Raw genomic sequence first — 71,812 nt, 5'->3', positions numbered from 1 at the left:
AGATGTGCTGAGATATCTGGCTTATGCCTGAAACCAGAAGGAAAAATCCTGGTTGTAATTAATTAATTTCACAATTCCTAGCAACTTCATCAGATCCAGCCTTTCCTTGGAAAAAAAAAAACAAAACTGCTTCTGAACTTTTCCATCCACTGCACCAGAGAGAAAGTCAATATGAAAAATCCAATACAGACTAAAAGGTCTAAACGTGTCTGTCTTAGGTCGTTTAATTCCTTGGCCTCTTCAGCTTCCCATGGCTCTGAGGCTAAGCAGAAGTTTGCTCATTGCTAGAAACACCAGTGTGCTTTGGCTAGCTGTGGCTACTGGCCAACAACATTGGCTTTCTGAGCAGCACTCTTCCACTTCCAAGTACGTCCGAAGGACACGCTGGGTTGATTTGCAGTGTTCCTGCCAGCAGCCTGGTACGTTAGGTGGTCTGTCTTCTCTATAAATTGAATGGAGCAGGATGCTCAGAGTGGAGTGACATGCTTTCAGACAGCAACGATCCTTAGAGAAATCAGTTGTTATTATACAGCCAGCCTCAAGAAAGCACCTATTTAGGGCAACGTGAGGGATAGAGGCAAAGCATTTTGAAGGGTAGGATGGAAAGAGGGAAGGTTAAGCAGAGCAGTTGTGCACAAAATCTATGAGTTATTTATGAACCTTCCAGAAGTGCAGGACCTTCCTTTGCAGTTTTCTGTGTCTTTGGCCAAAAAGTCCTTCTAGGTGGAGAACTGCCATCCATTTGCCTAAAGAAGGCATGGGATCAGAGAGAGAAAGCTGGGCAGGTTTGCCCCCCAGCTTGCTGGAAGCTATGCCATTAGGTTGCTGGAAAAGTTCAGACATCCACCAACCCCTGGGCAGGGTTACCCAAATAGCACCAGGTTTGCAGTAACTCCAGCAGAGCCCATGGGATTTGCAGAGGGTTTGGCAGAAGAGGATCTTCTTTGGAGTGAAGTGTGCTCCCCAAATGCTATGAGGATTAGTAAGGAGCTTGTGAAGCTTGTTCTGCTGTAAGCTGTGTGCCAAAGAGATGTTTTGTTTTTCTCAGTCTTTTTCAATAATTTTCCCCATCTCTTTCTGTTTCTGCATCTGTTTCTTTTTTCTGGTTGTTGTCCCTCAGGGGAAATGTCCTTCTGAGTCGGAACAAAAGACAGGATGGATTATGAATTTTTGTTATTAGGATCATAAAGGCTTTTTCTTTTATAATTTCTGTCTCTCTTCTCTCCTGTTTTCATGTCCTTCATTTCCCTGTGTGAGCCTTTGTCAGCAAGACCCACCGGGGCTTTACATCTTTTTCTCCTTTCATTCCATGCAAAATCCTATTGAGAGTTATTCAGTGCCTGCCCGGGAGGTGAAGGAACACGGGGTGAGTTTGAGAAAACCCTTTCATCTCCCAGTGAAAATCCCTGAATTGGATTTTTACTCATGGTTGGCATCCCAGGGGATTACGATACAATAATGTGGTGGTAGTGATTTTGTTCAAGAAGGCGGCACTTCAGATTTGCCAGGGAGGTTTGATGTCTGAATAAGCCAGCAGAAAGCTGGTATCAGAGCTGTTAGAGTATTTCCATCTACCAGGAACGGGATGGGAATCAAAACTCAGAACGGAGTGGAGGCTGAGGGCGATGGCTTTGCAGGGAGCTGGCGCTCCAGTTCTGGATTAGTAACAAACACTCTTGTTGGCCAGGTGACCTCCCAGAATGGTTAAAAATCAGCATGTGCTTATGGGAACTGATGGATGGGGAGAAGAACTCTTTCTTATGTGTTTCGACATTGCAGTTTAGAAAACGTTGCAGCAAGGAACATACTTCTGTTGGAAGGGTGAGCGTGGTTGGGAGGGGAATACATTTTTTCTACAGTTTCACTAAGACTCTTTTGGTAGTGTTTTGTAAGGGCCAAGCTGTGTGCTTCCCCATAGGTGAAAGCATTCAGACATGATCTATCCATGGACGACCGCATCGTCCTTGTGATTATTTGTGCTTGAATTGCTTTGCAAACTCTTTGCTGTTTTTGTACTAGAGTCTGTCTCCTTGTGTACTTAGTACTGAAAATATTAGGCTGTGCTCCTGATTGCTCTGCTCACGCCGTGCTGCTTCTGTTCCCGAACTGAATGCGTGCAACTCAAAATAACATCTCTACTTCAAACGCTGCTGCTGGGACAAGTCCAGAAAGTGCTGCCTGGAAGCTTTCTCTGTATCTGTCCTTATCTGCAAATTTCTTGACTTAGAGTTCCTTTAAGTACAATGGGACATAAAAGAGAAATTAATTAAATTAAAAAAAAAAAAAGTAAAGAATGAAATTATGTTTTTTTGCAGTGTTTTAGGTGGCTCAGTGACAGAATCTAGAGAGATTGATGCTGCTCTTTCTGTTCACGTTATACATACGTTAGTGCTAGGTTTTGATCTCTTTCAGCAACTCATTCTAATAGAAAAAAAGGAATGGAAAAATAAATATATATTTTTTGTGCAATTTCTGAAAGAATGTGGTGCTGCTCCAGTGCAGTGATCAGTACTTTGGTTCCTCTGGCAGGTTTACCTTGGCTCCTTATGACAATCTGTAAGCAGGTGCTTATTTTCTGTTGCATATGTGAGTTAATTCATCCCTGGAGCTTTCCTTATTGTACTCTATTTTTCTAATTTAGACCAATTTACTCCTGAGGCTTTACAGTGGGGCACTGTAGGTGGGTGTCCAGTAGGTAGCAGAGACAAGCTAAGTCAAAGTGCAAGAGCTCTCTGTAATTCAAAGCCGAAGGAAAAGGCAAGGTGCAGGGACTGGGTTGCACATTGCAGAGAGAAATCATTTTGAGGAGGGAAATAATCTCTTTCTCTAGCAAAGAGTCCTCTGCTTGTGTTGATCAGCTGTAATTTCCAGCATGCCAAATGGAATTCCTACCAATCACTCGCTTTGTTACTATTAGAGTGGTTAATAATGTAATTTGTTCAACCTAAAGGCTCCTACAGAATTATGTAATAGGGAAGATATAAAAACTCCTCCCTGGAAAGATACAGAGGGTAAAAATGGACTAATTACCAGTGCAGGCACCAAAGGGCAGCTTTCCTGAACTGGCAGCCTTGGATGGGCCTTGCAGCATTTCTGTGAATGGACTCAGTGTGCTCAGAAGTGAACTACTTCAGAGGCACTGTGTGGCTCAGGGGTCCTGAGGAGAGGGACACACAGCTCATGCAGTTGGGACACAGATCTCCAGGTCACTTTAATTGTCATCATTCCTGCAGTCATAGGATTTTGCCTGGTTTGGTCCCACTGAAAAAAATTGATCGTGATCTGCAAATAGAGCATCCCAGTAACACAGATGAGCTTTGCCTCTGTGATCCTGTCCACTCAAAAAATAAATCAGGAAGCAACACAGGTTTAGTTGTGCATGAAAGGAAGGACCTCCTGGGGTTTGGAGCCGTATGAACCTTTACGTTTCCAGAGGCAAAGTTGGGCTCATCCTTATGTGGACTCTTGTGTCTTAGTTTTCAGTCAGTTACTACAGTGAGTGGCTTGTTTTGTTCCTGTGGACTCTGGAACATTTGGCCCTCAAAATATTTCCCCATCATTTATCATTGTTGCTAACATCTGCTATTCTATCCTTTGTGTATACCTTAAATATACTCATCATCCACTGAAATGCCTCTGTTTAGACCTCCTATTGAGTGCACTGCATGATAAACCAAGGAGAAAATGTTGGCATGTGAGAAATCTTCAGGCCACAGGTTTTATTGGAGCTCTGAAGCTGTCAGCACTGGGATTGTTGAGGGACAGTGAAATTTTACAGGTTTTACGGATATCTGTACGTGGGCACTTACTGGAAAAAAAGCATCATTTTCTGTGTCCTGTGGTTCATCTGTCACAAGTAATTCATTCTGTAATGTATTAACTGACCTAAGTCTACTCCTATTGTGCAAGAGACAATCCTTCTTTCTTGCCTTCACTTTCCTATAGTGTGTCAAGGACCTTAACTTGTTCTTATTGGATTTTTATTTTCTTGTGTTTATAAACGGAATGTTTAAGGGCTAGTTTTCACAGCAGCAGAGCATATGCAGCAATAAACATCTTCTCCACTTGATTAAGCACCATAGCTGAGTCGTTCAGCTTCCACAGAAGCTGTTTATTTTAAGTATCCTCCAACTTGGAGGACATCTTTTTAATTATATTGCATGAGAAGGAGAAAAAACAACACGCCAGAACATTAGAAAAAATTAAAAGATATCATTTTCCTTCCCTGAGAGAAATGTCTCAGCGAAGGTCAGAGTAGATTGTAGGTGTCTGCATAGGTGGGAAGTGCTGTTGAAAACCCATTTCCCAGGAAGTATTTCTTTTCAGAGGCTGCAGAAGGCATTAAGGATAAGATAGGCCATTTCAACTGATCTTCTGAGGCCAGACTGTGAAGTTATTGTGGATGATGCTGGTGATTTCAGAGGAATGTACTCTGAGATTGGTGTTTGTTAGTGCGGGAGATGAGCTCCCATCTTGATCAGCACACAGCCTGGCCTTGATAGGGTGATGGCAGTGTGGGCAGCTTGTTTAGACTGACTTACTATTTGCTCTGAAAGATGTGAAAACATTCATCTCTCTCACTGCTTTTTCGCTAGCTCCAGATACCAGTCTGGATATTTGTTTTCCTACCGCTTTTTGAAAGAGGCAGCAAATAACCCTCAAAAGATGCTGTAGCAGGACAGAGATGGGAGGACAACGTCAAAATGAAATTTCTCAAGCACATCAGGTTCATGTTTCAGCACTGACACTTGTCTTGCATTTCCATTCCGCCAGGTAACCACCAGCACTGCTAACATCTGCAGGTTTCTTGATTGAATTTGTTTGGCCAAGGGTCTTCACTTGACAGACTCTGGGGATCCGCATGCGTTACCTCAGAGGGTGAATTTTATTTTTCCTGATTCTTCCAATTGTCTTCCCCTTTGTTCAACTGTGAGTTTAAATGCCAGTTAAATACCACATAAGTTAAACACTGCCTAGGCTTCTAATGAGCTCCCACCATGTGAGCACTGGCTGTGCCTGCAGTGGAAGCCTCACTTAAGGGCAGACTCATTGGGTTATTTGTGCAAAGCTTGCTGAAAGGTCTGTGAACTTTCCAGCTAACCCAGTTTTGAACAAATCTGTGCTATGTTAGCCAGGTAAAACTTTGGCTTCATGTCGCTGCCCCTGCCCCATTCCTTCCTAGCTTGCTGTGACCCTTCAGGGGTTGCAAGAAGGCTGGCATGCATGGGGTAATACAACAGCTTCAGTTTGGTGTGAGCTGAAATAGTGATATTATTGTCTATACTGCTCTCTCATTCCTGTTTTCAGCAAGTTCAGCAAAAATTCACTCATCTTATCACAGCTACATTGCTTCCAGCATGCGACTGCCAAAAACAATGCTAGAGCACTTAATAGCAGAATTTTCTCATAGACTTTATCTGTGGAAGCTATTCCAGTTTAGCATTTTAATAGCAAGTGGCGTGTTTTACATAGTTGCCTGACAAAAAGAAGATATTACAAGTCTCTCCTTTCCTCTTCTTTCTTTCTTTCTTTCCCTTTCTCTGCCTCTGCATATGTGTGTGTCCACCTCTCTCCACGCTCAGCCACAGCTTCCAGGGCACTTATTTCCCCCATATCTTTTAAAGATCAAGCTAAATGAAAGATGCTCTGGGACACCTCATATGTCAGACATATGGGGCAGTACTTTCAGACAAAACAATAAAGCAGTGTGCAATGGGAACCCACAGCATGACCCTAATAATGTCATGATGAAGACGAAACTGAAGATGGTCATCTCGTGAAAGAGTCCTTTCTGTGTACATTGCAGTTCAGGCTCTAGCCAGGTTGCAGAGAAATGGAGAAGAGATGATGGCTGTTTCCATTTATTTTGGTATCTTTATTTCTTTTTCCCTTTCAGTTTAATCAGATATGGTTTGTTTGTATTCTGTAGCCAGACTGGTTTCAAAAAACCACCAAACCCACACATGAGTGAGTACTTAGGGAAGCAGCCCAGTAGCTATTAGTAAGTTAGAGGAAGTCATGATGAGACTGCAGTTTGCATCTAAAGTGCCCTCCTGCCTACCTGGGCTGTATTTGGTATTTCATACCCTTTATACAATAGAAAACTATGAAAAAGTCTTGTTCTATGATGCAAAATATCATTTCAATCTGTACTGAGAGAACAGCAGTAATTCAAGAGAGTACAAAATATCCTGAAGTGAAAGCTTGGACATGAGCGTTGTTCTAGTTCTCAGAGTAGAACTTCTAAAGCCACAAGGATGGTGGCAGTGCTGGTGAGGGCTAACCTGCCAGAGGGAGGAGGAAAGAGGATTAACGGGCTAAAGGGAGATGCAATATTGTCTAAGAAAAGGGCTACACTGCGCATAGGATTTTATGGATAGCGTAGCACCTGGCTTGAAAAATCATCTTGGCCATGGCCTCTTTGGATTGTTTTTTTTTGTTTGTTTGTTTGGTTTTTTGCCTTGTTTCAAATTCATGATGTGGAAATGCACATTAAGTAGAAATAGGGGTAGATCTTCGTGCTATGCAAACTTGGACAAAAACAACCTCCATGATGACTTTGCAGTGATCTTGGGCAACCTGGAGTCTGAAGTTGTTGTCATTGACTTACAGGGTGTAATGCATTAAAAGCCACGTCCTGAAAGTCCTGAAAACCCTGTCTTGGGAGCCTGAGCTCCTGAATATGGGACACAACTGAATGTCTCGTGTGTTCTCTGCAGTCTGGTACAGAATGAAAAAAAATAAGGAAGAAAGTGCTGTCTTAGAGCTGATAAAATACAGTGAATATCAGTTCTGAATGGAGTGTTGAGTGTTTCTAGCAACAAAATCCATCCAGATGAAAACACTGCCACTTAATTTTTTTTCAGGTTTTGCAAAGGGTGTGTGTTCAGATGAATCTGAAATGCTTCTAATTAATGTTATCAAAAGTGTGACATTTAATTAACTCAATAACATGTTGAGCCTGATGATAACACATTTTGATTCACCGCAGGCAGCAATGAGCTCTACTGAGCAACTCCAAGGGTGGGAAGGACTGGGGGAAGGAGGAGCTCTGTAGTGCACATGAGCACACCTTTTGCCAGAGGCAGAGTGGCAAGAGAAGTGATTATGTCATCAATCCCTGCATCACATTGGTGAAGCATAAACTGCTCCAGAATATTTGTGATTGGATATTTATAATAATGATCTGTTTTTCCAGTCTTTGTTTTTGTAACACTTACCCGTGACTGAAAGGAATAACAGCAGAATGCTTCAGTTTCACGTTCTTGACTCAAAACTGGTCAATGAGATGAATGCCTTTTTGACATTGAAATATATTACAAACATTATCTGAAACTGAGTCAGCAAATTAATTTTTTTTTTTTTTAATTTGAAATGGAAATTTCTGCTGTGTCATTCAGCCGATCGATACGAAATTCTCCAGAAGAAATACAAATGGGAGAGGGAGAGAATCACACCTCTCCTGTGCTGTTAGTGCCTTTTTTGCAGTAGCGTGTAACTGATTAGTCAGGTAGCAGCATGAAATCTTCTTCTCCACAATATTTATGTAAATTAAAATGCCTTTCAGAGACATCTTATTTAGTTAAAATAAATAAATAAGAAGAACTAAGATGAGCAGGGAGCACAGTTAAGTTTCCCGAAGGTATGTGATCATGCAGGCTATGTTTGCATCTCAGAAATACAATGAAAATGGGTGAGTGAGCCTTTTGCCTTTGTAGGGCAGAATTTCACTGACGTTCCCATTCTGCATATAGGACAAGCACCTCAGAAAGAGGGAAAAGAACCCGTTCTATATGCACACCTGCCCAGTTGGATGAAGTAAAGAAGCCCACAGGTGTAAGAGAAGATTTGCTGAGGTATTTGTGATGACTCACCCCTCGTTGTAGGAAGGCTACAGGCAGGAATGTGAGTTGTGGATGGGTGTATTGGGACAGTAGCTGTCCAGCAGACCCAAGGACATTGAGAAGGAGTAGGACAAGCAACAGGCTTGTGGGTGGTGTGCCTTGAGGTGTGTTGGGTAGCAATCATTCATCAACGCTCTTAGAGATTCAAGCTCCCACCTCATTGATACTGTCTTAATTTCAGTTGGGATGGAGTTACAGCTGAAACCAGGCACTGAGGCTCAAGGTTCTGTGAGTGAATGGAGGTTGGAGCAAAGTCTGTCTCCCAGTGCAGAATGTGTCCTTAGCAACTGAACCAAGCCTTGGGCTCCATTATATGGGGTAGATAATGACTTATTGCTCTCTCCAGGAACTTTATTTGCATAGTTATGGGCAGACAAGGACTGCAGAGTCCCTGCAGCACAGCCATCAATACAATGGACTTCCAGGGTTACATTTTCATAGCAAAAAGCATGCATATTAAAGGATGCGTGCACGTGGGGACGAGGGGGGACAGGAGCATTCTGACATTTGTGAAATGAGCTGAAGGATCGGAAACAATGGAGACAAGGTCCCTTCTCCAAAGATGTACGAGGGGGTGTAGGATGCCAGGAACCTCATTGTCTTTGGGGGGGTTTTGTTCTTCTTTTTCCTTTTTTTTCCTTGCGCGCGGGTGAGAAAAGGGGCGGGGAGGAAGGCAGCGGCTCTGTTGCTGTGCTGGGTGCCAGGCTCGCTACCGCAGTATCGTACTCAATATTCTGATCACCTTGCAAGTCAAGGAGCCTTGTGGAGCCTGCAGTAGTGTCAGAGTGAAAAACGAGCAACGCCATCACGCTTGGGCAGGCGGTGGCTGCCTGCCCGCACCGAGTGCTGGTCTGCAGTGTCTCCCTGCAATAGAAACCCGTTTCGAGCAAGGTGCAGGGCTGGTGGCTTGCTTTTCTTTTTGATATGTGTATATAAGACTATTTCCTTTTGTGTTAAATAAGAGGTTTCCCTGTAGCGGCTCGCAGTACTGCAGGATTCTTTGTCTTCGGGTTTTGGATTTCTCCCACAGTTTGTCAGTCATTTACAGAGATGGAGGAGGGAACGGGTTCCACTGAATGTATCTTTGGATGTTTTTTCTTCTCCACTCTTTCTTTTATATGGTGAATGAGCTGGAGGAGGTAGTTTCCCGCGGTGAAAGGCAGGAGGAATGCACCAGCACTGATGTGTGTGTCTATGTATGTTGAGGGAGAAGCAGGATTTTTGGTAAAGAGTTACTGCAGCAGTGAGTGCAATACAGACCCCTGAGATTCTGCTAACCCAATCCCATTGTCATTTATTTATTGTACATGGCAAAGGCATTGCCTAGGCAACCATAATGCTTCTCCATTCTTGACTGGCGCATTCTGTGTCATTGGGTGGGATGCAGCAAAACAGCAGAAGGAACAAGACAAGAGCTGTTTCGCTCAAGATGCTCAGACACTGATAGTGCTAGTTAGAGGCAACCAGACGTCTGGGAAGTGTTGCACGGGGCTTTTCCCATGTTGCTGTATCAAGGCACTGGGAAGAGGTGTCCAACACCCCAGGTACTGCAGCACTGCTTTTGCACTTGGCTCAGCTGAGGAGCTTGGTTGCAGCACGCTCTTCCCTTGGCGTTTGAGCCATGGCATCTAATCTCTGCACTTGCATCAGCCTCCACTCTGCTAAGATGGGTTTGTGCTGTCTCCAAGGACTGACACAGGGAGGGAATGTTTGCCTGTTAGGTTACGTGTTCCAGTATTTCAGTGCAAAATCCTTTACTCCCAGGGCAGATGCAGCCCAGATTTGTTAGGGTAGAAACCATTCTGACCTTTATGACTAGAGAAGCACCTGGTTATGTAGGGTGGTAATGGTAAGTTCAGGTCTGATCCACAAATAAAATAATAAATTGCTCAGATACTCCTAGAGAACAAGCTCGTGGCACCCACCTAGAACTGCATTAACACCAGCCAGTGCATTCTGCATGGAAACTCAGTCTTTGCGTAGCACTGCACTTAGGAGAAGCTTCCCAGTGGCAGGGAAGAAGTCTTCAACCAAAGGGACTGTTGTGACTTGGTCAGAGCAGTGTGCCTGTATGCAAAAGGCTCAGACAATTATGTCCCAGATACTGCTGCCAAATAAAAGGTTCTGGTGAAATCAGCTTTGAACAGCTTCATTGCAAGAAAGGAAGAGAAGGATGGAATGTCCCAGTCACCAGAGTGGTTATCAGTCTCTCCATCTGTACGTCTGTCATCTGGAGAAAGAAAGAAAGCAAGAGAAGAAAGGGGTAGAAACTTGCTATTATTTTCCCTTTAGCTGCAGGCACCTGGAAATCATTCTGCACATTAGTTTATTACAATTGGCTCCGACTAATGGAACTGTGATGATGTATAGTCATGAGACCAGGAATTATTTTAACAAAAGTGCTGGCAGATAGAGCCTACAATTTAAGCTTGCTAGCCATTTCTGTCTTGGGATAAAACGCACAATGAAAGGTGGCATAAAAGTTTGACTGCTGTGTACAGGTCACATGCAAATCAGCTTTCTGGCAAAAGAACATAAAACGTTCCCTGGTGCAGAATTGCTCTCATGAGGTAGTGCTGAGTGTCCCATTCAGATGCATTTCTTCCGAGGAAATCCCCTTGGGTCCAAGCATATAGCTGAAACGTTTTGAATTTTTAAAGGCTCTGCACAGGCTTTTCCTGTGTTTTATTCTAGGAGTTTTTTTGGTCTTTTATTTTTTTTCTTTCTCCATTGAATACTCACTGTTTTTCCACCAACCCATAGTGGTGTCAGCTCAGAAACCCTTCCTGCAGCCTTGTCCCTCCATTGGTATCTCACAGCTTTTCTTGTCCCCCAGACTAGTGACTACCAACGAATTCCATTCCTCTTTCAACTCAGCATTGTGTTCCATGAAAGTAATGTAGAAAAAGAAAACAACAGGTTTTGTGGTGGGGTTTGGTTGTTATTTTTTTTTATGGAGGAAAAAATGATACTCTTTCCTAAATATTCTGTTTGATCAATCCGAAACACTTGATTTTACCAAAATTGAAAGCCTATGTTTTGTTTTAGAACATTTAATCCTAGTTTAAGATCTAAACTCCCTTTCTTAAGTTCAGAAATGAAAACAGATCTCTACATAATGCTGAACTGAAATGTGTCACAATTTCTTAAATGAGATTTTTTGAGGGGACAACTAGTGAACAATTTCAATGGTGGATGGAAAAAAAAATCCCATTTTTTCATTTATGAAAAATCATTGCCTGAGTTTGCCAGGAAACACCACGGATAATGCACTTCATTTCCAGAGAAGCTGGTTCTATGAGCACTTGTCTTTTTTTGCCTCAGCTGTTTTCAAGAAAGGAGGATTTGTGTTGTCATGTCCCCAGTCAGATAAGATGCTGATGCACCCATAGAGGGAGAAAGGGAGTGAAATGGGATCAGGCATTGCCTGCACCTGAGCTTTGGGCAGCACCACGTCGGCCCCAACCCAGTGCATCTCTGGGCACAGTGCTCACAGTGATCTTGTCAAAGCCCAAAATTTGTCATGATGAGAATTTTATGATGGATACAGGAGACCCTCAGCGGGAAAGGAGTACAGCCAGGTTGACGCCTTCCTCCCAGGTAGATGGAAGCATGTTCTGCACAGATGGATCAATGCTGGCTGTTTTTTGACCATACTTATAACCCTGCTGCTGGGCTGGAGGCCAAAGGAATGATCCTGTATATAAGAACAAAAGATGGATATGGTCCCTCCACACCCACATTTGTGCATAGGAAGAGCATAAGTGACTTTTTATTCCAGATATATGTTCAGGGTATGTCCCACTCTTGATTGAACTCCATCGTGTAGCAAGTGAAAAAAAATATTCCTTTCTGGGTTTGTTTTTCATCTGTTTTTAATCTTCCCTCCTGACAAATGAGTGAAGTGAAGTGGAGAGAGAAACCCAAATTAGTAACAGGCTGCAAGTCTGCCCACGGGCAGCAAACAGCCAAAGGGTAGGAGAGGGAATGTTGGTTGATGGCTGCAGGAGCCCAGCTCCCAAGGTGAAGTTGCCCTTCTGAGTGCAGGCAGCTTGGGTGTGAGATCCAAACCTTCTCCTTGCTGGGAGAACAGTTCTTTGGTCTTTCTCCAATTCCTCCTCTCACTGTTTTACTTCATTATATGGTAGGGATGAGGGGAGGGAAGTGAAGCTAATGAAGGAAGTCGCGCTGAGATACTTTTGTGGAGGAGACTACTCCAGCACCTCCAGATATACTCAGATACCTCTGAGTATTTGTTCATTTGATTGCTCTTCTCTGGCAGGTGTAAGGACTCCTTTTAGTTACAAATGGTTTACTGACTCATATGACTTGTATTTAACATGTATGGTCAGACCATAGACTCATCCCCATCCTCTAGGCACTGCTCCAGTGATGCAGGGAGGAGAAACAGCGGATCTAAAGAGTTAGATATTGTCTTAAAAAAAAATGAGCAGAAAGCTGGAAGGGAATGCCTAAGCCAATCTGAAGTCCAATAAATGTGAATGTTGAAAGTTTTGAGCAGTGCAAATTATGACAGCCTGATGGCTGCTCTGTGCACTGTGCCCAGGACAATGGGCAGAGGAAAAGGATGGAAAGGGAGCAAAGACGACCCAAGTACCACTGTACAGCACCTTTCAATTTCACAATATCTTTTAAAAATGTTGTAGTTTATCGTGTTGGGAACTTCACCTCTGGTCACCTGAATGTTCAGCCCCAGCTCTTTAGAAGGAGAACTGAGAGCTCTGGTAGAGCTGTCCCTATGGGGGAAATCCTATAGCCTTGCATAACGAAGTGTCTTGTCCATTTCTGAGCCATCCTGCAGCAGTACATAAATCATTAGATAAGGAAGATAGCTCCAAAGGGCTTTTAAAAAGGATAGACATGCCTCCCTGACCAAACATGCAGAGGCACACTCCAGAAGCTGATCTAGATGGGAAAAACAGCACCGACATTTGGTTGCATTACTTTTAGGACATGGCAATGGGCTGCAAGCATCGTTCATGCTGTTCTATCATGAAACCTACATCTGAGCTCTAGCTCTAGCTTTATACTGCTTTTCTTTTGAAAGCCAAGGCTAACACCAGGCTGCTGTCAGTCTGCCATGGACTGGTGCAATGCATCTCCAGCATGTCCATGCAGATGACTGCAGGGAGCAGTGCTTCCAAATCCTCTACCCGTAGAACTGAAGTCGTGGCCAACAGCAGCAGTGACCCTGGCTCCAATCTGGAGAGGCATCTGGGACAGACTCTGCCCTGATTTGAGTGATTAATGCCTGAACAATCTCCTTTCACTTCCAGGGACAGTCAGCATGACAGGTGCATGCTCTACGTGTTGTGACAGGGAAATGTACATCAGCTGTGTGAGGGAATTTGAGCAGATTGGGGGCTCCAGTTTCATTCCAAATATGACAGGGCTATGTAAATAAATAATCCCAATCTACATAATTATCTCTTTTTCTGTAAGTCATCATGTAATTCAGGCTGATGACAAGGGATGCTTCATATGGCATTCATGCACCCAAGGCTCAGCTCTTCCTGGCCTTGACGGCTGGACGTTGTGAGAAGGGAGACAATTTTGAGCATTTCTGAACATCGTATGTTTTCTTCTGGGGGAGATCAAACGCTTGTATCATTTTCACCAGAAAAATGCCATCAAGAGCAGACTTCCAGTGATGTTTGAAAGTGTGAATTCTTATGCAAACTGATTCTTTTACATACAGTCATCTGGGAATCAGGCCTTTGATTTCCATTTATTATTCTCCCTGGCAGCATGTTCAGTCAGTATGCAGATTTCCTTCTTCATTCACTTTTCAGTGGATGGGAAGACTACTGTTAGTTGTATTATTATCAGCATGAATAAAAGAGAAACACTGAACTGGATCTTTACGAGACTGCAGCAGGAAGATGTGCATTCATTTCACGCTGGTAGGATGTGAACAAAAGCTTCAGGCCAATCAAAGTCAGCTCCTCATCATCTTCCTCCTTTGAGGAACTTTCTCTTGCTGTTATTCCAAGCCTCCTCCCTGAATCAGACTACTAGATGGCGAAATGGCTAGGTGGGACAGAGTTGCATCTTGCAAAACTGACAAGGGGAAATAAATTAACACAAGGAAAAGCTGCCTGGAGAAGTATCCAAAAGGCATGCTGAGAGGTTATTGCAGGCTGGGCTGAAGTGTGGTCTTGAAAATGCCTCACAAACTAAGCACAGCTGATATGGTACCCACATGCTAAAGCACATAGCTAAGAAACTGGCTGTTCTGAAAGACAGGAGATAAGCATGGCAAGCAAGGGTCTCTCTTTTGTTTCCCCAGGAGGATAAATATATACATTGCACTAGTGGGTTTTTTTTAGGGGTGGGGTAAGGAACTAGATTTACTTTCCTAAGGGACTTGATTTGAATTTGGTTTATTGACAGGAGGTTTCAGATTGGTGGAGTCTGACTATCTGCTCTCTTGCATGCTATCAAAGGTAATTAGGTCTTGGGTGTACTGGCTTTGCTCTGAAGCTGCTGGGATCTGCAGGCTTCTCATTCACATGTTGGAGATGAGTCTGATTCCTCCCTTGGTCAGAAAAGCTATAATTTTTCTCAATTTATAACAGCAGAAGGGATTTGGGAATTGACTGCAGTGTTTGGTGACACTGATGCTTCCATGCAGTTAATAAATCAGAGCAGAAAAAGATATTAAAGAAAGATATTTTGTGTTGTCCTTATGCTGGAACATTATTAATTCACCAGAAGGAACTCGTTTGGGAGAACTTGGTAGTTTTGTCAACTTCATATGTTGACACTTCCATGGCTAAATAAGTCCTCTGGCAGCAGCATCCCGTGACTTCTGTTGTTGGGCATTCCCAAGGTGCAGACCAGCTGAATCTCATCTTCTGCATGAGACCACAGGGATGCAGTGTAACTCTACATAAATCATAACAAAGAAAAGATGTTGTTCCACGAGAAACCAAATGCGGGGGTCAAATAATCTTACTTTTCTCAAGACTAATGAGGAACATGAGAGCTGCATGCTCAGTAACCCCACTGTAATCCAGCTGTCCCCTCAATATCCCTGCCTTCCTGTTTTTGCAAAACAAGAAGGATACTCCTATTTTTTAGGCTGTTCCATCACATAGAGATGGGTTGAAACGAACAGGCAGAAACAGACACATATACTACATGCAGCATGACTGAGCAAGTGTTACTTCCTTAGGAAACCAGGCAAGAGAAGAAATCTTACTTCCAGTAGGAAAATCCTGCAGCAGACCTCATACATTTCTGCTTCTCCCATCCTTATTGTGAATCTCTCTCCTTCTCCCCACCAGGATTCTCTCTCATATTGTTTAATTTTCACTCTTCACCTTTTACATTTTGGATGTATTGCTATTTCTTGGTGTGATGCTTATCACTGATTAATTCAGGGAGTCAGATGGCTGGTGGCAGGTACCATCCTATGACCATCCTATACCCCACTGTTGTGGCTTATGCTCTGCCTACCTGGCACTGATAATTCTCCTCAATTCAACTCTGTACTCTCTTTTTGCTGCTCTAATTGGAGTGTTCTTCACTATCATCCCTAGTGAATTCTGTAAGATTTGGAATACTATCTCACTCAAATATGGCTTTTTAATCACTAAAATCTTCATCCCTCCCTTTTGTCTTAGCTGTGATACCTTAAGCTATTTAAGCAGTGCAATTGCAGAGCTATTTTTTGAAACTCTAGGTGCTCCAATTAATTAATCTGAATATGAGTTATACCAACAAATCATACATATTCTAGCACTAAGGTATTTTAATGTATTAGTAGAATTCTCATGTTATATTTCGATTTTAACTTTGCATTTGGGTAAGTATCAGTTCCCAGATCAAATCTTTGAAGATGAGTTTAGCAAAGTCTACATGCCTATATATGTGTCACATTTAACTTGCTCTTCCTCTCCACAGATGATGTTTCTCTGCCCCTCAGCTGACTGGGGGTAACCTACTTTCATTCTTGCTACTTGCCTGGGCTTCTCAAATGTCATCACTTGCACTTTTTGTTACTCTGAATCTGAGGCACCAAATAGTTGTCCTAAGATTCAATGTTGTGAGTATAAGTAGATGAGATAGGGCATTTTTTCCATCAGATTCTACTGACCAGACCACGCCTCAGTCTTATGATGAAGTGGTGTGATTGATCCCTCCTTCTCATCAGAGTTTAGCCATGACAGAGCCTTCCATCAGCACTGCTTTCTCTTTCTCCTGAGCTAAAGTGCTCACGAATGGGTGACATTTTGCTTGAAGAGGCCTCTCATGCAGATTATCTCATGCAGATAAGTGCTAGTACCTTCTTTTTTCAGAGGCCGAGTCACAAGGGGAAATTTAGGTTAGATGTTAGAAGAAATTTTTTACTGAAGGGATGGTGAGGCTCTGTCACTGGTGCCCAGAGAGCTGTGGATGCCCCATCCCTGGAGGCATTCAAGGGCAGGTTGGATAGAACCATGGGCAGCCTGAACTGGTGGGTGTGACCCTGCCCACAGCAGGGAGTTGGAACTTGATATCTTTATGGTTCCCTCCAACCTAAGCCATTCTATGAAAGGGGACAGCAGACAATTTAGTAAGTCAATGGCTGAAGGAAACTACAACCTCAGGGTGCCCTGGCACAGAGCAATTTAGATATGCACTCACATACGTGTCTCTTAACCCCACGTTTCCAATCCTGGGCCTGCTGGCTCCCTCCTTCCCATCCCCTCTTCCACATCTCCACCTTCTCTCTCCTCCCTGGTGCCAATTGGCCATCCCTACGTTCATCAGAGCTGTTGCAGCAGCAGGGTGCCGCGTGCCAGGGAAGATTATTCTTGACTGATTGCCAAGCCCTTTGCTTCTGCTCTGGCACACAGATAAAATGTTAATAGGGCCAAATGCATTCAACACAAAGGGTGAAACTGTGTGTTCCAGGCACAGAGCCTTTGCCATCCATTTAGCGTCAGCACGGTCTGGATCCTTCCAGTTCATTTTTGCTTGCTAAAGAGGAGCTGACCAGGGATTTTTAGGTTTGACAGAACCAGGACAGAGATGCACCCACCTCGTAATAAGCAGCTTAAGCAAAACCTTCTTCTTTCTCTCAAATCACAGAACCAGGTACATATGCAGAAGGCATATGGACAAGATGCTGCCATTTCAGCAAGGTAGGTCAGGGAGGGCTGAGCAAACCCTGGTAGCTTCACTGTGCTCTCACTGCACAGCCAGGCATTCAGTGTTGGCTTACAGTATTGTAAAAGAATCACATCCCCGTGATGTGGGGTTGATTGCAAGTGGACAGAGGTATGTCATGATATGTCTGTGTATCTTAGAGTCATGGTGATGCCAGATGACCAAAGCTGTGACAAGTTGCAGCAGTACGAGATCAACAACAGGTTTCTTCTGCAGAACAGCAGATTGTTTCTTTGTAGAAGCGCTTACATGACCAGTTTTCATTGATAATCATTATGCTTTACAAAGAAGGGTGTTTTTCATAAAGGTGCAAGTTTTTTCAGGCAGTATGCAGTTTCTCTCTTCCTTCCCTCTGCAATATACAATAAACTCATTATAAGATCTATTAATAAACTCTGTTGATGAATACCCTGAATGCTTTACTTAGTTGGCAATTACTCTAGGGCCTGGACCTAAAGTGTGCTGATATCAGTGAAAAGTAATTTAAACATGCTGTAAGTGACTTAGGGAAGAGTTCTGATAGTGCCATAGGCTAGGAGCTGAGCATCGTTCCAGTACGGTGATGGGGCAGGAAGAAGCTTGGAGCCTTTATTTATGATTTGTGTTGTGATCTCCCAGAATTTCCCCTGTCCTGGATCAGGCACAATGCAGTCATTAAGTGAAACCTCCAAAGAGCTGTGGTCTTAGCTTAGAGCAAGCAAATACGTGATGAATATGGAGTGGCTTGTAATAACTTGGATCGGGTAGGGAATACAGTAATTGAAATATTTCTCACTTGGTCCAGGTAAGAAAGAGGCAATGTTTAACACATTAACCTATTAGCATCCACTTAAGCGTTGTTAAGGGACAGAGTCAGAACTCAGAGCTCTTAAAATCCTGCCCAGGTTGCATTTGAGTTTTCAGGACTGGTCTGACAAGGTTAGCAGAAATCAGTCTCTAACGCTCCCTGCAATTAAAAAGGGTCATCTCTTTGGGAGGCAGGGAGAATATGAATGATTTATATATTCAGAAATGAGCTTCAGGAGGCAATGGGAAAGGCAAGTAGGAGCTATAGATGGCAGTAGACTTTGTTGTTTTAAATGCTTTTTCCCTCGCTTCTCCTCATAATTTATTGAGCAGAGCTAGCCAAAATCTACATTTGAAGAAATTACTTACTGAACATGTACTAACAATATGAATTTGTTACTTAATATTGGGGTAACTATAAGCAGTGTCCTTACAAGAGTGCTTTTTGCCCTAGTGACTTAGGGCTCCTTCTGGCATGGAGGCATGGAGTTTCTTGTCTTCAGAGATCAGCAGCATCCATGAAGACTCAGCCCAGCAATATGCTGGGAGGAAGGACACATTCCCCTTCTCACTGTCCTTACGAGTTCTTCAGACTTGATTTTTACACCATATGTAGAGTGGAGGTGTTTATAGAGAATCCAGTTCCCCATAGAATGGATACCAAATTATTGCTACTTTATCACCTGGAGTACGTGGGTGCCACAGTAATTACTTCAAAGTGTAATCACTGAGTAATCGACAGGCAGTATAATTACTACCTGGATGCAGAATATGTAATTACTGTGTTATGTAGAGATAGGGTATTTGCTGAGCATATCTTTCTTAGTTACCAAGTGATTTAAGAGAATTTACATGGTATTTGTGTCTGAGAGGCAGCAAAAAATCACCCAGCTGGGATCTCTGCGAAGGGCTATAAACTTTCTGCCAGCAGGAGTTGGATGCAGTTTCAAGACAAGAAACACTGGAAGAATTTGCTTTGTACCTTTCTTTTTCTTTACTTTTTTTTTTTTTTTCCCCAAGTTTTCTGCCTGTACAGCATTACCAGAGGAAGTGTAATCGTTGTTTAATTAACCACTTATTAGGGATTCTTGGGAGGTGAAGAGTGTTCCTTTGTATCTTGCCATGTGGGACATATATGGCAGCCATGAGAGTATATTCAACCAGAAATGAGATAAATGAAGGGAGAATCTGTTGTTTAATGAGAGAAAGAAAAAAAAAAAAGAAAAAGAACAGACTTCCCAAGGTCTGAATTGCAGCAAAGTGCCTCTTGTGTCTATCAGTGCCTGGGAGCTGTTTGTGACCCCAGGGTGGAGTATGTGGGGCGTTGAGTGGAGGATGTGACTGCAGCTTGTGTGTGGTGTAGGAGGAAGGCCAGGCATCCATTGCGCCCTTGCCTTTTGTCCAAAGCATTGCAAGCTCACTCGGAGGACGATTTCAGCAGGATTTCTGCTCTACGACTGAGAGCTGTCTTGCCGCGCCAGCAGCAGGGAACAGCAAAATTTATGGCTGTACCTATGCTAATGACCCGCAGTAACAAAGCAGTCATTTTTTTTTTTTCACGTAGCCTCTGTTAAAGCACAGCAGCATCTTTCCCCTTTCTCTCCGTAGGAGAGTGGATGTTGTTTACTAACAATCCTCCTTTCTGCTCTTGGAAATGCCCTGCTATGGTAAATTGCAGAAGGCAGCCTGTTGGAGCTGTGTCCTCATTTACACGGAGATCAGGGGGCAGTACCAGACAACATACATCCCTGAGGTAGCTCTTTTCATGACTGTACTTGGCCTTAATTACAAGACATCGCCCTCCCAAGAGAAATCTCTGACACTTCTGGCTTTCATAAAGCAATACTTGATCTTCTTTTTCATTAAATAGTAGCTACTCATTAGGGCAGTTTAACATTTTGTCTTTCCTTCATCTTGTAAGGCAGCTGTGTTCCTGCACGTTCTGAGTGTAAGTAGACCAAGGTATTTCAGCTGTGGAAAATTTAAGGGCTTTACCAAACAAAACCAACCAAACAAACAAAAGAGCAGTTAGATTATTTAGATTCTTCTCTGAAAGATGTTTTGCAGCTTTCCCTTTTGGATGAGTTGCTCTTCTGTAATGATACCCTTGCAGGCAACGCCATAAAGGTAAACCACAAACACCAAATGCAAAATGAACTTGGCTAATCCCCTGCATTCAAACCATCCCTCAGCTCTCTATTGATAAATACAGCTTATGCTCTTGTCCCAGTGAATGCAAATGCTATTTGCTGAAAGAGAGCTCTCCTGGCTTCTTCTCATTATCATGCTTTTATTGCCAGGGATCCTGGAGCTTTTTAGTAGCTACCAAATCAATAACGCTGTGGCATTCATACATCTCTCATTGCTGCTGTGCGTGGTACAGCATGAAAGTCTGTGCTTCGTAGAGGCTGAACGTGACGCTGATAGTTGTGTACTCATACCATCCTTTTCATCTGAGGTTTACAGATCTTAATTAAGATTTACGGTGAAATGGGTCCTCATATCTGGGTAAGCCAAGATGGCCAGATGTTAGAGGGAAGGGTTTCAGGAAAGCTCAAGCTTTTAGTCAAAAAAGAAAAAAATAAAGCAGTCAGCTCCTAAAGCAGTGGGCTCCCAGTGCCCTGCAGAGCAAACTGCCTTTCTCTGAACTCAGTGCTGGAGCCAGGGTCTGCAGCCCAGGAGCTCTGACACCTGAGTCTGATGACATTCTCTTCTTCTGTTGTTCCCTTTTTGAGACATTTCCTAAAAATATTGTATTTTAGAGACTCGATTGCCCAAGCCTTTAACTCATCACTGGGGAGGTTTCTTTCACAGGCCTTCTAAATAACTAAATAAACAGATATTTACTAAGCAACAAAAATGGAATAAACACAATCAGTTTGATTCACTCTAACTTCTGGAGACACTACGCTGGAGACAAGGAGGCTTCCAATTTCCTACATGAGTCACTATGTTCTTGGATTCAACCTATCAAACTGTATCAGCCAATCGCATTATATAATGTAATGTAGCAAGACACAACAGCCCATATTTAACCTAGAAAAGATTAAAAAACACAGCCTACCACGGTCACTGGGCTGTCCTGGCAAAACTGCCATTCTCTTTTCCATCCAGCTGCCCACCCCTGCTGTCCTTCCAGCCTGGTGAGCTGGGAGAAAACCTGTCATTTTTAGGAACAAAGATGTGTGCAGTTCTGCTAACAGGGAAGCAAATGCTGCTTGTGCCACTTCTCTGATTCGGATGCTTGTTGTTCTGAGGTCGAGCCCAGGGTGCTTTGTTTTACAGCTATGCAGAACCAATTTTCTCCGGCTAAAAGCTGGAGCACCAACTGCAGCGCGGGGGGGAAGGCTGCTTATTGTGAGTGCTGCCTTGTTCTCAGCTCAGTAAAACGCATGTGGGGTGGTTGAAATGGGATGTGAGGACCTGATGAGAGGCCTTTCTCCTTAGCTCTGGCCTGCTGGGGGTGTCAGGGTCATGGTAAACTCTGCAGTGGGGCATGAGGGAAACCCAGTGGATCTTTAGTGTTTGAGGGTGTTGACCTTGGCAGTGAACCACATCACGTTTATCTTAGAGAGAGAGCTTGAGCAGGAGGGAGAAGAGAGGAAGCAAGGTGAAGTTTTAGGGACGATAGGGAAAATTATGCCTTAGGAATATGTTAAAAATGAGCGGCAGGAGCATGACTGCATGGTCTGGTGAGGGGCAGGAAGGAGTCAATGTGAGGAGCCTATCCAGGCTGCTTTTAAGCAAACCTTACAATAACGCACCTCTACACAAAGCCATTATGGATAAATGTCTCGGGAGAGGAGCTTTTAATGTGTTTCAGTGTGAGGTAAATGATCCCATGCTGACAGAGGCTGTCACCTTCTCGGTGCCAGCATCCTGCATGAGCAGCCGGTCCCCCAGCAAAGCCATTGCCTGTCCTTTATGAGACAGCAGCTGGCACTGATACTGCTTTGCTACCAGCCACATTAAAATAAAAAAGGTGGCAAAAACCACCAAACAAACCCCAAGAACAACAACAGGAAGAAAAAAAAAAAAAAAAGAAAAAAAAAAGCCTCAAGCTGTGCTGGAACAGAAAGTAATTAAGAAATATTTCATATCTCCAAGCGGCCCTGAAATTTTTATTCCTGTACATGAAGCTCCGTAGGCTCCTCACGGGCTTCTGCTGCTGCTGTGTTTCAGTGCAATAAATCCTGCTGCCTTTGGAGCCTGACAGCCAGTCCGGATGTGATCAGAAAACCAACGGGTGCTCTCTGTAAGGTTTAGTCCTTGTCTGCATCAAGTCTGCTTCTATCAGTTAAGCTAGGGTATGTTCTGTGAGCGAGTCAGTGTAGCAAAATCTGACCTTACTGGGGAAGATGAAGATCAGAAAAGGTGGGGTGAAGAGGAGGGATGAGGGGAGAGTGGATGTTCAGAGAAAGAAGCTCCCAACTGCAATATTCCCATCCAAAACCCATGGGATCCATTCAGTTTGAGCCTGGCTCTGTGACTATTTATGGCTCTGTCAAGGTTGACAGTCCCCAAATTGAACTTATCTGGCAATAAATAACGTATGTTTTAATCTCAATGCACCATCTCTGTGGCTCTCTGGGAGCACACTGTTCTGGGCTTTGCTGGGCTGTGGGACCAGGGCTGAGCGTCCCTAGGTGTCCCCAAGGCAACAGGCAGTGACTGTCACCCACCTGTGTAGGACCACACACCCTGTGCTGCTGGCAGCTGGTGTGGGAGGGGGGCAGAGATGCAAGCAAGCTGTTTCTTCTCTTTCCTTCTGCTGATCATAATAGAGAATAGCTATTAAAAGAAAACAAACATATATATATATTTCTAAGGCCATCATCACTAACTGCGTAAAAAGCTTTTGTTCTACCTTTGAGTTTGCATTGTTGTCTACAGATTTTGGATCTCAGTCCTATTTCCCCCATTCCCCTGCATCTCCCCATAGTACCAGAGGTAATGGCCCTAAGTTGTGCCAGGGGAGGTTCAGGTTGGATATTAGGAAACATTTCTTCTCAGAAAGAGCAGTGATGCAGTGTCACAGCTGCCCAGGGAGGTGGGGGGATCAGCATCCCTGGGGGTGTTCCAGAACTGTGGAGATGTGGCACTGAGGGACGTGGTTATGGGCATGGTGGGGGTGGGTCGATGGTTGGACTTGGGGACCTTAGGGGTCTTTTCCAATTGTAATGATTTTATGATTCTATCATGCTGCCACCCATTAATCTTCTTGTCAGTAAAGATCAGAGATCCACTGTGTTTGTTCTGAGCTGTCTTAGACAAACCCAGCAGAGCTGCCTACCCAGCTAGCAGCCAGCACAGGAAACTATTAGCAGCAAAGCCCTTCAGAAAACACATACAGGACATGGTGAAGACACCTCTGGTTCCTTGCCCTGCAGGTGATGGGGACGTGGCTTTCACAAAGCTCTTGTTAATAAGTGAGGGTACAGGTTGTAAGTTTCATTTTCTTACTTTTTTCTCATATTTGCCGTCAGGTGAAGCAGCTAAGATACTTCAGTGCAGAGAAGGCTCCATCTTTTTTGTGTCTGTTTTGAAGAAAAGACATGGTTCCATATTGTTTTGGGGTAAAATCAAACAACTTCATTGCTTTAAATTGCAGGCTTCATTTTGACTGTAGCATTGCACTGTATCTTCATTTAGCTCTTATTTTTGCAGAGTATTATATTTGAAGGTTGAAAGAAACTAACACTTTATTTAAAGCAACTCAAATCTGATATTTGATTTCACTAACAATGTGAGGGTTATTCTTTTTTTTTGTCTGTTTGTTTTTTAATTTGGAAAACATTGTCCGAATGGAAAGCTTTTCCTTTAGCAGTTTCCCAAGTCTCAAACATTCTATCTTTTCCTAAAAACCTTGAACTGGAGGGCAGGCAGCTACCTTCACTCTATGGCTAATTTTGGTCCTCTTCAAAGTGTCCGTAGCATAAATGATTTTGTACCTTGGAAAGGTTTCTCAAGAGGCTTTCACTTGAGTGACGTGGAGGAAAGCCAAAGCCCCACAGTCCTGGGGGAAGCACAGATTGAAGGGCTCTTCTTCTCTGTCTGCTGAAGCCTCAGCTCCTTCCTGCAGTGCCAGCTGCATTGCCTGAGCTGCAGCAGCTGCTGCTGTCCGGCTCGGCCACGGCTCCCCAGTGAGCATGGGCAGCTGCTGTGCTTAATGTCTTCCTCCTCCTGTCCCTCAGAGCACTGATTGGGGAGCACCAATTAAGTCCATCTCTTTGCTGCTATTTCCTTTCCCCTTCTTCTGTTTCCTTCCTCCTTCTTTTTTTCTCTTTGTTTTCTTTCCCCTCTTCCTCCACGCGTGAACTAATTGATGTCTCATCTATTCAGAGGTTTGGCCCTAAAAAGTAACCTTCAGTTAACTGCTCACATAACTTGCCTGTCAGTTTTGATAACAGTCAGGGCATCATTTCTGCAAGTGTTCAACAGTAAAATTACTGCTTTGCTCTTGTCAAGCAAATGAGCCCTGAGGCTTGTATGAGAACCATTAATGATCACGCCACAGTGGGACCGGAGAACTGGGCGGCCTGGAGAAGCACTGCTTCTCAATTCACCGTGCCCCTGCCGAGCAGTTTAGGTTTAATTAACCTGCATTAATGCCTGCTGGGATAGCATTTTCCATGCCTCCTTTTTCAAGGGGTCAAATGGAGCTGGAGACAGCTGCTGGTGTCTCAGGTGCCCTCTGTACGTGGCTGGGATCCTAGAAATGTTTATGTCTGTGCTGTGGAAATAAACTCTGCTTATTATGCTCATAAAAACTGGTGGCTATAGCCTTGGGCTTTGCAAGCCTTGTGAGCTGCTGGAGAGAATTATTGACAAAACATAAAAATGCTATGGCTCGTGGTGCTGGCTGCATGACTGTGCTCTGTGATGTGCGTTCGTAGGGACAGAATTATGCAGCATTTCTGGATTGTTCTGCAGAGTCTGTGTGCGTGGGTGTTGCAGTTTTCCAGAAGTTATGTTTTCCATTTATATCTATGCAGTAATCTAATTAAGTTTACTTTCTAATGGCGAAGAACCCCGAGGAGGTGATTTGCTTTGCTAAGACTGCACCCAGCCAGCACCAGGAGTGTGAGCATTAACCACCATAGCATCACCTCGGATGGAGAGGATGCTGCTTAACTGCTGGGTACCAGGCAGGGGGAGGTCACAGCTCCAGTTCTAGCAAAGTTCAAGAGGAATCCACAATTTTAATGCAGCTCTTGTTTTTTGCATACTTCTTGCCACTCTTTCTGAGGATGTTTCCCCGCTGTTCTATCTTCCTGCCTTTCGATTCTCAGCCATTTTCTAGCATTTTCCATACTCTGTTGGTTCCTAAGCAATTACACATGAAAATCCCTTCAACTGAAATCCTGCTTAGCAGACAGGGCTGTGTCCCTGCTGATGGGAAGCCTGGAGTTCAGCATCATGGTTGGATGTCATGACGGCTGGGTGGGGAGTCCAATCTTGCAGATGATTTTGAATATGAGGTGTGAGGTCAGAATAACACTGAAGAGCTCAGTTCACAGAGCCCAGGCCAGCAGCAAATAAAAGAAAGCTGACGCAACACTAGGTTTGGGACTGCCCAACCGTGTGTCCCTTTCTCCTTGGGGTTACATCCTTAGGGTAGGTCAGTAAAATGTATAAGAAAGATCTGACATAGCTCATCTGATGTAAAACTGTCTCTGAACTGGAATTGTATGGTAACAATAGCCTTAGTTCAAAGTGTAACAGTGCAATGAGCTCTGAGACCCACTACACACGTGTGCAAATGCCTACACAAAAGACTATCACTTAAGTCCTGTTTCTCTATGAAATTACATTTCAGAGGGCCTCTGCCGAATCCATTTTTGTTCTTTTGCTGCAGAAAGAACATTATTTTTCTTCTTGTTGGCTTACGATTTACCTGTCCAAGAAGTAAAACAAATCTCAGAATCAGAAACTGATGCAGCTCTCCCTGGACTCATGGAGTTCAGACTGGCTGTGGGTTTTATAAGGTACCCACCAGCCCCTGAATGATTGTGTCAAAGCTCCTCTGGCTTCCTTGTATTTCTGGAAAAGGCTCTACATGATCTATGAAGGACCTGAGCCTACTGAAACAAGGGCTGATGTGCCAGAACTTCTGGTGTTGTGCAGCTGAAATCTCATCCTCTTTTTAGAACAGCCAGAGCAGAGGGCAGTTCATGTCCTGTGATGTATGGATGTTAAGATACACAGTCACTGTCCTCTGTAGGAACAGGAGCAGCAACACGTCAACAATGTGATAGAAGCAAAGTGAAGGCAAACCAGTATGGCTTCCTATTTCTGGGATCACCAGCTGGGAATCCTCTGGGCTGCCTTTTAGGCACCACTGCTGCTGCCTTCTTCCTCATGCACCATCTGCCCGTGCTTTCTTATCAAGAAATAGAGTGAACAGACTTGTCCACAGAAGCACTTTTCTGTCCTTATTTCAACATTTCAGTGCATGGGCAGGCAGCCCACCAGCCCCTGCTTCAGAGCAAGGAGAATACGGTTAAGAACAACAGCAGAGGCTGGAATGGCTGTGATAAGTTTCTTATAGCATCAGCAAGGAGCTGAGAATCACCTTTTAAAGTCTGCCTTCAGAGAAAGGTAAGATGGCTGTCACATCAGTAGTGTTACCCACTGTGTTCTTCCCAGGATGGTGGGGACTGCTCACCAAAGAGGTGCTCTTTGAGCAGTGTTTGCCCATGACTTCTTGTGGCTTTGCTTTCAGCAAAGAAACCGAATTGCTAAAGAAGCGATCAGTAGCACATATTTACATAGGTTAATTGCATAGCATAACGGAGGATCAATATGATTTTCAGTGGGGCTGCTGATGGAGTCATCTCCCTGACAGTGTTTCATGACTGATACCTTTCCTTGATGTTGAATTACGCTTTTTTCCAGGCCTCAGCAGGCTGTAGCTAACGATTTAGCAAGGTCTGTGGGTCACATCAAACCTTGCTTTTGCAGTTCTGGGCATGGGATTTGGGTGTGCCATGCGCCTTGGCTGAATTTATTTGGTTTATCATTGTAGTCCAGTGAGAAGATTTCTAAGGAGGAAAACCATTGTCATTCACACAAATAATAGCCATCATTCTGGGTCCCTGCTGAATCAATATGGCAAACTTCCTCCAAAATAAAGATGAACAATAGATGGTTTTAGGTTATCTGACTCCTTAAAGCCTACGTGCAGTAGCCATATTTTCATTTTTGCTAGCCAAGGCTTATGGTCATCCCATTGCCTCAGTATGAGTGGTTGCATTGTATCTCATTTCTCCTGGGTGCAGCACCCCGCTACTCTTGGTGAACCATTACAGCTACCCCAACACAGCAACACTGAGCCGTCTCCATTGCTCTGCCATCTGCCACCTACCCCAAACCTCCCCTTGGCTGCAATCCAGAACCCTCACTGGCTTTGCAGATGCCCAAACACCCCAGTGGCTGCAGGATGGGAGTTTAAATAAAACAGAGCACTGATGCAGAGATGAAATTAATTAACGTCCATTCTATTAAATTGCTGTCACTAAGGGAAGACTTTTGTTTTGCTTCTAGGATGACAGCGTTTCATTAGGGGAAAAAAAGCTTTGAAACACTTTATCATGTTTATTTATCATAAGTAAGTTACATCATTTTTCTTGTGATGTTAGCAGAATACAGAGCTTTGGCTCTCTACCTTGTGATAGGAGAATTGCGATGAAAAATCTGCTTTTGTGAGCTCCTGGGTTGCACCAGATTCTGTCCATTTCTAAAGCCTCATCCCCTGACTATCAGCAAGTCAGCAGCTGAACGCCCCAGTGAGGGGCCATTCTTTTGTAAAGTCATTTATTTCCAAAGATACATGGGCAAAGTGGCACACACCTTTCAGAACATACATCAGCTGTGGATTGGTGATGAGTGACTCTAGAGGCAGATAAACAGCTGTGTGGGGAGAGGAAAGGATCCTTTCCTGTATTCTATCCTTGTCCTGCTTTGGATAAAAAGCAAATTGCTTGGGTTTCATGTTACCGGAGGCTCGCATGTTCCTTAGCTATGGGTATACCAGGAAGCAGAATAAATAAATGAGAAATAAGGAAATATTTTTAAAACGCCTGCTGGAATGTGACTTGGATCCCTAGGGCAGGGCTGCAGCCATTGGCACCCAGCGACCGTCCCTCTGACAATGGCAAACTTCTCTAGCTTGGCATTGCTAGAACTAAATTGAACAGTGTTCTTGTGTAGGAGTAGAGATGACATGGTAGAGGTGCTATGGTGAGGAGGTTTGGGCAGCAGCTGCCCGTATGGCTCCTAACTGCAGCCAGGGCTGTCATTTTCTCACTGTCAGAAGCACTAAATTAAATTAAAACAAATAAGTCACCTCCCCTGCCCCCACAGAAGGCACCTCTATTTTTATTATGTGAACTAGGAGAAGAAATGTACCTGGAGGGTACATGTAATTTATTTGGAAAATAGGAAAGGAGAATATCTGCAGTTGATGAAAAAAATCCCCAGTCCTTGGGGTATTTGATCTGTTAATTTTGCATACTTCAGAACCCATTATTCACACTTTTCTGCTTTCCTCCAAGAAATCTATTTGGCAGCTATATATGAACATATATATGTATATTTGTAGTTTTCTCTGAGTTCAGCAGGAATGAAAGAGAAGAAAAATTCAAGTTGTAAACTATTAATAAAATGCTAACACACAACAGCCTTCTTTGTTTGATGCTTCCCAGTAAGCAGATTGAGACAGAGATTTCTATTATGTCAAGGGATTGACTCACCGAAAAAATGAAGTTTTGCAAACTTGCCTTTGCCCAGCTAAACAACCAAGGACAAACTGCAACTCCGTTTGGAAGCACGCAGTGGTGGTGACTCATGTATATTAACAGCAGCAGAGATTTGGATCTCTTGCACCTTGTTGCTCTTATGCCAATCTATTCATCAGCATAAACATCTCTCCTCTGGACAAAAAGGTGGCCCTGGGAACTCAGATTTACTCTAGCTTGGTGCAAGGATTTCCATTGACTGTGGTGGGTTTTAGTACTACCTGAAATGGCCCAATGCAGTGCAGGTAGGAACCAGGAGCCAACCCTGAGTATCCTGAATATTTTGAAGCAACACAGAGAAGCATCACAGTGTTGTGATGCAACACTGCTGGTGAATCAGCAGTGCTACTTTCAGGGAGAGCTCAGAGCCATTGAAGGGGCTTACAAGGGGGGGATGGAGGGCCTTAATGTGCTCCTGTTTTACTTTTTTGCTGCTTTGTTGGGCAATTTTCTTTTTGTCATTAATGAATTCACGCAGATTGTTTCTCTGGCATTGTAACATGAGTGCCCTAACTGTGCCTTGACTCTTTCCTATGGAAAAACATGAGTGTCACTCTTATTGCCCTGATTATGTACTGTAGGGATTGTGTTAAAAATGCAGCCACTACAATTTGTTCTTGAAAAACACACAAATCTTCTATCAGGATAAACAATTCCAACAGCATGTTGGCCTTTTTGACAGCTACAGGCCTGAGAGAGACTGAAATGATACACACAGAGCTAGCAGTGACCTTCAGCAGGCTGGATTTCGCTCTCTGAGCTGGAGGACAGTTTGTTAAAATGGGATTTCTATTGCTTCTCTCTGTACACTGCAAGATATACATCTCCTGCTTGGAGCTGTATTTTCTGGGTTCCTCAGCATCCTCTCTTTTAAACTGTGAACTGTGGAAGCAGATGAACGCAGCGTTCTGCTGGTATTTGCAGAGTGCCTCCTATTCTATGGGTAATGTCACGAGGGCTAAAGGAGCTTTAGTCAGCTTTGGATAGAAAGTTGGGTGACATTTTCAGTGTCTGTTTCTGTCTTCAGAAATATTAGGAACTATTTCCACTCCAAAAGAGTGGTGATGCAGTGGCACTGCTGCCCAGGGAGGTGGGGGGAGTGTCACCATCCCTGGGGGTATTCAGGAACTGTGGAGATGTGGCACTGAAGAACATGGTCAGTGGGTTGGTGGGCTTGGACTTAGTGATCTTAGAGGTCTTTTCCAACCTTTTTGATTCTATGATTCAGTGCTGTTGTTTGTTTGTTTGTTTGTTTGCCATGTCTTCTACAGGACAGAAGCTCAGATGTGATTTGCAGAGCTATCAAATGAGAGCAAAAGAGATGCATGCATTCTGAGTGATGTGGAAGAAAATATTCCACAGCTAGAGGAGCAGGTCTGAGGCTGTGAACACATGTATGACGGATCACCTGAAAGACCACAGTCCAAGAAGGTGTGCTTCAGTATGAAGATTTTATTTTTAGTACATTTTATCTGAATATCCATGCTTTTTCAGAAATAGTGTTATAGGACAGGGGCAAGCATACCTTGCTATGAGGTGGTTCTGTCCCCAGAATGCACAAGGCTCCAATGAGACTGTACCAATCAGATGTCCATCACATCAGAGGTGGATGAGTCTGAGGAGCTGGGCTGTGTCCCTCAGGCAGATGCTGCAGCTGAGCAGGGTGCCAGCCTGGGAACAGTGCACACAAAAGTAATGAAGCGTATGTCTGAATTGTCTTCTGTTGTAAATATGACATTATGTATGTCAGTGAACCTGATGTCAATCCCTGGTGGTCTGGTTATTTCAAGAACAGAACAGACAGCCAAAATATATCAGAATATCCCTGGGTTTCCCAAGTCTGACTGCAGGGTGGAACAGGAGATGAAAGAAAAGTTTTGACTCTGGATGCTGACATTGTGTTGTGCTTTTTTTTTCTTGTAGGTCAGAAAATCACCCTAGAGCCCTGCTAGGAAACAGCACTTTGCACATGGTTACAACGTAGACCAGAGAATGAGGGATCCAAACAGTTCATCTCCATTCCAGCCAGCTGGCTGGGACATTTCAGCCCCTCTGAAACTCAGCTCACAGCCTCATAAAACGGTGGGTAAACTCCAGCTCCAGCACTGGCTGACCTTTCCATAAACCTGCTGTGCTGCTTTATATTAGCTGAGCCTCTGGCCCAATCGTTTTTAAATGCCACTGTTTGCCAACCTTGCATTGTTCCCGCAAACCAACTGAGTGTGTTAAGAGAGGATAATTAGGGAGAATACCGTAATTAATACCACAGATAATAACCCAGAGGTGTAATTTAGCTGCCTGATTCGCACTGAATTCCCTGGGCTGGAGCAGGAGCAGCAGAAGAAGCACCTGCTGATGCCTGTCCTACAGCCTCTGCTCTCTGCAAGAGGCGACCACACACCAAGCAAACAGGAGCCCTGAGGTCCCTCCTGAGCAGCTAATGATCGCCTTGCAGACAGCGATGGCATGTCACCATTGATTATTTTCCCATTATAAACTTCTTCCTCCTCTCCCTCTTTGCTGTGATCCGTTGGGTAAACACAAGAAATAAGTGAGAGCGGCTGAGGTTTGCAGTCACCGAGTGTTTAGAGGAGGGGAGGCACTGACTCGACTGGCAGTTATTTCTTGTTCTGAGGAAGTGGCTGAAGTTAAAAGGGAGTCCAAAGGGACGTGGTGGGATATGGATAAAAACATTTTTTCAGGTCTGTGAGGGCTTTTCTACACTGACAACATAAAGGGCATTTTTTAATACCGGCTGCTGTCCTCAGTGCAGCTGCAAATGACAGCATCTCCCATTGCTTAGACCAGAGCCAGCATTGATTTCGTGCAGTGTGAAGTCCTTCTGTTCCTACAGTTTTTGCCCCAGTTCTAGTTAGACTTGTAAGTTTGCTTAGCTAACGCAGTCATTGATATGGCCTTATGCTTAGGGTTTGTGTTAAGGCAAGCAGATACTGAAAATCCACAGGATTATGTTTTCCTACCCCAAATACTCTCAGGAGTTTGGGGGAGCTGCCATGCTTCTGCTCGTGTAAACGACATTATGGTTAACATGCCGATGAAAGGTCATGCTTTTCTTCTATCTATTTATTTATTTAACTTATTGCATGTGGGTTTTGAGCTGTCATTTCCTAAAACTCGTTCCTTGCATGATAAATGAACATGTTTTATTCAGGACATTGGAATGTGCTCAACAGACCCGAGCAGTTCCACTGACCTTCTTGGTGAATTTCAGCAAGTGTTTTCTCTCTCTGGGTCTATCCTTTCCCACATGTTTGAAGCCAAAAATTTGTCACTGGTAACTATTACCAGCTGTGCTAATCTTTGGACCTATCCTTCCCTGCGCCATGACATTAAGGTTGGGCACTATAACTGAGTTGGATGTCTGGTCCGTGTTAATTCTCCCATCTTCAAACAATGATTCCACCCCAAAATAGCTTAGCAAAGGAGGTGTGGTCATCATTCTCCTGATTTACTCTTTCTCCCTTTGCCGAGCATGGTGGAAGCCTGGCTGGCTAATGAGGCAGGATATCTAATTTTTAAGCAAGTCAACCTGTTAAGTTGCAAAATGCAGATGGGAGAGTTTTTAAAACCTCTCTCTGTTCTCTTTACTGTGAGGTGTTTGTCTTTTGTTGCTGTTTTTCTTATTTGTCTTTGTGATGTGCACCTTCATTCATCCGCACAGCTTTCCTGATGCAAAGATATGAGTTTCAGCAGTACAGCATGAGGGAGAAAAGGAAAGGAGGAGGTTTGTGAGAATAGAAAGGCAATACAAATCTAAGAAAATGAACCTGATGTTATTTTACAAAGCGCTATCAGCGTTTAGCAGGGAAGCAGGACAACAAAATTTGTGTCCTGCTCGGATAAGTAACCTTCTTTCCTCCTGTTTTGTGCAATTTTATTTTTGCATGGACAAGGTGGTTCATGCCTGATTGGTGAATAACTGTGTTATACCAAGTCTTGTTGTCTGCTATGATGGTTATAAAAAGTGGGGATTTGTTTTCCTTTTTTTTAATTTTCTCTCTTGTTTTCCCTTCCCCTTCTGGCTGTCAGAGTGAATTTGTATCTTCTGGCAACATTGGGGAGGTGGGAAAGATGTCAAAAAGAGGACGTAAAATGCATTTTAAAGTGAGCTGTTAGGAATTGGTTTGACATTTCTGACAAAGGGAAAGGTTACTGCACACAGCTTTTCAGCTCCTATCTTCTTATTCCTTTTCTTGTCAATCATAACTGAAGGAGAGAAATTCCTCATCATGACTGCCTTGTTCTATGCGCACAGAATATCTGGCAGTTGGGCTTCACTTGGCACCAGCTGCACTGCCCAGGCTGTGTCTGGTGTTTGGGGACATTTCCCTTGAGTGTCCCCTGAGCTTTGGGTGAGCTGGCTGCCAAGGTTAGGGGTAGCCCTGGTCTCTCTCCCCACTGTGTTTTCCCATCTCTTTTGCAGGAATAAGAAATGTCTGCTGCTCCTTCCCTCCTGCATCCTGCAAAGAGACCTTGAGCTTTGCTGAGTGACCTCCTATAGAAATTTCAGATCACAGATTCGGAGCTATTTGCATAATCTAATGACCCTTTACTTTTAACTACAAACCAGTAACACTGTTGCCAAGTTTGGCACCCAGGGATGTTTGGCATTTGACCTTGTTCCTTCTCTGATCACTGATCACCTGCTTGGCCACAGGATGGGCCACAGATAGATACTTCATGTTGGATGTCAGGAAAGAATTCTTCTTCAAAAGAGTGGTCTGACCCTGGAACTGCTGCCCAGGGAGGTGGTGGAGGCACTGTCCCTGGAGGTGTTCCAAAACATGGAGATGTGGCACTGAGGGATGTGGTTTAGTGGGCTGTGTTGGTGGTAGGTGCTGGAGGAGATGATCTTAGAGGATCCAACATTAATGATTGCATGATTCAGTGATTCTATATAGATAGAAACTTTGTATAGATACCAAATTTAAAGGCGGCACACAGATGGACAGGCCAGCACTAAAAGGAGGGGTGGTCAGAAAAAGATCTGCTGATGAAAAAGCGTGGATTTTGAATGCAGAAATGTTTTATTGTTGATGCTTAAAACTGCAGTGAGCTGAGTCTGAGACAAGGGAAATCAACATGTCTGAGCATGCAGTTTAACTAACAGGTGCTTATCTCGTGTTTGATTCCTGGATAACTCAAGGACAGGAAAAGAGTAAGATTATTTGCCAGTTCAGTTCATTATGAAAGCAGTAATTAGCTCTAAATGGCTTTTGGTTTCTTCTCAAATCCTGCTACAGGACCAGCTTGATTGCTTCAGTTTCGTGCAAAATGAAAGAATGAAGCACTTTCAGTATTTTGGTAAAAATATGCAAATTTGATTGTTTTTCCGAAAGCAACTGAAAACATAAACTTATTTGAGGAAACTCTCAAGTGTCTGCTCTTTAGCTGAGCATTAACATTTTCTGATGCAGACGCAGCAAATAAGTTTCATTAATTCTTTTTCTTCAAGTCAGATCTTGCTTAGCAGTTCTGTGGTTTTCGTTTAGGTGGGAGGGTGATAAACCTCTGCAGAGTTTCTGTCTCTGCTTCTGGGTTGCAGCTCTTGGTTTTGCTTTTTTGTCTTTCTGGACTAAACCCAAAGACACCGTTTCCAGAGGCCCAGAGAAGCCTCCAGAGGCAGATCTTCCCTTGGCAGGCAGCAGAGCACAATTGCAAAGCAGAAAAGAAGAGCCTTATTTAGCAAGCAGTTGTTGTTCACCAAGTTGATGAAACAATTAGCTGGAGATGATGCTCTGTTGCTGTTCTGCTCTTTTAATAGCACAGTGCTCCTTGGCCAGGACAAGCTTCTGTGTAGCTTGAGCAAACCAGGTGGAACCTCACAGGAGGCTTCACTCAACCTCTCCCTGAGTCTCATAGAGGGGATGTTCAGCTGGCAAAGGGCAGCTGAAGGAGGAAACCAACCTGCCAACAGGAATCCCCTCCCAGAAATGGCTCTAGCAGTCAGACAGCAGACAACGTGTTGAGCACTGCCTTTACCTCCCCATGCCAGTACAGAAGGTGCAGTATGTTCCCTTGTGAGCATGGGGTGAGAGCTGCTCTGATCTGCACAGGAGTGACAGCTCTCCATACCCCTGACAATCCAATATGGATTACGTGGAAAATGATGAAGAGCAGCGGTGCTGCCATAGATCAGACCAATTCAAGCAGCTGCACTGGAGATCTGTTTGTTATTTCTTTCTTTCCCACTACTCCTTCTGGAAGTAAATAGTGTTGTCTGCTGGGCTGCAAGCTGAGCTTGATGCTAAATATGCTGGAAATGCCAGGCAGTGGATGCTTCCACACTTCCATGCTGCTGCATATGGATTGGCTTCTCTAAGAGTGGCTAATAAACAATTTGATGGCCTGATTTTATCAGCCACACAGGAAGGTGAATATAAAAGAAAAAAAAAAAAAAAAGGAAAAGGAAAAGGAAAGGGGATTAAAATTAACAGTGATCTCAATTCCCTGAGTTTCAGTTAAACAATCTCATTAATCCTGTCTGCAGTGCATGTACTATGTCTGTGCTCCCCGCTCTGACAGGTCCCCAAATCACATTCACTGCCATTCATTATGTGCAATGGGATAAAACATTTATTCAGTCATGTTTTATTCCGGAGGAAAAAAAGCTATTTCTGTAAACTCCAGACATCTGATTAACGGGTGGCACTTCCCCTGCTGGCCCCAGGCCCCGTGCCCAGAGCTGGGTCCTGCTGGTCGTGCTGGGATCAAGCCACCATGAAGCGGGACAGGCACTGGCTTCACCAGATCTTGTGCTTGGAGGCAGCACAGCATGGTTTCAAAAATGTAATTGTTCTGGAGTGGTCTTGGGTTTTTCCTGATCCCTGTTGTGGTGACATGAACTATCTAATGAAGAATACATTATATTTTTAGGAGTCTGTAGGAGTTCTTGCTTGACCAACCTGCCTTTTAGCTCTTGGGAACTTAGCTCATCCAGTAAGCGTGCAGTCTGTGAAAATGAGCATCTGCAGGTTGAGCCCGTGCAGATAAGCAGCAGAGCTCATTTCCAGCAGCCCTTTGCCACTGAAAGCCAGCCAAAGCCTGAAATTTAAGGTGAAATGTTGGGAGCTGAAAGCAGATGGGTGTGCAGACACATGGAAAAGCCAAGTTTTGAACTTTGCAGCCAGTCCACAGTTCGCCCCACTTATTAGCACATCGGTAAGCCAGCTCGGTAAAGGCTTAGATTGAGGAAGATTCATGGGAGCTGAGTGATGTATTTGCTGTTCAGAGCCTTCAGATCAGCCAGGGAGCCTTGTTCCCCATCCAGAGGTACCCTGTGCCCTAGCAACAGGCAGATCTGCTGCACCCTTTGCTCGTCTTTCTGACCAAAATTGGCTTTTTGTTCCCGTTGTTGTCAATGGCTGTATGTAAATGAAATGTCACAGAAGCCATGGCTATAACACTACTGTTTCATAACAATACTTTTTACAAGCAACAAGTCCAATACAACCTAGATTTCTATGTTGTTCTCATCTGTGACTCAGCCCCACAGTAGAACAGATATCCTCCTTGTTGATGTGCCCAGCAAAGCCAACATTACCTCCAGTGCTCAGCCAACACCTGCTCTCGAAATAAGAGCGGAATAATTTGCATCTCCACAAAATCTGTTAGAATGCTGTAAACCTTGAGAGCCCAGCATCAAGTTTGCCTGAAAATGCATTTAGGAGTTAAGAGGGGTTTTAGTCTCTATGCTCTGATAAGCCTTGTTTCCTAAGGAATGCAGGCTGAACTATTGCTCAGCCTTCTTAAGGCAGTTATGCACAAGTGTACATGCTACTTTAAATCAGGAAGCATGAAAACAAATTAAGGTTTTAAATCACCACAGATCAATTACCAAACAGCTACTGCAACTTGCTACCTCTGCTGAACTAACATGCGGGCAGGAACATCTAAATCAGCACTGCTTAACCCACAGCTCTCAGAACACAACTTATTCAGTGCTGCTGAATCTCTTCCCTCTGCAATCATCTTGCTTTCAAATCACTGTAGGAATAATAAAAAAGAAGCTCTCTCTTGGTGAGAAAGCTTCAAGTGTTCTTGTAGCTCTCAGTTCTTCTCAGTCACCCAACAAGTAGACCCAAACTGGTGCTGCCATTCTTAGGATACAATGCATATTTAATTCTTCTAGCATGTGTTATTCAGAGCACCTTCAGAATATCTTTGCCACCTTTCATCCCAGTTGCTTTCATAACAGGAATTGCTTCTTTCTTGAAAAGCAGCTGGCATTGAGCTGAGCTGGGATACTAGGCTGCTTGTATTTAGGGTCCTATCTAGACTAGAGTTACAATGAACTGAGAGTACAAGGATGATTGCTTATCATCTGATTATGAAGCAGCTGAATGTCATAAGACAGAAAGGACCTTAAATTTCTGTTTTTGTAACCCCAAATTGGAGAGTGTGCCTTTGGGCTTTTCTGATCTACGGCAGAACAATGTTGCTATAACTAGAAATTGCTCCATTTAGTTCCTAAGGGAAGAATCCATCCAAAATGAATATCGTCAGCAGTAAAATAGCTAACTTTTGGGAAGAAGATAGCACATGCTATAAAAAAACACGACCCCACAAACAGAATTTCCCCCTTTAGACTGATAATGACTCATTTCAGTGTTGAAAACATAATTGAATTGCTCCTTGCAGCAATTAGGAAAGCTTGTTGATGTGCAACTACTTAATTGTGTTTTGATACTGTGGACTCTCTGTGGCAAGCTGCAAGCACCGTTTTGCCTGTGAAATTAGTTGATCTTTGCTGCTTATTTTTTCCCAAACTCCATCCTATTCCAGAATGCACAGAGATTGGAAAGTGGTAGGAATTTTGGGGAGACTACAGGCCTGAGTCTTTCCCAGCCAGCTGCAATGGCTGCTGCCCAATGGCACATTAAGTGTTTCGTAGCTTGTATCACTAAACTGTGATTGCTTCTGTCCGCACTGTTGTGAGGATTGTTAGCAAAGACTTCTAGGTTAAAATGTTGTGTCTGAAAGGGTTTTGGGAGCAGTTGCATATATGCAGCTCTTGTAAAACTCAAGTGTCCAAAGAGAAGGGGATGTGAGGGATGTCTGGTCACAATTTAACATCTGAATATGACCTATGCTCAACACCTGGGTCAAAGTAGATAGGATGGCTAGAAAATTATTTTGTTTTCCATCCCCAGTGGCCAAATGGGTAAACACCTTCAGCACGGCTCATTGCCCCTCATGGCATCTGGTTTGGTGCCTTAAGCAAAGGCACAAATCCTGGCAGGGACAGATGTTAAAATCGCAAGGATAGAATTCACCTACTGTGGCATGGAGTTGCTACTCCAGCCCAGGCAAACTTCTGTGGAATGATGTTTGCTGATGTATTCATCTCAAGAGGTAAGGAAGAAAAAAGGTTGTTTGTTCTCTGTTAAGGGGAGTCTCAGCGATGATCAGAGTCACTGCCCAATGGCATGTAGAACCCAGGGAATGAAAGCTGTGCCTGTGAACATCAGGATTTCTTGTTAGGGGATTGTGCAGGGAAAAGCCAGCACGTCTCTTTGCTACTCTGGCTGCCTGCCACGTTCTGAAGTATGAGCCAGTTCTGTCTGGGCAGCTGGATCTGCTCGAGGACTCTGCCAATGACGAGGCAGGCAGCTTGTGAGCATGAGGGGTGGTCAATCTGTCAGAAAGCATCCCTTCCTTGGAACTGTTATGGAGAGGATACAAATGCAGAACCAGCTCCTTTGCTTTGGCCAAGACCAGCACCCTGGGTGAAGAGGCACTTCCACCTGCCCGTTAGCCATTGTGACTTGGCATGGGCAAATGGATGAAGAGATTTGATTCTGAAATCCAGCATTTTGGGAAGGCTGCAGTTTATTTATGTACTTTTTAATGCCTTCACTTTAAAGCTGCAAAATTATCCTTTTTTCTCAAGTCCTATTGTTAGTCACCTGCAGTAGTTACAGTCAGCAGTTATGTCAGCACAGCCAACCTGTGGCATCCCAGTTGGGCACATTAGGAAAGAGTGGAATGATTTGATTCTGCTGCTGAAACATCCTGGAGGACAAGCTGTGCCCTCCAGGTTAGCAGATTTGAAGATAGATCAGAGTGTCTCCAAAGCACAAAGAGAGTTCAGATCAAGAGCTGCTCTCAGGCCAGGATGAATCACAGCAGGATCTAGGATGCTTCTCTGAAACTTCTGCCACGAACATCAATGAGTGAACCTGGTCAGTTTTTTGCAGTCTGTAGTTTGTATGAGTTATATGTTACAACTGTGTGAGTTATGTGCTAGTACATTTTGTAGATAAAATACAGTTTCACATACGATGACATTTTTGCAATTATCAATTTTGTTGATATTGCTGTTAAAAAAGAAAAAAAAAAAAAGAATGTATATTCAGTGAAAATGGAACAACTTCCCTGCTCTTGGCTGATTAACGTTGATAGTAGATTTGAAGAACTGAGTTGGGAATTTCCACCAGCTGGCAACTTAATATTCATTATGAAAGCCTAGCAAGAGTTTGTCATTTTGCCTTGTACTTGGAAACTGTTTTGCTCAAGACATTGTTGGAATAGCCACAAACATCAGAAAATACATCTGTGATGCCACCAGGGAGAGATTAGTTCCAGGGGTGGTATGGTTAGGAGGCAAAAGAGCCCCTGAAACAGCTCAAAAGAAGCATCCCTCTCCTTTGTAAAGGAGGGAGGGAAGACAAAGTTGGGTCAGAAAATGGGGATGTCTGAAGGATGTTTTGGGAGAGGGCTGGGGGAACCTGGGAGGTGTCTGCTGCTGCTCAAAGCTGAGGGAGCTCCAGCAGGTTATGGCTCAGTGCAGGCATCTGGGTTCGTGGGGCTGCTGAGTGGCAGAGGATGTGTTGGGTGCTCCCTCATGCGTGCCTGCACTGACTGGCTCATTCCCCAGGGGAACTTTGTGTTATGTGTCACTGCGTGTGCCACACTTCAGCTGGGACTGGCAGGGTGGCCAGGAGGTGTCCTCTGCCTCTATAAATCTGATTGCTCACTGCTGTAAGTATTTCCCCACCACCATAAGGACCAATACATTTGTTTGTTTGTGCCCCTTTTTCTTTGGCAAAATGAAAAAAAAAAAGCATCATTGCTGAGAGTAGATACTTCTTGTAGAAGCATTTTATTTTCCTTGCTGTGCTATAGAGATCAATAGCACACAGCAACTGAGTGTGGAAGCATCTGAGTGCACCCCTTCCTGATCTGGGAAAGGGACAAGAAAAGGGAATGATTCAATGAATCCTGAACAAATTAGTGGTTTTCCTGCTGGAACCAACCCCTTTCTTCCACATTCATTTCTCTCTTTCTTTTATTCCCCAAAACAGAACACAAAACTTTCATCACCCAACTCAAAAGGTTTTTTAATTTTCTTTTTGCTTTTCTTACTTAAAAAACAAACAGCGAAAATGAAAACAACAGCAATCAGATGCCAAAGTGATTCATTTGGACAAATGCACCGGTTCATCATCAGGGAATGAAACATCAGAAATGGTTTGCTTTTAAACTGGTAAATTAACTCCAGCTGTCATGTCATGAATTCTCTTCAGCTGAAGCCACCTCTGCCATAGCCTTGAAGACACTCCACTCTTGCAACAGCTAAAATGGGACTGGGAAGCAATTATTTACCTGCATATAAATACTTACTCTGAATTCAGCTGAGCAAATTCTGGCCCTTTGTATCTTTTTGCCTGTTTCTCATGGCAAATACATTAGTGGTAAAGTTGAACAAACTGCCCCACCCTCCCCCCCCCTTTTTTTTTTTATTTGAGCAGTATGAATGTGGTTTTGTCTCTTTCCAAATGTCGTTTATCCCCTTTAAAAGAGCCAAACAGCAAAATTTTGTTTCCGAGAAAGGCCTGAAATAAAATGTCATGCTTTGCCTTGGGAAGCTGTGCTGATTGATGGATGGCTTCCAAGCTGTCAGAAAACCCCACGCTGGGATGTTCACAGTGCACTAAGAAATATTCACCTCTACAGATGAGGAAACCAAGGTACGAATGGAGATTCCCCTCCCCAACATCTGGTGGCCAATTCCCTTTGCTACAGCACCGTGTTGGCTGAAGCCTACAATCTTCTCCTTTGTAATTATCACATAGACCAGATCTTTCCTTTCAGAGCTTCTGGGGCAGCAGCTAGCAGGACTTTGCAGGTCCAACCTGTGCCTCCTGCCCTGCCATCAGCATCCCAGTCCTTGCCCAGGTGTGCAGCTTTGGGCAGGAGGACCCTGGTACAGCAGCAGGAGGTGATTCTTTTTGCATTGTCCAATCCCCAGTGGCTTGGCTTAATTGAATGGACATATTTCATTAAACACGGTCTTCACCATCTGTTCCATCCCAATTAATAATGAGGGAAAAAAAAAAAAAAGAACATATTTCTCAATTACAGTAGTGGAGGTGAGTTATCAATGGGTTTAAATCCTATAGGTTTTCCTGTAAGGCAACCTCACAGTTAATAAGTTTAATTCAATTCTTTGGCCCTGTCTCCCCACCACTCATTTCTCCAAAATAGCAGTTTGGAAACTTCTTCAGAGCAGTGTCCCCAGGGCTGTGACCAGGCATGATGCTGGAACAAAAGGGCTGTTTGCCCTGCTCATGCCTAGAACTGAGGCAATAAGGCAAGTGCTTCTATGAACTGCTGTGGTGTTGTTCCTTCTTACAGGTGATGGCAATCCTACCTGCCTGCAACACTGGGTCCCCCGCTCTACCCTGAAGGAAAGCATCTTCCAAGCTGAGCTGAGGTATTGAGTAAAAGATCTCTTAGTTTCTTGATTGATCCAAGGGATGGAAGACCTGCCCTATAAGGACAGGCTGAGAGAGCTGAGGAGAGAGCTGGAGAAGAGAAGGCTGCAGAGAGAATTGAGAATGGCCTGTCAGTATCTAAAGGGGGCTGTAAAAAGGAAAGGGATAGATTTCTTAGCATGGTCTGTTGTGATAGGACAAGGGGAAATGGTTTCAAACTAAAAGAGGAGAGATTTAGATTGGATATAAAGAATAAGGTTTTTGTAGTAAGGGTGGTGAGGCAGTAGCACGGAGAGGTGATGGTGCCCCATTCCTGCAGACACCCAAGGTCAGGCTGGAGGGGCTCTGAGCACTGATGGAGCTGTGGATGTCCCTGTTCAGTGCAGGGGAGTTGAACCAGATGACTTCCAAGGATCCCTTCCACCTCAAACGATTCTACGATGCTACGATTGCAAATAATCCTTAACATAAAGACAGGCAAAGGCTGCCTTTTGAAATTAGAGAGCTGGCGGTATAAATCACTGCTTCCAATCATATCCTGCATCTCTGGCTGCTCGCCTGGGGTGCTGGAAATGAGAGCCTATGAGCTGGGAGAGGCAGGAGGTGGATGCCGCAGCAGACGCCTGCTGTTGTCCTAGGAGATGGTTTCCAAATCTGGAGGCAGGTTTGCTGTGACCTTTAGGAGGCAGCGCTGATTTGTTTTGTTGCTGCGTTGTGTTTTTTCTTTGTGGTCCCATTAATCATTTTCATTCAAATGAAACCTGTGATCGGGCAATGCGCAGAACTCATTTCATGGAGCCTGTGCGTGCGTGTTTGTGCGTCTCTAAAAAAATACCGCAGCCAATTCTGTTAAATTATTAGTCCTGTATTTTTTCAAATTTACTGTCGCCCTCAGGTAAAATTGCTGCTGCAACTAAATAAAACCTCTGGAAATGAATTCCGGCTCCTGACAGCCCTTAAGCCCTTGGGGCATTTAAATTCTGGATTTAGCGGCAGGATTATTACTTCAGTGCAGCAGTTAACCATGTCTTTAAGCAGAGTTGCCCATAATAGTCAGTCCTGATTCCGCAGCACTTTTACAATGAGGAGAGGGAAATGGCCCTTTTTGTTATGCGCTTTTAATGTAAGTGGTGGGATCAAACAGCCGCACTGGTTAAAAGACCTACCGTAAAGTTGGAGTTGGAATCTCTTTTTGTTTGGCTCCTGCTGCATTGTGAATGTGCCTCGTTTCCTGACCGGGATCCTCTCGGCAGAAATTTCCATGCATTCCTGTGTTTGTTTGCTGCTGCTGTTGCTTTCCTAATGGAAGCAGCACTGCATGGGGCTTCATTTTGCTCTCGCCGCTTTTTAATGGTTGCAAACCGATTTTATTGCTGCAGCCAGCTTGTCCATCTGCACCCGTTCCTAATGGGGCCTCGCGTGGCTCAGCTGTATACAGTTGTATGTTCTGTGATGGCAGGAGGGGCTGGTGCTGTTCTGAGCACCCGCAGGCAAACAGAGGGGTGCTGGAGGAGGCAAGGAGAGTGAAGCAAGCCAAAAAGAATGTCACCAGGGATTTAGGGCTTCTCCTTCATTCATGTGGATATGGTAGTGACAGCCCAGGTGATGCCCTCTACCTGTTTTTTTGGGTTTTTTTTTTTTTTTTGAGATCTGCATCCTGGGTTCCTGCCCTGCAGAGTCAAAGCGTTGCACCACTGCTGCACCAGAGAGGAGTGAGCACAGCCTGGTGACAGCACTAGAGGCATGGCAGTGTGCTGGGGAAGGAGATCCAAGTCCAGATCGAGCCATCAGGTACTGTGCTGATCCATCCCTGGAGAGAAATATGTCACTGGGACAAGTGGTAGAAAGGCAGACTGATAATAGCTGAGGTTTGGCAGGCTCCTTTGGGAGCTGGTGTTTAGCAGAAGGTCCCTGGAAGGGAGAGGTAGGATGGAAATGTCACCATGCTCTTTGTTTTGTAGCTTCTCTGGAGATGATCTTTACTCTACATTAGTTTTAGCCTGATGAAATCCCAAGTGTGAATGCTGACAAATTAATGAGTACTTGAACTCTGGGAGTTTCTGGGCAGCCTCTGCAGATCTCACCATCAGACAGGGCTGGTCGTGATGTCTGAGCAATGTGAGGATCCAAAGGTCAGGACTGTCCCTCTCCCCCTCCCACCCCATCCCAGTTTTCATAGGATTACAGACACCATCAGTCTTTGGAAGAAGGAAAAACAAAGCTGACTCTGTGCAGAGCCACTCACATAAGCACAGAGCCCAGACTGACTTATCTTGCTGTTTGTGCTCAGCTCCTGATCAGTGCAGCTGCAAGACTTTATAAACAGACTTAGAATACAGCCACGCCAGTTGCTAACAGCATTGTGTGAGGACCAAATCCTGAAGTAAATCAAAGCGAGGGTGATCTGCAAGATGCCTATTTCTCAGCTCACAGATAATCTTGGTCAAGCCCCTAATGCAGAACCCATAATCAAGATAATCAGCAATGAGACACTGTATTACTAAAGCCTGTGGGATTTTTGCTGGCTTGTCTCTCACCCAGCTTCTCAGAACAGAGGCAGGCAGTGCAGGCGGGCTGTTAGGTTAGGTGATGGAGCCAGCCCTGGTCCAGCTGGGGCTATGGACGTGGGCTTTGCACTCCTGGTGATGCATCAGACATGGCTGATATGGAGGCAGCAGCCCTTGGACCAGCCTGGGGAGGAGGCTGCCTGTGTGCCTTGGCACTCTGGAAAGGTTTATGAGCTGGAGACCAGGGCTGCAGGAGTCAGCCAGGATTCAGTGCAGTGTCCAAGCTCATTAGGCCTGGGGATCCTGTGCTGAGTAACACTGAGCAGTGCACACAGATGTCTCTGCCCCTCACTCCATTGAGCCGCGTAATGGAGAGCTAACTCTTTGTGGCAATTTAGGGCAGTGCTCTGGCTGGAAGGCCAGTGTGGATTAGATGGCATGAAGATAATAGTGAGGACATAACTGATGGGTTTAGCATTTTCTAGCTGGGAATACACAGCCACCTAAACATCAGAAATTTAAAATGATCAAACAGCATTCTGTCATCTCGTCCGTGTGCTTTTGTACCCACTGACAGACACTAACACAGTGTTAGAGGCTTGCCAAAACAGCTTTTACAAGCCTGATGCACAGACTGGTGCTCAGACAGCCTTCTCTGCTTGCAGGCACGTTTAGGTCTAGGACAAAATGTCAGAATATGTGCATACCTTAGGAGAAGATACACAGGCTGCATGCTTCTGCTGGGTAACTGGAGAATGGGGTGTAAATGTCTCCCAGTTCCAAGACAACCTTGTTGGCTGTGCCCAGCTCAGTCCTATCCTTTATGCAGCGCTGTGTTCATCTGCTGCCAGTTGTGGTCAAAGCTTCTGGGTACCACTGTCAACATAAACTTGTTTCCTGGGAGTCAGATTTTACACAAGGTCATTTGTCAGCTTCCATGGGGAGCACATAACAGGATGCAAAGTGCGTCTGTCACAGCTGAGCCTTTCTGTACAGGAGGAGAGAGGGAGTTTTGGCATGCAGGACCTTCATGGTTGTTGGATAGGAGCTGGGCACAGCTGGCATCATGCTCTGGGATGGGTTCAGAGTTTGCTGTTGCAGATCTGGGTTGAAATTACATTGTGGAACTGAGAGTAATGGCTAATTAATCTGCAGAATGATGGGGACAGGGGGCAAAGCCACCCCTCCTGGTCCCCATTCCAGCCACGAGCCTACAAGCCCTGCTCCTCGCAAATGTGAAATTGCATGAATAGTGTTCTGCCAAATCGCTGCTCAGGACTGAAAGGCTCTGAGCAACCTTCCCCTCCTCTCCCAGCAAGGTTAAATAGAAAAAGAGGTAATCTTTCCCTTCCCATCTTTCTTCCCCCCCTTTCCCAAGTTTAAAATCCAGAGAGCTGCTCCAGAGGCAGTGAGAGAAATGGTTCCTATAGTTGTATTCTTCTCCAGAGTTGTAAACTGTGTACTTGTGCACACACACAAGCAAATGATGCATTTTAATTATCCTCAAATAATGAGGAACGTGCATCTGGGCATGACTGTGAGCCAGGAACAACGCATTCATTCGTTCACTGTTGCATTACCCCTTTTGACCTTAATTTGAATCCCTCCAAGCTGGGTGGTTGCATCTGTCAGTATGGCTGTAGCTAACCTGCTGGGACCAAAAGCCTGACGCAGGGAAACTCTGTGCCATCCGTCCCTGCCTGCGGCCTGGCACTACCTGATGTTCTTCCAGTCCTCCCCTATTGCCCAGCCATCTCTTGCTTTGTGCATTCAGTCTGCATTTGCCCTGATTACTGAGAGCAGAGAGGCTGAGAGCCTGTGACCGCACGGCCACAGCTCTCAGCTGCTGGGGAGAAGGGTTCCATTAATTTCCTCATCATCTCCCTGGCATGTAGTGTGGCTGATGAACTTGTCTGTCATCAGGTGACAACAGGACAGAAGGTCAGTTGTGCTAGCAGTGGCCAAGGAGCTCGATCTGAGTGCATGACTGTACTACTGCAGAGGGGCTCTGACTCAGTCTCATCCTTTGCATAGCTTTGCTGCATAACTTTCTATCTTAACTCCCATCTCCTGCAGGTTTTGCCAGCCTTATGTGACAGATGATCCCCACTTCTTCAGCAAGTGTGTTTTCAGCAGTTAGTCACAGTCTGAGGCTCTGCAAGCTGCTTATCTTCAGGTAGAAAAGAAGATGGGAAGGGGCTGGGGTGGGGAATGCTGTTTGTGAGCTGTAGGTGGAGGGTTGGTTCTCAATCCCTGTTTCCAAGAAGGGTCTGCAGAGAACTGCTTCAGGCTTGAAGGCAACCAGAGACCCTGAAACTGCATGAGAGACCATGAGAGGTTTACAGAAACTGGGAGTGATTGTGTCAGTACCACAGCAACAGCACCATATTGTGTGCTTGTAAAATCTCTGTATTAATAACTGAAGTGAGCCTTAGACTGCTCTGTGCTCCTTACAGTCCAGTCTGTGTTTCTTCAGCCTAACATGAACTCAGAACTTTGCTGCATCTGCTTATTCCTTGTCTCCCTCCGTCCTCTTTCCCCTGACCCCTCCAGAACAGGGCTGTGTTCAGTGTCTCCTTGTTTGGTGATGGAGGTGGATGGATGCTGTGTCCCATCCCTCCTCGCAGAGCTGCTCTTTATGCTCAGCTCCCACTGACACGAATTGGAAGGGCCCACACTGGGATACATCCCCACCTGAGAAAACATAATCCTGGATTTAACAACCCACCTGAAGAACAGATTCTCCCTGGAGTCTCATCCAGCTTTCTATGTAGCTGGGGTTCGTGCTTTCAGGAGGCTGATGCTGCCATGGGGACAGCATCCCAGCACATCCTCCCTTCTCTCCAGCAGCACTGACTGCAGAGCCCCTCAGGGGTGGCCTTTTCCTGGCTCTTTCCCAGCAGCCTACCAGCACTCAGCTTGCCAGACCACATCTGAACCAAAGAGCGATGGCTCCCCTTACTCCCTGCTTATTTATTTATTCAGAGGCAAGCGGCAGGGAGCCTGGCAGTATCCAGCCTCCTCCACATGCAGCAGAAGTAGCAGAAGGTCTGCTCAGATGGGCACGGTGGGCAGATGGCTCGAGGTGACTCCCAGGGCAATGCCAACCAGTGAGCCGCTGGGACACAGCCAGGCTGAGCAGAGCACAGCTCCCATTGGGGCAGCACAGGGCCATCTGCAATGCGTGTCCCAGCTGTGTGAGCCATACTGATACTGGGGGGGATGTGGGCACCGTTGGGCCCATGGGCTCATCGTGCTGCCCTCCTTGGCAGCTCAGGCTGCTGGTAGCCCCTGAGAAGCCCTGGCTGGCTTGGGGAACCAACTGGGCTGGAAAAGCCCCAGATATCTTAGTGCTGGGAAGGGGGTGAATCATAACGGGTGAAAATTTGGGGTGGACATTCCCTGTGGAAGTTGTGGGAATTGGCAGTAGCTGCGGCACAGCAAAGGTTGTGTAGAACTGAGGGTTGGGTGTTTTTTCTTTTTTTTCCTCTTTTGCTTATGTGCGATTGCTACCGAAGCTTTTACAAAGTTAAATTCCACAGCTTGAACCTTACCCCCTGTATCCAGATACTGCAGTACAGCTGTGGCAAAAACCTGACAAATGCTACCCTTATCCACTTTGCCTTTTGTATTAATGCTCGTAACAAACCAGAACATTTTACCTTGCGCATGAAAAAAAGGATTTCCAGCAAACCTAGATACAACAGGCTCTGCAGTGAGAAACAGCGTATCTGCTAAAACTGCACCTGCTCCAAGTGTGCTTTGCAGTGAAGATGACTCTTCATGATGCAGAAAGAGCCCAGTTTCCATTGGTATACTTGAAGGTAACAAGGACTGAGCTGGAATTTGAATTGAGTGGAAGCTCACTTGCTTTTACCATTCTCTATTTTTAAGGTAATTCTTTTCTTGCTTAAATGTTCTTCTTGGAAATGGCATAGGATAGTGATTGGGGATAGAACAGTGGTTGAAAATACCTCATTGAGCTATAGGAAAATATGATTTATGAAAGAAAAAATAATTATCTTAGTTTATTAACTCATGGCGTGATTTTTTAGTGGCAGAGTTATAGGTTAATTAGTATGTGTGCTGTCCTTATGCCTATCAGAGTGATTCACTGGGGACCATGGATCACAGGCTCATTAGATAGGCCTCCCATAAAGGCAATCCTTCCGAAAGTGCTTTAATATGTCTGTGTGTGTGCCCGGAAAATTTTTTCCCTTATCAGCAGAAAAAGTCAGAGACTAAATGGACAGAAATGGAAAATACTTTTCGAGTGACACAAAACCTGTACACTATTGAAATTCTGATTGGGCGCTTAGAGAGGAATTATTTTCTCTTGTATCTTTCTACACGTTGGATTTCTCAGCCTGGTTACAAAGCATTTCTCTCTGAAAGACCCTGCTCGCTCTCCTGGCTCTCTTGAATTAGAGGCAGCAGCAGAATGGCAATGATCCACCTCCCTTTGAGCATCCCTGCACAGCGCGGCGGTAAAAGCAGCTTAATGTTCCGTGGGGCTCTGGCTGAGCACAGCAAATAGCAAAGGTAATGCGACGTTCCTGCTTGGGAGGAACATTGAGAGGGGGGAAAAATACAGAATGACCTTTTATCTGTGAAAGTGAGCAGCACGGATAACTGGAACCCAAAAGGCAGAGTGGCCTTGGCCTGATGATACCTCTTGGTACGGAGCAGAAGGCTCCAGGGCAGGGCTTTTGCCTCGTGTCCCTGTTCCCCTACTCTGCCTTAGCCAAGAACCAGAGCACAGCACTGCCAATGTGGCTGCACGATTTCTGGAGTGCAGCTAGCTCATTTTTGGCTATCTCTGCAGGTGGAGCGAATGCGTAATGACTTTGCAGACAGATGGTAAAAAAAAAAAAAAAAAAAAAAAAAAAAGGCTTGGTTTACTGTTTATCCTGCTAGACTCAGGCTGGGGGTAGAAAGTCATAAACGTCAAAGCTATTTGTCAATCTGCATTCCTTGGAATGGTGTAGAGGACCCTGAAAGAGGAAAAAGTCACAAGGAAGTTCATTTAATTTCTTGAGCGCCGCATTCTTGTTCGTACAAGATCTCTCAGGGTGAAGAACTGGGTTTATGAAAACCACTATTGAAATCTGCTTTTTGCTGTGGTTTTGCCGGGAAGGAATACTTCCCAAGATGACAGACCATAACTGTATCTCTTTTTGGAACCTGAAAATCAGATCGTTGCAAGGCTCGAGAAAACAGTGACCGTTTGGATCCTGGAGAGAAGCCCAATTGCTTCATTAAAGAAGAGTTGTCACATGCTTGTTTCTTAAATCCCGCTAAATACCTGCTTAGCAGCGTTATTGACAGGCTTTTCTCATGAACACTGAGCTGTTAAGCTGCTCCTAGTTTACAGCAAGAGGTTAAAGGATTTTTCAAAGCTCCCAATGAAAGCCTTACTAACTGGATTAACTGCTAACATGGATTTAGGCTTTGAGTCAGATTAACCTCAGTTGCTCAAAGTAGGTTCCTCTTGTTCGTTCCTTCTTCCCTTTTTCTTCTTTTTTTTCCCCTCTCAGCTTTAACCTCTTTGTTTGTCAGGAATAATGGAAATAAAATAGTCTCTTGTGCTTGTGTTTGAGCAGGGGGTCACCGTGTGCTCCTAGCGCTGGGAAGAACAGGGCTGCAGCTCCAGGATGTGAAATGAGACTGAAGCAGCAGCTTCACAGCGCCGGGGACCTGCAGTTAATCTCATTTAGGCTGTACTTAAACGTGTATTTCTTCAGCATGTGAGGAGGACTTTCGCATTATCTGATCTCCTGCTGATTATTTCTGCTATTGCGCTGCTTTCTGAGCTAGGGTATGCATTTGTGAGCGGGCTGCAGTCAGACTATCCACTGCCTCATTTGGAGGTGCTTTTCCCCACTCACTACTGCGCAGAGGCAACGTTCCAGAGCTGCTTTCTGAAGTCAGAATCTGTTTCAACTCATTCCACAGTAGCTGCAGTGCAGGAATCTATTAGGAAGTGCTAAAGGATAGCGTGTGGAGGAGCAGCACACGCCAGTGTGGGCCCTCATGCCCAACCGAATTGGTGTGCATGTTGATTCCCAGCCCAGAGGAGGGATGGAGCCAGCACTTCTACTGTTTTTCTGTCATCTGCTCACTGCATCATTCCATCCTCTCAACATCTTTTCGTCGTAGGTTGCGTGGTGACCACATGAAGCTCAGCATGTGGGGGTCAGGGCAAGGAATCACAGTTCTTGGTTGTTCCTGGGCAGCGAGCCTTCAGCCGGGGCACTTCAGCAGCACTGGTGTGTCTCTGGGATGGAGCTGTCTCTCTCATTTAAACCAAAATATAAGACATCCCCGCACAGTGTGCATCCTCCATTTAATAGCAGCTGATGGATTTATCACTTACAAACGCATCCAGGGCCTCCTGCTCTGCTCTGTGGCTATCCCCATCTCACGCTGTTTCAACTCATTGAGCTGACCCTGTTTTCTCATTCCCCTTGAATGTCGATCAGCTCTCCTGTGCTTTTTTTTGTGCGTGCTCCTTAATCTCACATCCTTTGACTCCCTCCCAGCTGCCTTTATCCCAACCTAATCCATTTGTATCTGAATCACTGGCCCTCATTTCTGATTTCCCCTCCACCTCCTCACCCCCACCACTCATCTCTCTAATCTACCAGCCCTCTATCCCTGGAGGCAGCTCCTCCTCTGCCCCTCCCAGCATACCAGGTCCCCTTGCTCTGCTAAAAACCTCTCTCAGCTGCTCAGCATCAGCCTGGTCCTGGCTCATTGCTGCCAGGTGGTTCCCTCACAGATTTCCTTTACTGATTTTCTCCCAGCCCTTGCTATGCATCCCTTAGGGGAACCTGTGTCACTCATTCTGTGTGTTCCGTCAGCAAGTACTGATTTCTTCAAAGTGATCACTCCAGGTGTGTGACACAGTTAATGCTGTAACCCAGAGGCTCTGCAGGACCTTTTCCAAAGGTATGAGCTGCCAGCACCGCCTGTCTCCCTCTGGCAGGGATTGCTCTCAACACACACAGGGATTTCCCCAGGAACCTTACAAGTCTGGGCACAACCATGCTGAGAAGAAACACGTTTCTCTCTGTAGCACTGGTGGACTTAGAGATGCACTTGGGAGCCATCCACACCCTGCCTTTCCCTTTGGACATCCAAACTGTTATTTCTGGGATTCCTTATGGTCGGACATTTGGCATTTTATAGCACATGTCTGTCATATCCCTCTTATCTCAGATGATAAAAGTAAGGATTCCTAGCCCTGTGGCCTGCTGTGAGACTGGCTAAAGAAAAGGGAGAAAATAAAATTAAAAACAAGGAAATTAAAAGACTGGAAGGAAAGAAAGCAGTTATGGGGCATGAAGGAAGGTCACTCTCTTGGATTTAGTGTGGTGATTGGGAAGTGTTGTGGGCAGATGCTCAGGAGTGTGGCAAGATGCTTCCATAACTATTAACCTAGTGCTTCCCTCTCTGCCTCTTTTCTGGGGTGTAAACTCACCAGCTCCATGGAGAGAAGCTGTAATCTGGTTCTTTGTTTTTTTTTGTTTTTAAAGAAACTCCAGAGTTCATCTGAGCTCTCACATACTATTTCCAAGAGAGGGATGGGGCAGAGCTGTGCCATCTGAAATGGGCTGTGGCCATCTCTCTGCCTCTGTAGATGGCACAGGGTTGTGAGTCAAGCACTTGTTTGCATAAGCAGATGTGCCATTATCACCCAGGACTCAGCTGTGCCCATAGGATGGGGTCCATGGACTTGGAACAGCACCGATTGGCTTAGAGGTGGTTTTCTTTTAGTCTGTTTCTCTAAGGCTGGTTTAAATTAGTGCTTTATGTATGTAATTTAGTCAGCTTGTGATATTTAATAGTTAAGAGATGTCTGTCAGGTATTATTGGTTTGTTTTTCAGCGTGTAACGGGCAGGGTAGCAAGTGCTAATAGGCAGCTCTCTCTGACCATTTTCAGCAGTCACCTTGCCTGCTTCTCGCTGACACGGTTCTTACAGTAATTAATGAGTTGGCACATTACTGGGAGCCTTGTCAATGAATTATCTCCATGCGGAGGGAGCAGCAGAACACAGGTTCCTCTTGTTGTCTCTGGCAAACGGGAGCTGCAGACAGGGAGGGAGGCTGTGAGAAGAGCCCCTGCTCCAGGGGTGCCTGAAATTATGTGCACTGCATATGTTTTGCATACGTCTGGTTTTGTCCTTTGAGTTTTCACGTCTGATTAGAGTTTCTGAGGGGATTATTTTGCCTGGTGAGGGAGTGCAATTTGTTATTAACTTGATGCTACAGGAGCAGAGAAGAGGTTCAGCTCCATTAGTTACATGAAGGCATCTACGTGGAAGTATTTTGTCCAAGTAATAGAATAAAGGTGAGCTCTAGAAGGATGATCAGCCCCAGGGGCTTGTTCTTGATAAATTGTAATTCATGTTTGGTCATATTCTGGGCCAGAGGCTGGAAATGAAATGATGAGGTAAAACAGTGCTTTTCAGTAGGGCTCCAAACAAGAGCTTTGTCACCAGCAGGGAGCAGGCAGCCATGAGGGCAGCAGGGGAACATGCTCTTCCTCCTCCCAGACTCAGCAGGTTGCAGGCAGCCCTGTGGCCTCGCACTGCCATCCTTCTGTTCTGCATCCCTTGTAATGCTCAGACACTCAGCAACTTGGGTAGCTGCTGGCTCTCCAGAAGGACCATGAGTCACTCAGCTGACCTCATGCTGCTCCCATTCTGCAATGTTTTGGATGTTTGTTGAAGCTCCTCAATGAACTTCATTAAGGGATGGGAGGAATGAAAGAGTGAGGTTCTATGAAATTGTCTCCAGTGTGAACAAAGAAGAAAATGTGAACATGAAGCATTTGTGGCTACAAATACAAAGTTCTGCCTTGAGAGTGTTGGAAACATCCAAATAATTTTTGCCAGGACGGTATCTCTGATAAAGCAGATTTTATTCGCGATTGCAATGGCGGGCGTCCCGCAAGCAGGAGCGCACCTATGGACACAAGATGACAGTCTTTATACCCTGTTTTTCCCTTATCCATCCCCCTGCCCTGTTTCCCCATTGGCTGGGTACTCCAGGTTCACAATCTTATCAGTTGACGTTTGTTGATTCGTGTGTTATCTGGTGTAGCCATCCTGTTGTTTCCAAGATGTCTCGGTGCTCTTCTTGTATTGATATGGTGATTGTCTCCGAAGTCTTCGTTAAACAAAGAGCACCGGGGGGCGGACGATGCCAGGCCTTCAGATGTCTCTTCAGGCGCTTCCTCGGCATACCATGCTTTGTTCTCTGGTTTGATCTCGTGCAGGATCTTCTTGCGATGTGTGTGACAAAATATACATATATACACCTATATACAGAGTGTGCATTCCTGGGAAGGTTTGTCTAGAGGATAAGCGATGTAAACTATCAGAGTTCTTCCCCAAGTTAAGTAGAAGGACTCCCAAAAGGAATTATGACAACAGAGTTCATGAAATAAAAATATTATCCAATTCTAATGCAGAAACAACATTTGATTCCCACAAGAGTATACTGGGATCTGAGTCTTTATTGCCTTCCTTGAGCCATCTCCTGGTACATGCATCAGTGGATGATTATAAATCCAGTTCAGTGCTCACAGAGAAATCTCTGCTCCTCTGTGTGACATTTCTAGAGGAGAAGGCTTGGCACTTCTGCAGTAGAGGTGGAAATGAGTTCATAGAGTGAGTTGTGGGACAAGCCCAGGATTTGATGTAACTTTTCTGTGGTCGGTATTTTCAATCTAGTACTTGAAACACTGTCAAGAGAGGGAGAGGAATGGCTTCTAATGCACAGCTGACTTCTTCTCAGAGCGTATTTTGGTTTTATACTGATAAATAAGAGCGAATGATTTCAAATGCTAACAATCATTTCTTTTTCTTTGTAAAGTTTGGATGAACTCTGAAGCATCCAGTGCTGCTCTGTGGTTGTGACTCACCTGGGCAGAAGGATACTTCAGCTTCTAAGTTGAGGAGCTGTTCCTTGGTTAAGATGCAGTACTCAGCTCATAACCTGGTTATATAATTAATGTTGTATGAGAAGTCCCAACGCTGCTGGTATTGATTGCAGCAGTGACTTAAAGTAACTCATGCTTCTGTTAGAAAGAAAAATGACATATTTGCTTGAGGAATGGGGGGCAGTCTGTGAGAGCTAAGAAATTAGTGTTTCCTTATAGTGGCTGGGAGTGGTGTAGGATTTATCATCCTGTTTAGTACTTACTTGCTCCTTCCTCTCTACTTGCCAGCCCCAGTAATCTCCAGGGTAACATCTTAAGGCCAAAGCATATCTCTGTTTATCTGATTGTCCAAGAGACTGGGGAATGCTCTAAACAAAAGTTGAGTCCATCTGCAGTTAAAGGGAAGGGTAAAACCCAGCTGAAGTTCTGTGCTGAAGTCATCAGGAGGTGAGTCTGGTTATTGCTTGCTGATGGGACAGTGGCTCTCCCCAGGACTGTGCATTTTTCACTTCTACTGCAGTGATGCAAACAAAAGAAAAGAATCATGGCTGATTTTCATAAACACGTATTTCCCTTTTAGGCTGAAAAGGGAATCCCCCAGGCCTTTCATTTTCTGAGATCATTCAGGTGCATCAGAGCATTTCCAAGTCAATTTGTCATCATTTCAAGGCCTGACTGTCTGTAGTAACAGGGAGGCCAGTGCTGCTGGGTGCTAGTCCTTTCATGTACAGGTTTGTTTCACTCACCTCCAATCCCCAGAATCAGAGAGACTTCTACAGGGGGGGTTCCTCCATTTTCAGTGCTTTAGACTGAGTAGTTTTCTGCACAAATTTTTTCGGCTGCACTTTTATTAACATAGAATTACACTAAAACGTCAGCTGGAGGAGCACACGAATCCTGCTCTTACACCTAAGGACATTATTATGGTCAGTGATGCAGATAACACACACATGTCCAGCCCAGCATAGATATGGTGCCTGTATTGCTCCATTGAACTGCTAAACTATTTTTGGCTCACTTAAGTACTTACAAACTGCTACAATAAACTGACCAGATTTATTTTTCAGAGCTGAAAGATTTCCCTCGCCTTTTCCTTCTTGTTCCGGAATCCCTGGAGGTTTGTCATCAAACATCCTCATTCGTGACCCCCAAGGAAAAGGTGAGTGCAGCTCAATTTAGTTGTTGAGTGTATTGTTGGTGTTACTCAGCTGATGCAGCTGGGGAAGCTGCTTTATGGCAAGAGACAGGCTCCCTCTGTAGTCCTGAGTGGAAGAGCTCTTTTCCAGAGGAAAACAGAGCAGAGACATGGCTCAGCTTTTTCCAGCAGAGCTTCCTATAGAGATTTCTTGCCTGGATGCAAGTTCACAAACCAAGCTTCATCTTTATGAAGGGAGGAAGGGAAAAAAAAAAAACAACCAAAAAAATCCCCAGAGCCCAACAAATGAAATACAAATTTTCAGTTATCCCTCATGCTAGAAATCACACTGCCTGCTGCTTGTACTAAATAGGCCTTCTTAGGTTACAAAAGGCTATCACAACCTTCTGTTGTGTTGTGCAGCAGCAAATTGCAGTAATTATGTTAAATTTAAAAATGTGTTTGTTTGTTTTTTTAATAGGACTTCTCAGCAAGTTCTGTTTTAATTACTCTAATTGTCCCAAACTGCTTTCTGAAAAAGCAAAAGTGTTTTCATGACCACACCTGTTTGGTATCACCTGAGTTTTCTTCAGTAGCCACCAGTGTTGTGACTTGAGTACATGGAAAAAACTCTTCCTTTTCTGAAACTGTGTCCCCTTTTTAGCTTTTCTTCTGGAACCTGAGCTCACAGTGCTCACTGAGGACATGACTTCTGATTTCTCTGGTGCATAACACGTTGGCGTTTTCTGTATCCTGGCCTTCTGGCTCTGGGGCAAACGTTTACAAACTACAGATGCTTTGAGCAGATGTGTCCCAGAGTTTGATCATGCTGAGCTGATGGAAATGACCCGTGTGTTCTCAGGCTTCCTTCCCCTCACCAGATGTTAATGTTTAAATCCACTGGGGCAAATAATTCCAATCAATACTGGAACTGATGCAATACCAATACCAGAAGCAATATCAATACAGGTACCAGCACAGGATCTGATACCAGAACATCTAAAGGCTGGAAAGCCAGGCTGGCAAAATCATCTTTGTGCTGATAAAACATAGGAACCACTTCTTCCCATTACTGATAACAGAGAATTGCCCAAACACAGTGAAAATGAAAGAAAGTACAGTGTGACTTCACCTGCTTGAAGGACATCTGTGTTGGCTGCACTTGGAAACTGGTAATGCCTACAGAAATATGGAGGAAGAGTAGTTCTGTTCTGAGTCCTGATAGCAGCCCTGCGGGCAGATCTTTTCCTTCTTTCCAGATCTTCTTTCCTCCACAGAAGTCCTTCAAGATATGACTGCTGCCTTTGGTTTCGGAGGAAGGTTGGTAAGGAACAGCTGATGTTTAGAGGAGACGAGAAGTTTTAAAACCGTGTGTATTTGTTTTGAGCTAAACCTTGCTGCCTTCTTCCTCTTCCCATTGTGGCCACCACAGCCCTCTTCCATGCTTGTCTCCCTGGGTAGGAGCATCAAAGTCTCAGAGACTGTCAAAGAAACTGCAATGAAAACCCATCTTTTACCCACAGCTTTTAAGTCCAGTTTCAACTCTTCTGCTAAAACAGAAAAATGCACAGCAGAGCTTTGCAATACTGTCAAAGAAGAGAGAAGACACGCTTTTTTTTTTTTCCTATATTCAGGGCTTTTTAGCTGATTCCATCTGGTGCCATATTCCTACCTCTAAAGCGTTGTCAGTCAAATTCAAATTGATTCTGCTGAGATTCCCCTCCTGTGTTGTCATTTTTTAGGTAAAAGAGCTCCTTCTCAGTCTCTTCTGTCCAGGAGACTCAGCACTTTCAGAAATCAGTTGTTTGAAGAGATCCCAAACACCTGTGTGCCCAGGAACCTGAATTGATCCTGGACATCTCGGTCTACCAAAGGTATCTCTAGACATCTGAATTATGAAAGGATTGAGAGGAAACTCCAAACCTGTATGACGTTGTTCTTGTATTTGCCTACCATTGCAAGTATCCAATTCAATCCTACTATGGCGGAGATCCAGTACCTTATAACCCTGGGTGCTGAACCTGCTGGTGAATGGCTGCAAGTGGGAAAGATGGTGCAAAACAAGGAGCACAACTGCTGGGCCAAGAAGAAAACTAGGATACTTTCAAAATTGTAAGGGAAAACGGAAAGAAACTCAGAAACATCGCATTCACTTTTATTTGAATGGATGCAGTCACATGGTAGAATAAATGAAGATTGATTTTTAACTCCCTTAGTTACTGAGGACACAATTTCACCCTAACATACTGCGATTCCAATTTGCTATGAAACCTTAGGCCACAATAGAAAAGAATATATATATTTTTTCAAGTTTTCTTGCTCTAGCTGTAAACACCTGGAAACCCAAACAGTGTCAGCAAAACACAGTGCTGTTCTTGTGCTCATCAGCCCATGAGAGAAGCTGACTGAAGATTGTGGTGACTGGACCACAACTGCCCCAGCACATTTAACTTCAAGAGAGAGCCAGCAGTTTTGTCAGCATTCTGTGAGTTGTAGTATGAACTGGCTGGCAGCTGTGCTTCTTGAAAGCTCACTAAGTGGGAGTAGCATGGCTGCCCAACGTGGTCTGGGTGTCATGGTCGTGTCAATTAGCCCATGACCTGTGCTTGTGTTCCTCATTCTGGGTTGATGGTTGGACTAGATGATCTCTGAGGTCTTTTCCAGCCTTAATGATTCTATGATTCTATTCCTTGATTTTCCCATAGGTGTGTTGTTTTGTTAAGAGATGTTACGAGGTGTCTCAAGAAGGGGTTGGTTTGTTTGTTTTGCCTTATCTCATGGAATTCCCTTGTTTTCTGGGTTGCGTTTCAATTCCAAATTCTATCTGGATTCAGCCTTGCAGGGGTTTCATTAGATCTATGGGAAGGATTGAACACTACAAAATGTGCGTTCAGAGATGAACAGCAATCAGCTTGACAGTTGCATTTGACCTAAAGGACTGAGCCAATCTATTCTTGGTAGTTCAGGTTTGGGGTATCACAGAATTCTCACATAGGACAAGCTTGCTGGCTCATTTTCCCAGTGTACGCAATAAGGATATATATTTATTTTAGAAAAACACTTAACCAGGAGGAACACAACATGTAGTGAAAGATAAATTATGCAGATAATGTTCTATTATGCACACAGAGTAAAAGTACAAGGGACATGAATTTCCCCAGGGTGACACCTCAAAGAGAGGAGGCTGGGACAACACAGAAAATAAAATAAAATAAGGAGAAAGAGGAAGAGGAAAATGAATTGAATGTAGTTAGTTCTGGCAGATTTTGCTTAAAGGAGGAGGAAGACTGAATGAGCAAAAAATTGTACCAGGGGGCAAGTCCCTCTAAAGAAATGACTGTATATTGGCTATGTCACTTGTCAAGGTCACTGCTCTTACTCGTGAGGACAGGGCTTTGACCCTGCAGGTATTTATGGGGCTCAGAGTGGGTGACTGGGAAGTGTAAAAAGCATCAATGTAGAAAACAGCTGGCAGCTTCTCTTCCCTCTGGGCTTTCCCTGTGTTTTAAGGTGGGGAACGCAGAAGCTTTTTGAGTTCTGGTTTGTGCTCTATGGCCCGGTGAGGTCTGGCAGCTTGCATTCCTGTACACTGTGAAGCAATGCAAGATCACTGCGACAGACAAAGCAACCCCTGCTCTTCTCAGAGGTGGACACAGAAGCCTTGCTAAGGGTGGAATAATAACTATATTGAGAGTCAGAACGTGGAGGGAGTCTGAGTGGGCTGTAACACTTCATCAGGAACAAGAAGGCAACAGCAAGAAGTTGTTTCTTGTTCACCCCCAGAGCTATACCTTGCATCAGCAGGTCTCAAAGCTAGCATTTGGAATCAGTCCCTGCTGCTGCTTGCTCTGTGCTCAGTTCCACTGTGGCAGTCCTTTTGACATGTTTGTGCTTCTCTTCACAGTGCAGCAGCCTGAATTGTGCTGAAGTGGGCAAATTAAGGGAATAAGGTAGGTTATGTGTTTTTAGTGTGTGTCGGGGGGGGTTCAGACCTTGTGAGAGCTCCGTAAGGTGGAAGCCTGCTCCTGTGACTCAGTGCACGCAGGTTTTCCTCAGCGTGCTCAGCTTCTCTGACCCAGCTTTTGCAGTCTTTGACATGAGGTACTGAAGGGATGCAACGTTTCACAGGGCGTGCTGCAACCATCAGCAGAAGTGTAATTGGCTCTTCCTATGTGCCTGCCATCGCAAGCTTCACAGCAGATAGAAAATGAGAAACTAATCCTTGTGCTGGCACTACTTTGGCTCTACATTCACTCCTGTGTTGGAGGTGACTACTGTGTGCATGCTGACCTCCTGCATGCAGCCATGGTAAGGGTCACTGCCATTCCCTGTGCTTATGGTAATGCAGCCCCACATTAAGAAAAAAAGATTATCAGTCTTTTGGGATTGCGTTTACATCTGCAGGATTGGGAGCTTTTCAGGTTTTACTTTCCCTGTTATCCTCAGTACATTATTGGGCTGACTGCTCCTGCTTTGTCTGCTGTGTTTTCCCCAAGGGGCTCATTTACTGATGCTGGAAATTCTGTCTCCTGGAGACCTGGCCAATGTGATCAGAACTCACAGGTGGTATCGTACCAAAGGTTTGTTCAGGCAAGTGGTTCTCTGTTAATTTCGACTTGGGTTATTGCTGTTCCCTTTTCCTTGTCACGTCTTCCTCCTCCCTTGCTGTTTGGATCTTTCTTCCCCTGTCTTTTGAGTTTCTGACTCCTTGCCTCAGATCTAGGATGTGCTTCACAGCATCAACTCTGCACACTGTAGAATACAGGAGAAGGTCCAATGTTTTTCTTGTAGCTGACATGTCATAACTTGCTTACCCGTTGTGAGAAACAGAGAAACAAATGGTTTGCTTTCTGCTTTCCCTCCCTTTGTTTCAGGCTAGAGATATGTGGAATGCATATGGACTTTTGTTTTTCAAAGAATCTGGTATTTCTACCATCTGTGAATTTGTCTAATCCCAATAGAAGTTATTCCCCTTGATTTGAAATGTTTTCCTCTTCCCTTTGTAATGGCTGCTGGCAAAGCTGCTGTTCTGATGGATTTTGTTGGGTGTAAGTTTGATAGCTCACTTACGACAAAGGCCAGCAGTCTGTTAAGACAGTATCATCTCTGCTTTTAATCCTTCTCTGCCTCCCAGCTCACATTTAATCTAAGCATTAACCATCATTCATAGTGTTGCAAATAGCAGTTACCCTTTGCAATATTAGGAGGAAGAAACACCACAGGAAATAATGGATAGAAAAGGCAAGTGCTGAACATCAGCCTCTTTAGTTCTTGTGTATCAGTAAAGGATAAAAATAAGTGCTGTTTCATCCCTTCCTCCTGGAAAAGAGGGTATTCCTCTTCTTGGGAAAGTAGTCCATGTGATGGTGAACATCTCTCAATCATCAGCACCTTGCCAGCACACTCACAGATTTTTCTGCTTTCGTGCTGTATTTGCAAGTAAAATATCTCCAGGTTTTATTCTTGGCTTTTCTTTGTACTGTGTGTAAGTGTATTTTCTAAAGTACTTCTAAATGGCAGAAGAAAACAGCTGGTGCCCTCAGTAAGCCTTTAAAACCATATCCTACTCTGGCAAAGTTTTGCTTGGTCAGCAACCCATGTTGTGCTTATTTCTTTCACTGTCTTGCAGATTGCAATTGCATCTAAACAGGGTCTTTCTGACCAAGAGATAGCAAGAATTATGTTAGAGAGGGCATAGTCAGTCAGTGCTCTGACCTACCCTAAGTATCTGGACTGGCTACACTTGTGCAAATTATATGTTTATAAAGCCCATCATGTTGTCAGAACACTTCAACAGAGATGCTGCTGCTCCTACTTATATGAGTATGCTTTTGAAGGGCTGATCAGAAGAGACACACCAGCAAGATTATTCTCTTTAAAAGTACAGTTCTAGGCAGCAGTGTCCACAATGGGCAGTGATAATCCGTTCCATATGGATCCTTCCTTCTGATAAGTTCTCCATGATCTTAGCTCGGATCGAAGCTCACACAAGTGTTTGAAAATCAAAAAATACTCTCGTTCTCAAATAATATCAGTGCCTGTGAGGTTGCTGACTGAAAGCAGTAGGGTGTGCTTGAGGATTTCTGCTCAAGTTCATTCCTTAAGCAACTTTCCCAGCCCCTTTCTGCCTTTTTTTTTACACACGTGTAGCTAACAGGAACTACGTAAGAACTCATTTAATTTCTTCACAAGTAATCATCATCATTTAAGTAGTCTTTGTGCTACAGAGACCAACTGGTTGTCCAATAAGTGTCCGGGAGAGGAACCAAACAGAAGATTTTGAAGATAAAATCAGCTCCATGTGCTACAGCTGGAGGAGAAGGCAAGTGCCATGCACACAAACTGCTGTGCTTGGTTTCCCCTATCTCTTCCCATTGGGCAAAGTGCCAGCTGAAATTCTTTGTCAGGTTGGAAGAGGAGGCTTAGGGGCAGCTTACTGCATGATGAAATCTATAGATCCAGTGCAACCCAACTTCTTGGGTGAAGATATAAGGGGTTGTAGATACTGCATGTTGTATGCAACTAAACGAAGGAGTTGGGCTTTGTCATGCCTTATAGCTTCATGTCTAGAAAGAGATATAGGATAGGTGAGGCAGGAGCATGCAGGCTGGTGTGTCTGCATGCCAAATATCCTCTGAGCTAGAAGTCTGTATGTGAGGAAGCACTTCTGCCTGGAGAAGGTACCAATGTTGTGACATGTATTTAATTGTCAGTCCATGTGATCAAATGATTGGGCTGAGGATCTGCTGCTGAAGCTAGGGCCGTTGCTTTTTGCTCAGCTGCTTTGTACTTTTGGAAAGCAAGGGGAAAAATAGCTTGAATTCTGGTTTCTTTCTCCCTCCCCCAAGAACCCTGTTTTCATGATCAGGTTTGTAACCAGAGCCCAGTGTTTTCAGATTGTCTTTGATAACTTAGAAAAGCAGTGTGGTGCCAAATCTTACCTTTCCATCCTGCTCCCTTTCAACAGATTTCAGTGCTGAATTAAACTTTAGGAGCATCATTCATTAGGATAAAAGTAACTGGATCTCTCTGACTGCGTAGGATATGCATATGACACGTCCTGAACTTCAGCTATTTTTCTGTGAAATTCTGCTGATGAAAAGCTGGTTGTACAGGATGGTTTGTCCTTTTAAATCTATGGCATGGGGATGACATTATTGCTTCCCATCTGCTGTCACTGAGGTCACTGCTCTGGCACAGAGCAGAACAGCTGCAGAGATTGAGTGATGGTTCTGCTGCTGCTTCCTGGAGGGATGAAAGTGGAAATAAGCCTCAGGAAAAGGAAATTGTCAGCCATGCTCCCTGTCCTGGCCATCTGAGTGTGGGAAAGGTTTGGCAAGTGTCTCCGTTTTTTTTTTTTTTCCTTGGAGAAATGCAGGATCTTTGGATCTTTTCCTCTTGTCTGCTAAGCTACTGCTTAAATAGAAATGCCATAATGTACTTTCAGTGCTGATTCCTGACCTCATCCCATTTCAGGTATGGGCCCCATCTCACCCCACTGTCCAAGAAGACTGTTAATGTTAAGGATTGTCCCTAGAAGCCATTTCCAAAAAGTGTTTCTGTTCCTTTTGCTGAGGAATGAAGGCTGTACATCACAAACCAGGACAGTAAGGAATAACCAGCCTGCCTGGCACAATGAAAAACGTCCCTGATGGTTTCTTCTGTCCAAGTTTCCTTTGCTAAAATTCCTATAATGCAGGAGAGATAGGAATGCACAGCACAAGGAGAGCTCATGACCTGAGAAACAAGATATACATGTGAGTAAATTTGGAGGATGAAGGTGACTGCCCATCACCAGCTATTCTGAGTGGAAATCTAGCACAGCAGAACGCCGGGGCCAGGAAGGACAGCATTTGCACAGTGCACACTGCCCACTGGATAGAGTGCTTTTTCAGAGCTGTGTCTTTACACCTTTACAATCTAAGTAAAGTGGAGAAATAAATCATTGTGCACAGTTGTCATCTTTCCCCCCGGTAGCACCAGCCAAAGAGTTTAAATATAGCTAAACCACAGCATTTCCCTAGAATAAATGCTCAAATGTTCAGAATAAATTGCCAGGTCCTGGTATCACAGGAATGATTTATAAACCAATTATACTGGAAATTTTATTCTCCATTGTTGCTCTTATAGATTATGGGTCAATTGGTTATTTTACTCCTGTAGGAACTCAGCCTTATTCTGCCATAAAGCGTTAAAACTTGACATACTGGGATTGGTTCTGTCCCCCTTGCAATATGCTTCCAGTTTGAGGCAAAACTTCTGAAATCATTCTGCCAGGCAGTTTTTATGTTGCTTCGTCCCTGTTTGTTCCTGAAGACATCAGCAGGAATGAAGAGAGCTGCTTTCTGTTAAATCACCTTTCTCCACCTAATCTTCTCCTGTCCTGTCTGTTTTCTTGTCGGACTTGGATTATGCAGATGATGTTTGTGGTACTGCTAAATCTGTAAATAATTGGCCATTGCGCCTCCAGCATCCCTGACAGCATCAGTCACAGGGCTGGGGGCAGCAGCTATGAATTGTCCCTGAAGAAGTGTATCTCTACATAGTCGGTGGATGTAAATACTAGGAATATAAGATTAGCAACACTGCTTCAGATCACCAGGGACAGTATCCAGTTTCCATCTGACGTCATAAGCAGATACCTGGTAGAGAATAAGGATAGAGCAAGCATGCTTTATCTATGATGCTCTCCCCTCTCTGAGTGCTCAAGTTTGATTTTTTTTGAAGATTCGTGTGACTCTCAGTAAGCCATGCTGGATATCTCTGATACCAGTTATCCAATCTGTCTTTGAATATCAATAATTCTAGCAATTAGCTACATTAGCTTTTACCTCTACACTGGAGCAAAACCGTAGTTACTCTAAAGCCTTTAGCTGAATCATTTTTTTTTTATTGGTGAAACTTGAACAAGGAAGGAATTTAACCATGACAGTTAATGAGTATAGAAGAGGAAATTCAGGGGAAACCAGTTTTATGACTATGCCCTTCAAGACTTCAATTGCTTCAGCAATGCAAATGGGTTAGTACATTTTAATTCTCTTTTAATAGACTTATCCATGTCTGTATTTTTTTTTTTTTTATGTCTGTATAAGCCAGGAAGGGAATCCAGCCCAGGAGTTTTGTATTATCTTTGTATCTTCTCCTCCTCCTCTTTTTTTTTGCCATTGGAAAGCTGAAGTTAAAAGAGAATAGAAATCCATTCCTGGCCACATTTCAGCCACACTGATGCAAGACCACAGGCGAATGGTTTTGGTATTGTGATGCTCAGCCTTTTCCACATCCTGGATGTGGTTCTTAACATCCCAGAGCTGGCTGGAGTAGGAAGCATACGTTGAGCCAGGTTTTTCCTCAGAATGTGCAACTCCCCTCATTGACTTCTCTCCCCACATTTCCGTTCATCTAACACATGAATACAACAAGCACTGCAATAATTAGAACATCACACCATCCTATAGCATTCACAAATCATTATAGAGCAGTTCTGTTTTCAGCATTGATGGAATGGGTAAGAAGTCAGAAAGAATAGAGTTCCACTGGTGTGAGCTGAAGATCACTGAAGTCAATATTCTCACGTACCAGTTAAATGCTAAGCAAGGTATGAGTGTGTACAATCTGGAGCTCTTTTTTAGCTTCACTCTCCTTCTGGATGAAATAGCACCATAGGTTAGAAGGGCACATTACAGGATGGATGCCCTTCGTGGCTTATTTCTCTGTCAACAAGCTTTATTCTGTGTGGCCTCGTCCAACTGGGTGAGAAGTTTTCTGATGTTTGTCTGCCTATTATTGCAATTTACTAGTTGTGATTGTCATCTGAAATCATGAGTATTTACTGTTTTCAGTTATTTGCTGCTTCACTGAAAACAGAACAGTCATTGGAGTCATTTAGGGCTTCTTCATCAATCCATTAAATAATAAAAAGAATCAGAGCCTGTATATAAAAGATGAGATTTTGCTGATCTGATTGTCAGCTGGAAATGGGAGCCAATCATACCCACTAGACATCATAGTCATGCTGACAAAAGGCTTTTAGGCACATGCAGAAATGCAGATAGCCAAATGTTCTTATGTTGTGTCTCTGGAGAAATATTGCAGCTGGGCTTGGACAAGAGTCTTCTACTGATTTATACTGCGTGTCCTTTATGGGTGGTTGCTCACATACATACAGTGTCAGTAATTTTAGTGTAGACAATTCCATTCAGTATTTTCTCCCTGATAATGCGTTTCCTTGCTGAAATACATCAGCTTCTTGGATGAAAATTCTCTTTCAAATTAAATAGCTGACTTCATTTTTCTCCCCCTAAAGGTGTGGGATGGGCACGATGGGAAGGGGCTACGGATGGAAGAACAAGTTAGGCAGGGAGCATCAGTGAGTGACCTCCTTAGATGGCAGCTTCACCACGAGGAGCTCCAGAACGGCCTTTTCTTTGTTTCTGCAGAGCCAACACAAAGCAACCAACTCTCTCTTGTTTTTTTGTTTTTTTTTTTTCCTGAGGACGAATCACTTCCAAGTACATCTGGTTGAGCATAAAGAATGTGAATATGAATACAGGCAATTATGATGGAGTAGAGGCCTTGTAAATTTATACTTAAGCTTACCCCCTGGTAACTCATTCATCTGCTGTCTTGACAGGATGCATGTGAAATAGTGGGATAATAAAAGCTGTTGTAATGCTGAAAGATGCTAATAGCTGGCCTCAGGGTGAGCTCGGTTTTCAAGACAATCACAGATAATACAGATAACACAGTGGAAGCATTAGACTCAAGAGAACGAGCTCTCAAGCCTTTATTCTGTAAAATAGAGAGACATAGGCTATCTCAAAGGAGGGATGTCTAGAGGTGTAGGTTTAACAGGATCTAATTTTTATGGAGCAGCACTTTGCAGAACTATGGGCTATGTGAATCTGCTTGCACTTATGGAAGTGCACAGCAAACAAAGTCATAGACGATTGTTTCTCAACAGGAGTAGGTCTGAGGGTGTTGGAATTGACCCCTTTGGCAGGGTGGTGCCCAGCCTGTCTGCCACACTGAGAACAAAAAGAAAAGCTTAACAAGGAAATATGCCATGTAACTACTTCGGCAGCCTTTGAATAGCTAGAGATATTTCAGGAAAAAAAAAAAAAAAAACCTCTAAAAATTCAGTATTTTGGAAATGCAGTTCTATCCCAAGGAATTGGTCAACAATGAAGTTCCTTTTCTGTCTTCTTTCCATCTCTTTTCTCTATCTCACAGGAAAGATACTGTTGTAATTAGAGGACTAGCAGCTGGGAGTAAATGTTCATAAGGCTGCAGATGTTTTCGGATATGTCCATAGTCTGAGTTTTGATCAGCTTGGTTCTGTGTGAATATGGACTCCTTTCCATGGTGATGCTTTTGTGAGAAACCTTAGGAACAAACAATTAGAATGAATTCAGTCTCAGGTGCTGGGGCAAATCCACAAAAATGTTTTGGATTTTGAGGGTATTTCATTTAATCTAAACGTGCAGCAGTGTTGAAAGAGGGTTTGTTTTCCATCTCTCTGTATGTTGCAAGCTAAAAAAAGCCTTTTCCAGACCTTACACTTCAGATGTAAAGCATAATGACCACAACAATTCTCTGCTTGAGGAATAACAAAAGGGCATCCTAAGGGAAAACGCACAGGTGATTCTAGGAAGTACTTGCAGTGCAATTTAGGCACAGGACTAGAGGCAGAATGCTGGGTGAGTGAACAAGAAACACGAACTTTCTAAGGTAGTGTTATTTCTTGTAGCTGAGACCCACCAATGTAATGGGGCAAACTGGTAACACTTAACATACCACAACATTTGCAGGGAAAAATGAGGTGCCTTTACCAGAAGTTGCACAAGTGACTACAGATGTAGAATGGTGCACATTTTGGTCTGGGCATCCTTAATGTGAGTATATTCATTTATTTATTTTAGCTTTTAATTTCTTGCCCTTCTCACCTCAACAGGTATCTTAGATCGAGCCACCTAAATTCATGCTGAAACAAAATGTAACTTTATGATTAATACCTACGAAAACTCAGAGTGACATGGTAATGTAACCATAAAGGCTTAGGTTCCTTCAGGGAAATCCAGTTGCACTCCCTTTGTTGTCAAAATAATGAGGTCTCAATTTCTGCTGTCATGGAGTTAATGCATTTGATGCAGGTAGAATGATTATTGAGTCACGGTGACTTTGGAAGGAGACTACAAGTGAAACTTTTCAAAGATGGCTGGTTCCTGGATACGCAGATGACACATCATTACAAACTAAGTGCCTGTAAAATGTTGGCACTCTGAATCCCATGTTATGCTTGAAGAATAGCAAACCATTCCATGGCAAAGCCCTAAGCCGGGTCCTTTGTAATTACTCTGAATGGAATATGCAATTTTCTGTAGCATAGGTTAAGAAAACAGTTCAGTGTGTATATTCTTTGAATTGTTGATCCCTTGAATTGTTGATCCCCTTGGGGCTGATGAGTACATAATTAGTGACATTAACTCAAGCATTTGTGCTCTATGTTCTTAGTGATTTTGGCTTCAGTTTTCATTGTATCGCTTGAATATGGACAGATGCAAATACTATTTGTAATGAAACACCAGAAATATTTTAGCCAATGTAATGGTTAGAGATGGGCTCTGCTCTTTTTATCATCTGGCATGGTGTCCTTACTGAGGGTATTGCATCACCATGCCAGATACATAGGACTGGCTGATATCTGATGGTGAGTTGCTGGGACTGTATGTTGTTGCTTTGAAGGAGAAAGCATTCATTTCTGGGCAACGCAATGATAGAACTGGAGAAATTTAAGTATACTGAGTGTTGAAGTTTCAGATAAGGTGAAAACTTTGTACTTCAGAAAATTCACTCAATGTTCCTTGTGCTTCAGCTCACCCAGAGGGAAACTTAAGCAAAAAGTAGCAGTCACACTGAGAAACAGATGTCCTTCGCTTACCCTGCTCTAAAAGCTGGCAGCAAAGTCAGAATGATGTGTGAGTATCTAATGGGTGGTGGACAATTGCTTTCAAGATGGTTGAGTGCACAGTGTTTTTAAGGTGTTTAGTCACAAGTGGTCTCTTCCTACTGCTGAGAAAAGTGAGCGTTAGTGCTGCCATGTCCTGCCATCCACGGAAGGAGGCATTAAAGCATTATAACATCCACCCACCTTTCAAATAACAAACATGAGGTGCATGAGATGCGAAAGCAGTGAGTTCAAATCAGATTGCTGAATTTACAGCAGCTTGCCCTGTGCTTGTGTGCTTGTATCTCTTAATACAAGCTGAAGGATGGTAGCACCCTTTGGCAGAATTGGAGGTCCTTTAGTTTACTTCCACTCTAACCACCACTTCCTCATTCCCTCACCACTTATTGGTGGTTCTGAAGGAAATAAGACTGGATGCAGGAAAGGGATGTACGTCAGGCACCAGGAGATTTGTGGTAGGAACTGCAGAAGGAAGGGAGAAGGGAAGAATGCTTGTGGAACCCGCTGAGGAAAGACACACCAAGAGACTTCAGAATTTAATCTCACATGACTTCAGGTGACTACTACGGTCGCTGGGAGTTGAGATGTGAAATGAACTGAAAACTGGTGTTGTCTAACAGGAACGGGCTGCCCAGAGTTGTGGTGGGGACACTGTAACTGGAGGTGTTCAGGAACTGTGGGAGGGTGGCACTGAGGGATGTGGTCAGTGGGCATGGTGGGGGTGGGTCAGCGGTTGGACTTGGGGATCTTAGTGGTCTTTTCCAACCTTAATGATGCTATGATTCTGCTATGGATGTCTTTGGCTGTGTGAGGTAGCTACACTCTTGTCAAAGTAATCTGACTGCTCAGGTGGTCTGATTCAATCTTCTGCTTTCGAATGAGATGAATCATAGTCTAGAAACATCCCTTTCTCTCTACTGTAGTCAGTGTCCAGTGCAGATGAAGTTGTCTGAATTGTAGCTATCTGTGTCTGGTGAGCTGAATCTGGCCCTGTATGAATGAGAGTATGTGTGCCTGTGCAAATCCCAGTTTGAGCATTTGAGCATTGCTTCCTCTTTGAGCACAACCTGCCTGTATAGCCATTTCTACACTCCCAGAGGACTAATTATTACAAAAATTCTCTGTCATTGCTTTGCAACGGACCATAGCTTAACTAATTTAAAAATGCAAATGAATGCTAAATTGCACTTGAATCTGAACTGTCTCCTTCTCCCTCTCTTTTTTTTTTTGTGCTGCTCTGGGAAAAGAAAGGTAGAGCAGACATTAAATGCTGATGGTGGAAATCAATCTTTCAAATTTGAGGTAATTTTGAATTTGGTCCTGCTGCCAGGAATAGTGACATCATCAGAGCTGCTCGATTGATCCATGATTTGAGGAGAAACTGCTTGGACTCGATCCTTTCTTTGTCCTTCCACAGAGAAACAAATGCTGTGGTGTTCAGCTCTTTCACTGGAAGCTGTCATACCGAAGAGATCTCACATGTTAGGAAGAGGTGTTCAAGAAGCATATAAGCAAATGCATGAAATGAAACACAGCCCGTTCTATTGCCTCTGTCCTAATGTATCAAATTAGGGCTCAGTTTTGTAATCATAGTTATGTATCTGAGGGGGACATGAACAACATCTAGCACAGCCATTTGTGGCCTTTAGCTGCAGGATGCCATAGCTAACAGTAATAACCATTCATGGGCAGTCTTGTTGCTTTCCTAATGCCAGCACTGCACTGCAACATCAGCACTGAGATAAAATGCTCAGGAATGGCACTCCTGGGGATTCAGAGAGCAACTGATGGACTCCAGGTTAGATCTTGGGACTGCTTCCCATGCATGGACAGCACGGAGCACGTGAGCGCAGCAATCCAAAGTGCTCAGTTCTCTCTTAATCACAGATCCTCATGTAGTATGGCTGAGTTAGGTCCCAAGGGAGAAGACCTGAACCAGAGCTCCTTTGTGTTTCAGGGCTGGGGATAATAGACCTCCTTACAGGTTCATCTTCAGCTCATATATTTCTGACATCTTGCTGAGAGAAACATAGCAAATAGCAAGAATCATCCCAGAGGGCATCTGTTGGCAGCTGTATACACAGGACTACGTTGGTGTTCACAAAGCATTTTTCCTATTTTGCAAATTGATTCAGAGACGAAATTTCATGAGTGTTTGTTGACACTCGCATATAGCAGGCAGATTTCTAAATGGGCTCTGCATAGATGATTGAAAAATAAACCCCCATCCCCGCTGCATCCATCGGTCTTGTACAACCCCATGGCATGTGACAGGAGGTAAGCATGGCTCTTTGGAGCTGTGAGCCTCCCCCTTCCCCTAAAGCAGATGCTCCCCTGTCAGATCCCAGCCCAGCACACTGCTGGGACCAGATTTCTGGTTTTCAATTAAGATTCAAACATCACAATGATGAAGTCCTCCTAATCCTTCTACAAAGGTGTGTGTGGTTAATCAAACTGCAATGCTGCGGGCTTCAGGTGGCTTTGTTTAACATCAGCTTAATCATAAATCTCTGGGGGACACGTTCACCTGCTCAGCATGTGCAATGTGCTTGCAGCCCTCGCAGAGGGACAAGGCTGCTCCTGGTTGGGTTGTAAGGCAGGTGCACCAGCTGTGCTGCCTAACATAACCTTTTAATAGCTGCTGGGAGGAAGAAGAGCCCTTAGCCTTCCTTTTGGAGTGATGAACATATGCCCATCAGGGAGCTGGGGAGTTGGGGAGTGATTTATTTAAAAAAATGCATTTGTCAAGAAACAAGGCTGAGGAAAAACTACCAGGTTTTTGTAAGCTAACCAGTTTTAAGATTCTTCAGTATGTGTCTACTGAAGCCTTCAGGAGTATTGTGGTGATTAGGTTCAAGAGAACGCAGTGAAGGTTTGGCCATGGGAATTTTCCCACTTTCTCTGGCCTCGTGTCCCAGTGGAAGGTGACAGAAGAATGGCTATCCAGGCTGGAGAAGTTCTCCCCAGCCAGTTATGCCTGTCCTGCTACAAGTTTGCGTTATCAGAGATGCTTTCCTAGAACCCTTTATAGACAGAGAGAGCAGTGTTAATTTTGGACGCAAACACAAGGCCAAATCCTGGTTTGATTTACCAGTGTAAATCTGAAATTAATTATTATTTTCAATTCAAAGCGTGCTCTAGTCGGTAATAATGGGAGCAAAAACTAACCTAAGGTTCACTTATGGATGAAGGGAAAAAGGCATCCTTGCAGTATGAGAAAGAAAAGCTGATATCCTACCCCAGTCCCTCTGTGTATGGTTTGGGTGTGTTTGCACTCATCTGTCTCTATGAGTCACAATAACTCCTCACCACGTGCACAGCTCCAGTATGGCTGTGGATGGTAATAACCCATCAGCATGCACTGAATCTATCACTTAAACATAAGAGCTTAACTCCCTTATGCCTCAGAGTGTGTTTCAGGGGGTAAGAATGAAATGAAATTCCCTCTGTGTCCATGTGTCAGAATACACACATATATATAGAGAGAGATTTCCATGTTTTCGTGTTACCTCAGAGTGTTTCTTGTGTGATTCAGGGCTAGTAGGCACAAAAGCAGTACTGAAGATTAATTTCATTTAATTCTGGCAATAAAGAGCATTGCAGGCACAAGAGATTTGCCATCAGTGTTGGAGGACATTTAGTATTTGGGTTTTTTTTTTTTTTTAGTTGCAAGATAATAATGTTCTGGTGTAAATGTTTTATAATTATCTCATGAATTATTCACACTTAACTTGATATCCCAGTGTTTTATGGGATGTGGTCTCTAGAGTACAAGGGGGGACTTTTAAAATAAATAAATAAGAAGATAGGCCCCAGCTGCAACAACCAGAAAGCACTGAGACCTCTGGTT

The 71,812-nt window shown here is 44.1% G+C and overlaps 2 long non-coding RNA genes across 2 annotated transcripts; both read left to right on the top strand.

Moving 5' to 3' along the window:
- Positions 1-29,955: 29,955 nt before the first annotated feature.
- On the top strand, positions 29,956-41,411 carry LOC149915912 (uncharacterized). The gene is made up of 3 exons (XR_016471352.1): positions 29,956-30,097; positions 30,590-30,748; positions 41,327-41,411. It is a non-coding gene; the product is annotated as an uncharacterized LOC149915912 (long non-coding RNA).
- Positions 41,412-48,811: 7,400 nt separating this feature from the next.
- Positions 48,812-59,588, top strand: LOC116231915 (uncharacterized). The gene is made up of 5 exons (XR_016471351.1): positions 48,812-50,864; positions 54,931-55,022; positions 58,903-58,948; positions 59,127-59,306; positions 59,495-59,588. It is a non-coding gene; the product is annotated as an uncharacterized LOC116231915 (long non-coding RNA).
- Positions 59,589-71,812: the final 12,224 nt, after the last annotated feature.

This window comes from Phasianus colchicus, chromosome 15 (genome assembly GCF_987193195.1).
Source record: "Phasianus colchicus chromosome 15, bPhaCol1.hap1.1, whole genome shotgun sequence".
Taxonomy (NCBI): Eukaryota; Metazoa; Chordata; class Aves; order Galliformes; family Phasianidae; genus Phasianus; species Phasianus colchicus.
This window is presented reverse-complemented; position numbering and strand designations above follow the sequence as displayed.